Below are 60,948 nucleotides of genomic sequence, written 5' to 3'. Positions count from 1 at the left end.
TCATCGGCTCTTTTCAGAGAACCCGTTCCCATGGCATCAGATGGAAGGGATTCTCACCGCAAGGTGCACTCGATGGGATAGATCTCTCGCCCCGTCGGAGGAACGCACCGAGGGCCTACGGCGAGAGATCAACTACTTGGTGGCTCACTCGCTACACCGCCACTCGAAAACTTGGTCAACGTGTTGGAGCGTCTCGCTCGCGCGTGATCCAGGAGATCATGAGCCACCGGTGCTCGCCGTCGGGACCAGCTCTCGGGACGCATCAAGGAGAGTTGCCACTCCGGTCCCGTCCACCGCTGCCATATGCGTTGGCAGCACCACTGAGTGCCGGCTACACCGGCATTCGTCGTCTACAAGATTGGTGGTGACCCTAGTGACTACCAGTTCTTGACTGAGGCGCCTAAGGAGATCCCTCAAGGATACGCGTGCGCGTATGTGCCAGATTGTGGCAACTGGGCACTCTCAAACCAGGCCACAACATCAGGGACTCCGGCGAAAACAGGAGAAACGTCGGCTACACGAATCCTAACGGAGCCGAGGTACGAGTATGGCGCATTGGCATAATACAAAGCCGATACCTGCAGTCACCTGTCAGATTCGGCTCGGGGGAGGCGCATATGGTTATCAGACAGACGCATGGGCAAGAAAATGTCGGGAGCCGATGGAAAATCGGCCAGTAAAAAAAAAAGGGTGTAGCAAGTACAGAAAGATCCAGTCCAATGAAACATCATTTGTCTCTGAAGGCCCTACTGAAGAAACACACCGAGGGCGAGAATGGCGTCGACACGGACGCGATCCGCCTCGGCAATCTCAGCCTTGTCATCCTCGTCCTTACCCGTCACCAGCTGATGGCTCAGGGTACGGATTTCAGCCAGATCGGTCTTCAGACCGGCCGTGAGGCTTTTTGCTTTCGTCTTGAGAACGGGCAACAAGGGCTTCCTTGTCCTGGATGAGCTGTTTGGTCACCCTTACCCTCTCTTCAAGATCCTCCAGCTCCTTGCGCAGGGTCTCGAGTTCAGCACGAGTAGCAGAAGTATCCGTCTTGGCGTCCAGAGCAGCCTTCTTCTCATTAAGCCGTCGACATCTTTCGGCGATATCGGCCCTCAGCGGAAGCTGGGAGTGGCGAAGAGCAATCCTTTGGCGAGCCGATTGCACCCTTGACTTAAAGACCGGCAGGGTAACAGCGGGCCAGAGCTTCACTTGCAGGGTCATAGGGAGATGAAGCTGGATATCCTCGAGAATGCCTTTGGCTTCCTCGGAATCTTCAATCAAAGTCTCAGTTGGGGCAGAAAGCAAATCTTTGAGACGCTGGAGCGGACCACGGACCGTACTAGGGATCGGCTCCCACCCGCCTTGGAAGAAGTTGGTTCGATGGATTCTGGATCGAACGAGAGCAAGCTCGAGAGATCATAACCCGGCGGGGCAAACAAAGTGAGTTTAGCGAGGCAATGGTGGAATTGATGGGGCCAAGGAGGAAAGACATACCTCTCCCAAGGAAGGGGGAACAGCCGATGCAGTGACGATCGGCTTTTCTGCGGACTGAGATGGGTTAACCATTTGGGCAGCCGCCACCGCCGGGGTGGCCAGGTCCAGAGTGGCGGACGGCATCTGCATCTCCTCGACGTCTCCGCTGGAAGTTTCTTCGGCCTGCAAGAGGAAATGATTAGCCGATCTGTACGTAACGACGGGAAAGCATTAAGTATGATCAAGAAGATGATTACATTTGAGACCTCCTGGCTTGATGAAGAGGGTCGTGGGTTTTTGCGAGCCCTCTTGACGCAGCGCTTCTTTGTGCGTGACCCCGATCTGTTTGGGGCTTGGGGGGCAGGAGGTTCAGTGATCGATTTTTCCTTGGGAGCCGGCGCTGGTGAAGCCGTCTGGCTTTGGGTGGTGGACCTTTCGGAATTGCCCGAGCTTGAGTCCCCTTGACTGGTTTCCTCAGCTCCGCTGGAGGTTCCTTCAGTGGAAGGCTGTAGGAAAGAGCATGAGCGTACTATAAGCAAATGATTGAAAGCGGACAAGCGTCTGCAGGGTCGGGACCGACTTACACGCAAGCTTTCGTGAGCCGGAGCTTTACGCTTCAGGGTTTTTCTGGCAGCCACCTTCCTCACCACCGTCCTCGCCTGAGTCGAGGCTCGGGGGGCAACCGGTCCCGAAAATGCTTTACTCTTGGGAGCCGATTTCGGTGAAATCGGCTGACCCTGCATTATGACTTTCTTCAGAGGTGGCGAGTTCTGGCAGAAGAGAACCACTGGTGCAGGGGGGAGAAACACGAAAGGGGAACCGTCGGCTTGAGTGGGAGCCGGACCATCTTGTTGCTGCCAGGAGAAAGGATTAGGTCACAGATAATCGCCATAAGGCGGGTACAGGAAATGCTTGATGGTACCTGGTCTGCAGGGATGTCATACTCGGCGTCGAGCTCTTTCAGCAGTGGTCCTAGAGCCTTCTGGAAGACGTGGGTCTTCCACATAGACCACCAAGTTTCAAAACCATCGGTGGTGAAGGAGAGGCGGAGGTCGTGAGGAATTGGGATGGCCAAAGCATCAAAGAAGGTATAACACCTTTGGGCGGTGATGATGTCAGGCAGGTCAGCTCTACTTGCTGTCAGATGATGTAAGAAGAAGTGTGGAGGCACCTGTCCGAGACCAAGCTGTCGGGCTGCCACTACCGGTTGGTAGCACTCATAACCGGGCTTTGTGATCCGGTTTGAGGTACTCATGCCAACAGGGAGGAAGCAAGGGCGAATCATGATGGAGTACAAATGCTGTGTGCCGGCGTCATCGGCAAGGTCACCCAATCGGAAAGAGACGGGGTTTTCAAAGTTTGCCGATTCAGTATAAGGATCAAACAGGGGGTTGTCCAGACCTTGGAAGAAAATCTTGAACCACCCTGCTGCTTCCTTGGGGATCAGCCTGCTGCCCGGGAGACCATACAGGGCTTGGCCGTAGCTGGTGCATCGGATTTCCTTTCCATTCACATCCGGAAAGGTGCAGGTGGTCAGTGGTGGGAAGTCTGGTATCTGGTTTTGGAAGTATAGTTGTGCCCAAAGCTGAATGAACCACCAGGGGCCGCCAGTTTTGACTGTCTTTCGATGGAACAGTTTGACAGACATCAGTTGGAGGGATCGATAAATCTCTCCAAGGAATAGTTTGCCTAGGCCGAGTTGGGTGCCTTTAGCAAGTTCATAAGCCAGGGAGAGGTAATTCTTGGTAGGAGCAAGTGATGGGCCGCAGAATATGAAGTGCTCCAGCCAGAAATTTAGAAAGGCTGTGTGCTCCCTCTCTGTCACGGGGCCTTTGTTTTTCATGTAACGATTGAGGTAGGCACCCCAGCTGGTACACTCTTTTTTGGAGGAGAGGGTGAAAGGGACTTTGGGCAGTTTGAATGCAGAAGGGCTGGGGGATGCAATGTCCAGCCCCGTGATCATAGCCACATCCATTAAGGTTGGTGTCATAGGGTCATGACCAAACATAAAGCAGTTCAGTGCATCAGACCAGAAGTAGCCGATGGTTTTCAAGATGTTCTCGTTCTTCTCAAGAGGAGATAATGATAATGACAGAGCATCGGCTATCCCTATGGTTTCCCAAGTGGCATAGTGGGATTTTGATACTCTATTGTACCATGCCACCCAACCCTCAGGAGGATTAGGCCAGGCTCGTAGGCAGTCGGCCCAGGAAGTTAGATCTAGGTTTTGGCTCACAAAGGGGATTCCGTTAGCTTCACATGAAATTAACGAGGCAGGACTCTCGAAGAACGAGGACCGAGGCACATCGAATTTGCGAGAGAAGGGTGTGGCAGAAGGATATCTGAAGCCTAAATTAGTAGCGGAGCGAAACATTAATTCAGGTGTTTGCCATTAATCTCATGTCAAGTCGAACGGCGAGAGGGGGTTGAAGATTACCTTCAGTCCGGAAGCTGTGGTATCGGTGTTGGATGATTCCGCCATGAGATGCGTTGAAGGAGCCGGGGGCGGCGTGGCCGAGATCTGTGTGGATGGTTGTGGGTTGGAGCTGTTCAGGCGGCGATTTGGGGATCTGAGTTCGCCTTGTCAGATGGAGGTCGCAGGTTACCGTTTGGAAGGGCGGTTAGGTCGACGTTCCTCGTATTTTTATAACGGAGACCGATGCAATGCCATCGGCTCTCTTTGGAGACTGCGTGACTTTGACCATCGGCAAAACAATTGATTGGAGAATACTTCTTCATTAACAGAGGAGGGTTTGTTGCAATGAAGAGCCGATTGCTCGCATCTTGCTGGTGCTGTGTCACTAGTCCTCGCTGCCTTCGTCGTCAGCATCGCAGCCGTCACCGGCACTGTTTCCGGAGAATGCCTCGTCACCGCTGCTCTAGCCCTCGACTGGAGTTTTCTTCCTCTGCGACATCGTCATCATCCTCACTAAAGTCCCACTCGGACTCCGACCTTGGCTCACTTGGGGGAATAGATTGGAAAGAAAGGTCGGTGGCCAGATCAGAGGATAAAGAGGGTTGATTGGTTGTCACGGTTGAGTAATGGGGAGCTTGGCGGAAATTTAACGCCATTACAGTTTCCAAGGAAGTGATGCAGAGCTATCGAGTTTTCCGGAAGAGCTGACAGGACATAATGATGACGGAAGCTGCGACGACTCTGCTATATCATGGCATGACCCGACGAAGGAAAGCATAATGATTTTGGAAATGTTATTTCCAAAACCAGGGGGGCATGTGTTATCACCAGAATTTGACCGAGTCAGAGGTGGGCCACGATTGAGATAGACTTGAAGATATACATGGAAGGAAGAACAAGAATTGGCCTTATACGCGAAGTTGGGCTGAATTGCCCATGTATCTGTAATATAGTAGATCGCATCTTAGATTGAAAGTTAGAGTTTTACTCGTGCACGGTTAGGTGCACGTCCGAATTAGAAAGTCCGCTGGACTATAAATATGTATCTAGGGTTTATGGAATAAACAACAACTCACGTTCAACCCAAAACAAACCAATCTCGGCGCATCGCCAACTCCTTCATCTCGAGGGTTTCAATCAGGTAAGCGACATGCTGCCTAGATCGCATCTTGCGATCTAGGCAGCACCAGCTCCACGTTGTTCATGCATTGCTCGTACTCGAAGCGTCTTTGATGGCGAGCGACGTAGTTATCATAGATGTGTTAGGGTTAGCATAGCTCTTCGTATAACATGCTTACGTAGTGCAACCCTTGCATGTCTAGCCGCCCTCACGCCTATCTCGGGTGTGGGGGCGGCACCCTGCTTGTTCATCATCTAGTAGATCTGATCCGTTACGATTGCTCCTTGTTCTGCAAGGATTAGTTTAATATCTGCAATAGTTAGGCCTTACAAAGGGGTGGAGGATCCAGCGGCACGTAGGGTGGCGTTCGCAAGTCCTAAACAGGATGTTCCGAGGATCAACGTCATGTTGGTTTTTAGGCCTTGTTTAGGATCGGCTTATGAGCACCGTGCGTGGCCGCGAGGCCCAACCTGGAGTAGGATGATCCGATTATGCGGTGAAAACCCTAAATCGTCGTAGATCTCATTAGCTATATCTTGATCAAGCAGGATCACCAAGTATTCGTGCACCCCGTACGGATCATGGGTGGATCGGCCCTTTGAGCCGATTCACAGGATAACCTGAGAGCCGATCGAGGCTCGTATTTAATGTTTACGTGTATGCCATGCAGGAAATAAGCGAGGCATCCCCATCACCTTCCTGACCAGGTATAGGTCAGGTGGCACGCCCTTGCACTTCGCATCGCCGCGTGTGACCAGAAGAGCATTGCGGGCCGTCGCTCGGAGGGGTCTCAGCCAGCCGCAGCTCTAGGCTCTTCCCGGCTCTACACTGTGTTGACAGGCCGCTGCCCGCCGGTGGGTTTTGGCAGTCAACAGACTGCTGGTTTATTATCCCGGTCGCCATCAGAGACGGTGGAGGCGCGGAGGAGGAGATGGACGTCCTCTTCTCTCCCTCCTGAGATGGATGGCGGGCGGAGGAGGAGCTGGACGCCCTCCTCTCCCTCGATCCGCACCTCCGCCGGTCTCCCATGGGAGCATCTCCCTGGCCGAGGTCTCCCTCCAAGGCTGCGTGAGCAGCACACCACCACCGCATAGAGAGCAGCGCGAGGAGGCCGAGGATGGCGCGCCGGAGACCGAGACGAGGAGCCGCGGCGGCGGAGGCCGGCGCGGTGATGTGTCGTGCCGGCGGGCAGCAGCTTGGGAAGAGGCCTGTGGGTGACGGCGGCGGCGTTTCATTCGCGGAGCAGAGAGAGCTAAGGTCGCGCGCCAGAGGGAGGAGCTTCGTGGCGGGGTCGCGTGGCCGAGCTCACGGCCAGAGCAGATAAGGCGAGGCCGGGAGCACGCAGGGCCTCCCGGAGTCGAGCGAGAGGAACCACCTCAACACCTGAGGGATGAGGCCAGCAACCATCTGTCGACGATTCGGTGCGCAGGTATGCGATCCTCCAATTTAGCTTCCTCTTTTCCATGACCGATCTTGGTAGATTTATCTCGGCCCCTTCCTCTACCATATGCGTCTCACCACTCTCCATCTCTATCAGGCAGCAGTGGATGCGGCAATGACGGAAACGGCTTCGTTGACCACGGGACTGGCGGAAAATTAAGTGATTTGCGTAGGTGATGTCAAGTGTTTTCCTAATAGAAGATGTCACACCTTGGCTGTGAGAATTATGTGCTGACTATCCAATTTTGCATACAGCTCGGTGAGTCTCCTTACTACTGGGTTCAGATTATTCGACTTTACATTGGTAATTTGAGCATAAATAAATTGGATGCAGATGTATGTACTTCTGTTATGACTACTGCTACTTGAGCACTTCAGCATTTGTTTCGCTATTCGATAATGAGATTGATTTAGAAATAACGTAACTGAGTTAATTACATACATAATCACGCGATCTGGGGAAGCTTATGTAATTTTAGCCATGACATGTTTTTTCCTTTGGTTATTTACCTTGGTGCCAATCAAATATTTGTTCTATGGATGTGATGCATACTTTGATTTTCAAGGCTTTTTTATGAGAATTGCAAAAAAGGCCTTTTTTATGAGGAAGAGGATGTCATATTATGTTGTGTTGCAGGACATGACTTCTATAAATCATCTAAACAAAAAAAACGTACATTAGACTTGACCGACACATGTGTGTAGTATTATGTATTCTTACTAATTTTTTATTTGTTGCTCATGCTAATAATCCATACAGCTAAGTATTAGAGAAGGAAAACCAATCATTATTTTTTAAAGGTTTTCTTGGTGAGGTGGTGGAGGTAGCTTATATTATCATGATATCCAGGTATGCTTCTTTCTTGGTATAAATGTTCTATATAACCAAGGATATGCAGAGCTAGCTTGATGTTGCACATGTATAAGAGGCACAATTAGTTATATGGTGTAAAAATAGTAGTAGGTTACCTCTTTATTTTCATGTCCTCAGAGATTTTAAGTTGGAATTGTCGATGTTATTTTTAAAAACAGAATGTGTCATTCTCATAGAGATGTGTCAGTGAAAGAAAATTCCCTGCTTTATACCCCAGACCTTACACTCGGAAATTCTGATTCAGATCCTGGATTGCAGAGACGTACTGTTAGTATTATTTGTTCTACAAAAAAAAATAGTGCTTAATTATCAATGGGAAGTCAATTTACCATGTCATGTCTTATCGTACTCTTCTTTGAAAGGAATAGATACTGAATTTCACAATCGTCTGTTACCCTTAAAATCATTTACTCTCCCTGTCTTACGTTGTTTTCTTTTCTGATTGTTTTATTCAAAATGAACTAAACCATTTGGAATTGAACCTACAAGGCTACTCTGTTTCAAGGGATTTTTTGTTTTTGCTCAATTCGATTAGCTAGCTACTCTGAAGTCTGAACAGTGTGTGGTGGTCGCATATGTACTCATCTACACATTTCAACAATTCATCATCATAGATTCATCTAAAGCTAGCTACTCTAAAGAAGCATATATATCCCGATGAAAACATGTATCAGTGCAAGAACTATACGTGTTTCTGACCTTACCTTTGCATAAGCTAATCCTGGGATATACAGAACTACCATAGCCACTGGTGGAAAAAGGGGCTTTGGTCGCGGTTCGCAACTGCCATTAGTCGCGGTTGCGTAACCGCGACCAAAGTAGCGCGACTAAAGGCACCCCCCTTTAGTCGCGGTTCCTTACGAACCGCGACTAAAGGCCCGTCCACGTGGGCCGCAGGCGAGCGCTGGGAGCGGAGGACCTTTAGTCGCGGTTCTTCCGGCCAACCGCGACTAAAGGCCTCCGCAGGGTTTAGGGTTTAGCCCCCTCCCCCTAAATCTGGTTTCTTTTTAATTTGTATTGTTTTATTTCTTTTGGGTTTTAATTTTGAAGGAGTTTCACATATTCTACGGCACTACATACATGCATATGAATGTACAATTTCAAACAAATTTGAAATTAGAACCAAAAAGAATTCAAGAGGAATATACAATATATATTCAATATCGGATGACCATATACAATTTTGAACAAGTTTCCATCCATAATTTAGTGCATATGAAGTTCTACGTCATCGTAATGGTGTTCTCCTCTAGGATCGATGACTTCCCTCGCCAACCATCCAGCTAGTTCCTCTTGAAGTGGTCGGAAGCGAGCTTCGGACTAAGCGTCTTCCGGAGGTTATTCCTCATGATGTGCTTCTCACACTTCGGTCCCGCTCATTGCAGTATCTCCGGATCCTCTCACAAACATAGTATCCACATAGATTGGTCCCCGGTGGCTGAATATCCCCGCCGTCCGCACTGCCATTTTAAAATGTAGCTCTTTTTTGAATTCACCGACCTTGGTATCTACGAACCGTCTCCAAACCCTACGAGGCAAAGAAAATTAAATGAACAAGAGAGTTATTAATTAGTTACTTGATATTAGGAAATGATGAACGAAATAGGCCGATCGATATAGAGCGCAAATGAATGAAAATAATTACTTTTGCATCATTTTTCTCATGTCGGCCCAAAGCGTCGTATCCATATTCAGAGAGTCGTGGACGAGAACTGAGGAGGTGTGAAATTGAATTACCATAAGAATCCAAGTGGAACCTGCGGACACGATACATGCACAATCATGCATAACTCATCGATTAGCCACATACCATGCATGGAGTAAACAAAAGAGAATGTGCTCAAGACAGAAACACTCACCCAAAATGGTAAGGAAATAGAATATCACTTTTGAGTTCCTGTTTTCTAAGAAACCGCCACGAGTCTTCCTCCACGTCGGCGGGGTGGTGTTCTAACACATATGAATTAACGATTTGTGGGTCAATGAACCCAATATCATGGATGTTCCTTATTCGCATTTCCCGCTTCTTCATTCTGCATAATAGCGTACACAACAAGATAGTTAGGACAATATATATATATATATATATATATATATATATATATATATATATATATATATATATAGTGCGGGCAATGAACGAGATGGGGTAGAAATTAATAAATCACTTACGGAACGTAGATATATATATATATATATATATATATATATATATATATATATATATATATATATATATATATATAGTGCAGGCAATGAACGAGATGGGGTAGAAATTAATAAATCACTTACGTAACGTAGCAACCGATGATAGATTTGTCGAGATCGCGCAGATTGAAAAGCTGGAACAATTCACTCGGATGAATTTGTACATAGTAATGTTTGAAGTGATGCTCATATCTAACTTCCGCATAAATATAGTCTTTGGCGTTTTTAAGTTTTATGTAACCCTTGTACCAATTTAGCGGACCTTTCATTTGTCGAGGTAGATCCTCTTCCGCGCAGGCTCGACGAGAGGGCCATTCTTCACATATGTAAATACTACGTCCTTCATTGGCGCCTCATCAAGGCCTAACGAGTGCACGAAGAGTGATACCTAAGTCGGCCGCTTGTTCTCCGGCACTCGTTACGGTCAATCCATGTGCTGCCGCAGCTGCTATGATATCGGGGGCATCCGGACCGGCGGCTTGCACTATGAGCGGGGCGATCGATTGTTTACTTTGTTCCCCGAGCTGGGCAACTTCTTTCCCCCTTTCTAATTTTGTCTCGGCCTCCTCCAAGGCTTTCTTCTCCGCCAACTCTTGGTTCCTCTTGAACGCGAGTGCTTGCCTACGAAGTTCACGTAAATAGTCGTCGTGCGGATGCTTCGCGGCTTGGGACGGTGTGTTCAAAAATGACTTAGCCCACTCGCTTTTGCTTGTCGGAAAATACTGGCTTGGGCTCGCCCTCTCTTTTCTTCTTGCACTCCTCCTTCCATTTCTCATGCCGAGCAGCCACGGCCGCTGCATTTTCCTCGACACTAAGTTCCCAAGGCCTCGGGATGAGAGGCTTCGGTGATGGCTCTGGTATCTTTGTGGTTCTAGGTACATAAGGGTCCGGGTTAATAACCCGGGACTACTTCGCTTCTTCGCCGGAGGTGGATTGGGGGCGGTGTCTGCCGATCACCCGCCGGACGAGGACTGGGGGGCGGCGTCTGCTTACCCGCCGGAGGTGAATTGGGGGGCGGCGTCGGCTGACGTGAAGGAGGTGTAGGTGAAGCACCACCACCACCACCGCCACCGTCACCGCCACCGCCACCGCCACCACCACCACCGTAGGGGGGTGGACTTGTTGGCGCCTCGCCTGGAAACTTGATAAATTTCTTCTGCCATAGAATGAACTGGCACTTGACATCTCCAAGTCTTTTCACCCCTTCAGGTGTAGCAATGTCAATGTCCAGGTCCTCAAACCCTTTGACTATCTCCTCCACCGTGACACGAGCATAGCCATCTTGAATGGGGTTGTTGTGGTGGAGTGCTCCAGTGGTAAAGCACCGCCGATGGCTACCTTCATGGACATGTTCCCGATAGGATAATACAGATGACATGCTTTCATCTCCTTTATATCATCCACGGGGTAGCGAGGAGGCTCCGGTGCAGTAATTTCGACCACCGAGGCTCCGGTGCGGTAATTTCGATCGTCGGTGCACCAGCCGGTGAGGCCTCCGTGGAAGCCACGCTGCTTCTTCTCCGCTGCTGGCTTCCGAGATCCATTGGATGATCTTCATGCTGCGCCCGAGCTGCATCTCTTTCGGCGACTAGTACACTCACGGTTTTCTTCATCACATCCATTTCCGTTACCAACTTCGCCACAACATCCGCATCCCGATCCATCTTTCTCTTACGGCTTCGTAACCGTACGGGTCATCGTTCGGGGGAACCCTACTTTCCACGGAATGGGCCCCATGCCTCGTACACGTCCTCCGTGTTCGGGATTCCCGAGGGCTTTTGTCGTGGCGTCGTTCTCTCCGTTGAACTTGATCCTCCCCTCTTGAGCATCCCTCATTGCCTCAATAAGCTTTTGGGTGGGTGTAATTATTTTGCCCCGATAAACACACTCCCCCGTCTCCGGGTTCGGCGATCCCCCATGCCCGTACCACCAGCTTTTGGCCCTTGGGTCCCATCCCTCCGTACTCGGATGGATTCCTCGCGCCCTCAGCTCGTTCTCCATCTTCTCCCACTTAGGCTGCCAAAAGCGATACCCTCCTGGCCCCATAATATGATTGTACTCCTTCTTGGCCGCATTCTCCTTATTTTTTTTCGATATTTCAAGGAACTGCTCCGATTTCTTTTGCTTCACAAATTCTGGCCAATCATGTTGCGGTTTCTCATATTGTCCTTTGAAATCCGGAGTCTTGCCCTGCTTGACAAAGTCATGGGCTAGATTTTGCTTGTATTTCCGGAATGCGTTGGCCATCTTAGAAAGAGCGAACTGTTTGACTAGCTTGCACCTCTCCTTGTTTTCCTGAATCTTGTTACCCGCCTCATCGTATTTGCGGTATTCCGGAGGTAGAACGAAATGTTCCATAAGCTTGTTGAAGCAATCTTTTTTTGTTCTCTTAGCGACAAAAGTGAAACCAAGACGTGCCTTCTTTGGCTCATTCCACTCCTGGACGGTGATCGAGACGTTGTCTCTAACAACGGCTCCGCATTGGCTGATAAACTTGGTGGCGTTCTTGCTGGGCTCCAGCGGCTCTGCCGGTTTCTTCATCGACAACCTCGATGGTGCATGTTTCGTTTGGTTTCATCGTCTTGGTTGCGCCACGCTTTGACGACGTACTCGATTTTTTCGACGATCCGGCCGAGGGCTAAAATAGGAAAGAGAGTCGCGCGCGTTAGTACACACACATTTATTCAAATCAGTTAGTTTGTATCACCAGACGCTCAATATGTATATATATATACCTCGGCGCCGGAGGTGGTTGCTACTTCCAATTGAAGATCGTCGTTTATCGACGTTTCTTCGGCATCATCTTGCTGACGGCGCCCTTCATCTTCACCGTCCAGGTTCAGATAAAAAGAGATATCATCTTCTTCTTCTCCGGTCGGCACATATAGAATATCGCCTTTTATGATGCCGAACATATGGTCTTCAGCGTCCGGATCATAGTTGGCCAGAATCGGGTCAGCTCTATCGTCCGCCATATGTCAGTCCTGAAAACATGTAGTCAAAACAAATTAATTAAGTGAAGAAGGGGGGCGGTGGCGGTGGCGAAAGGGCGGTGGCAAAAGGAGGGGGCGAGGAAGGGGTGCGCGCGGAGTCGGAGTCGAGACACAACACATGCATATATGCGGGGACGCGGTGGCGAAAGGGGGCGGCGGAAGGTGGGCGCGCGGTGGCGGTGGCGAAAGGGGGCGGCGGTGGCGGTGGCGCCGCCCCTCGCCGCGAACACCGGCGGCCGGCGCGTATAAGGAGGGGGAGGCGAGGGCCTCGCCGCCCCCTCCGTATACACGCGGGGTCGGTGACGAAAGGGCGGTGGCGAAAGGGCGGCGGTGGCGAAAAGGCGGTGGTGGTGCCGCCCCTCTCGACCCAAAAAAACACCGCTCGTATACGGACGGGGCGACGAGGGGCTCGCTGCCCCCTCCGTATACGCGCGGTGGTTAGTTTTTTTTACACAATCTTTTTTAAGTAAAATTTTAGTTTTTTTACACAATCTTTTTTAAGTCAATTTTAATTTTTTTAAGTCAAATTTTAGTTTTCTTTACACAATCTTTTTTTAAGTCAAATTTTAGTGTACAATTTAAATTAACAAATTGTGAGATAATTAATAAAAACAAAAAAAACAAAAAAAAGGGGCCGGCGCCAGCCACGGCCCCTTCGTCTCGATCTCCCTCATCTCTCTGTACACAGCACGGCCGGCCGCGCGCGCGTGGGCGAGCGAGGCGGCGCCGTTGAGGGCGGGCGAGCGAGGCGGCGGCGCGCGTCGTTCAAAGCAGGCGCGCGCGCGGTGGGCGAGGGCGGCCGGTGATAGCGGCCGGCGGTGATAGTACTGTGGCGGCGGCGTGGGCGAGAGGGGGCGGCGCGCGTGGGCCGGGGCGGGGCGGTGACGACGTACGGCGAGGAAGGACGGGGCGGCCGGGGCGCGCGAGGACGATGACAGGGCGGCGGGCGACGGGGCGACGGCGGGCGGCATTGTCGAGGGCGAGGGCGACACGGCGGCAGGCCTTCGGCGCGAAGAGGCCAAGAGGCGACGAGTACTGCGAAGAAGATGAAGTGCGCGGGCGAGGGCGCGAGTTTTTATACCAAATGGGCTTTAGTCGCGGTTGGGGACACGGTGACCCCAACCGCGACTAAAGCCCATTTTTCGCCACATTTGCGGTTCCCGCGGAAAACGACCTTTAGTCGCGGTTGGCCAGGCCAACCGCGACTAAAGGCCTTTTTCGAAATTATTTCGTTTTCTAAATATGAAAAATAAAACTAATTCAATTCAAAATATTAAAAATACAAATTATATATCAAAAAAATCAGAAAAATAAAACTAATTCAATTCAAAATGTTTAAAATACATATAATATATCAAAAAATTCATAAAAATAAAACTAATTCAATTCAAAATCTTAAAAATACAAATAATATATCAAAAAATTCAAAAAAAAATGGTGGTACGGCCGGACTCTGCAGAGCGTCATGGACTACATCACGGCCGGCGATATCCCCCGCCTGCGCTACCTTCAGTTCGAGCCACGAGCGCCGCCCGACGACAGCGACGACATCAGCAACGACGACGCTGGCAACTTAGAAGGCGACGACTACCAGTACAACGGCGGCGGCTATGAAGACTACGAGTATGCATATTATACGCCTAGGCAGGAGTATGACTAAATCACTCCAAATTTCATGTATGCAGGAGTATGACTTAGTCACTCCAAATTTCTTGTATGCAGGAGTATGACTTAGTCACTCCAAATTTCATGTATGCAGGAGTATGACTTAGTCACTCCAAATTTCATGTATCATCAGTGCTATCTCGAGTCAATTGAATCATTCGAAAATGGACACCAAACACATCACGGGTAATATAATTCACATGATTCATTCAACAAAGTTTGGTACAATAAATTATTACACATCATTTCTTCCCTTGTGTCCCTGCTTGCTTACGATTGTGCCGTATCCATGGAGCATCCTCATCATTTAACTTAATGCTTGGGTCGGTGTTCACTTTGAAGGGCGGAATTTCAGCAAACATATTATAATCTTCTAACATGTCTGTCTTGTCCTCCACTCCCACGATGTTTTTTCCCCGAAAGAACAATGTGGCGCTTTGGATCATCGCATGATGTACTCGATCGTTTTCTTATCTTTCCGTTTCCTCGGTTTGCTACTCATGTCCTTCACATAGAAAACCTGAGCGACATCTTTCGCTAGGACGAATGGTTCGTCAAGGTAACCAAGATTGTTGAAATCCACCATTGTCATTCCGTATTGCTGGTCCACCTTTACCCCACCTCCTGTTAGCTTGAACCATTTGCACCGGAACAAAGGGACCCTAAAGGAGGGTCCATAGTCAAGTTCCCATATCTCCTCTATGTAACCATAATATGTGACCTTTTGCCCATTCTCGGCTGCTGCATCAAAGCGGACACCACTGTTTTGGTTGGTGCTCTTTTTATCTTGGGCGATCGTGTAAAATGTATTCCCATTTATCTCGTACCCTTGGAAAGTCGTTATAGTCGAAGATGGTGTCTTGGCCAACATGTACAGCTGATCTACAACATGATCGTCACTCATTAAATGTTTTCTCAACCAACCGCCGAAAGTCTCCATGTGGGCCTTCCTAATCCAGGATTCGAGCTTCTCGGGGTTGTCCGAGCGTAAAATATTCTTGTGTTTCTCAAAGTACGGAGCCACCAAGCTGGAATTGGTCGAACTGTGTGGTGTGCTTCGGTCGGAGAATGGCCATCCATACATATCATTGATTTCCTTCCGATCGTGCCTTTTCCACTTAGTCTCCCCTCGTGCCGCGATTGAGGAAGACCAATCGGCTTAAGGTCGGGAACAAAGTCAACACGGAACTCAATTACCTCCTCATTTCCATAGCCCTTGGCGATGCTTCCTTCCGGCCTAGCACGGTTACGAACATATTTCTTTAATATTCCCATGAACCTCTCGAAGGGGAACATATTGTGTAGAAATACAGGACCGAGAATGGAAATCTCATCGACTAGGTGAACCAGGAGGTGCGTCATAATATTGAAGAAGGATGGCGGGAACACCAACTCGAAACCGACAAGACATTGGATCACATCGTTCTGTAACCGTGGTAGAACTTCCGGATTGATTACCTTCCGAGAGATTGCATTGAGGAATGCACATAGCTTCACAATGGCTACTCGAACATTTTCCGGCAGGAGCCCCTCAAAGCAATCGGAAGCAATTGCGTCATAATCACGTGGCGGTCGTGAGACTTCGGGTTTTGGAACTTTTTCTCCGCCATGTTTATTATTCCCTTTATATTGGACGAGAATCCCGACGGGACCTTCATACTGCTCGGGCATTCAAAAAAGATGACCTTCTCTTCTTTGGTCGGAGCGTAGCTGGCACGACCTTGAAACCGTTCCGGATGCCGGTCATCGTGGTCTTTCAAACTTTGCTCGGTCCTGCCGTGCTTCCTTTGTATCATTTGACTTCCCATACACGCCCAAGAAGCTTAGGATGTTCACGCAAATATTCTTCGTAACGTGCATCACGTCGATTGCAGAGCGGACTTCTAGGACTTTCCAATATTCTAGCTCCCAGAATATAGATTTCTTCTTCCACATGGCTACGTGCCCGTCAGCTCCCTTCGGAACTGATTGTCCGCCAGGACCCTTTCCAAAGATGACTTTCAAATCCTTGACCATATCAAATACCTCAGCACCAGTGTGTTCCGCAGGCTTCGGCCGGTGATCTGCCTTGCCGTTGTAATGCTTGCCTTTCTTTCTTACTGGATGACCTTTCGGAAGAAATCGACGATGCCCAAGGTACACGTTCTTCTTACAATTTGGCAAATGTACACTTTCGGTCTCATGTAAGCGGTGCGTGCATGCATTGTATCCCTTATTTGATAGTCCCGAAAGGTTACTAAGAGCAGGCCAATCGTTGATGGTTACGAAAAGCAACGCTCGTAGGTCAAATTCCTCTTCTTTGTGCTCATCCCACACACGGACACCAGGTCTGCCCCACAGCTGTAAAAGTTCGTCAACTAATGGCCTTAGGTACACATCGATGTCGTTGCCGGGTTGTTTCGGACCTTGGATGAGCACTGGCATCATAATGAACTTCCGCTTCATGCACAACCAAGGAGGAAGGTTGTAGATGCATAGAGTCACGGGCCAGGTACTATGGCTGGAGCTCTGCTCGCCAAAAGGATTCATGCCATCCGTACTTAGACCAAATCTTATGTTCCTTGCGTCAGCTGCAAAATCTTTGAACTCTCTGTCAATCTTTCTCCATTGCGTTCCATCTGCGGGGTGTCTCAACTCCCCGTCCGACTTACGGTCCTCTTTGTGCCATCGCAACAACTTGGCATGCTCTTTGTTCCTGAACAGACGTTTCAACCGTGGTATTATAGGAGCATACCACATCACCTTGGCGGGAACCCTCTTCCCGGGTTTCCGGCCCTCAACATCGTCACCGGGGTCATCGCCTCCGATCTTATAACGCAATGCGAGTGCATACCGGGCATTCATTCAAATTCTCGTATTCACCGCGGTAGAGGATGCGATCATTGATGCATGCATGTATCTTCAGAACCTCTAAACCTAGAGGGCAGACAACCTTCTTTGCTTCGTACGTAGTGGTGGGCAACTCGTTATTCTTTGGAAACATATTCTTCAACATTTTCAGCAAGTTTTCAAATGCCGAGTCAGCTACACCTGCCTGTGCCTTCCATTTCAGCAAATCCAGTGTGCAGCCCAGCTTTTTCAGACCATCATCGCATCCGGGGTACAGCGCCTTCCTGTGATCCTCTAACATGCGATCCAAATTCCCCCTCTCTTTTTCAGTTTCGCAGCGTCTCCGTGCATCAGCAATGGTCCGACCAAGATCATCAACGGGATCATCACGTGCCTCTTCTTCACCTTCCCCTTCACCTTCCCCTTCACCTTCAGCATCCTCCATGAAAGTATCAGCGAAATGAGCAAGATAGCTTTCATCGATGAAATCATCCCCTTCTTCATCTTCTTCCATTATAACCCCTCTTTCTCCATGCTTGGTCCAACAATTATAGCTTGGCATGAAACCGTGCCGAAGCAGGTGCATGTGAACATCTCTTGAGGAAGAGTAACCCTTCGATTCTTACAGTTAACACATGGATAGATAACAAAACCCCCCGCTTGTTCGCATTAGCCACTACGAGGAAATCTTTCAAACCCGTACCGAACTCGCCGGAGAGTCGGTTACCGTACATCCATTGTCGATTCATCTCGCATTATTATAATATAAAATATATAATTAACCATCATGCATTTGTTAAACTAACTAGCTACAAACAATATAAATTAAACAATGAACTACACACACATGCATATTTTATCAACGACACATCAAAGGTTCAAGTTGCTAACCGCGATCGAGGAGGAAAAAATAAATGAGAAAGCTCAAGTGTGGCTCCAACACTTCATATCATGTTTGTTTCATGCTCTTGGGGCATTTCATCAAACACCTTATGTGCATAAGAGGAACCAAAAGCAAACCTAACACCCACTTGTGAAGTTTGTGAAGAGAATGGCTCCAAATGGCTAAGTGTTGGCTGCTGGCTGGGTATATATAGGGGGGGGGGGCTTTAGTCCCGGTTGGCCTGGCCAACCGCGACTAAAGGCCCTCGGGCACCTTTAGTCGCGGTTGGCCTGGCCAACCGCGACTAAAGCCCCCCACGTGCACCGGCTGGCCACCGAGCGCCCTGGGCCCAGGCCTTTGGTCGCGGTTCGCCTCCCGAACCGCGACTAAAGGTCCCATTAGTCACGGTTCCTATAGCTTCGCGACTTATGGGGCTCACCGGAAGCCTGTTTTTCTACCAGTGAGCACCTTTTTTTTTTAGTTTCCACAACGTATGGTTCTAAATTTTCAGGTGGTGTACTCCGTACCATCTGAACTCGCCCATATGAAACTCCATTACACACTGTGAGCCATGGTATCAACGTTTTCAATGGTTTACTGTGTGTTCCTTGTCGGCCTCACCGATATCACGGCTGTGGAGCATGAATGGACACATGCTCACATGCCAGATTGCGCAGATAAAAGAATATGACATTCAGTTTCATTGTAAGATGTTCACATGCATTGGCAAGTGGCAATTGAAATCGGTGGTTGATCCTGTTGCAGAGTCTGCTGGAGCCTGCTGCCGCACACACCATGAAGAACCTACTCCTGGAGGAGGCGACATATCCGTGTTGTACACCTAGCCGTACCAGGTTAATCACCCTTATGGGCGACCTTTTTTCCCATAGAAGATCATGTAACCTGACTTGGGCTTTACTATTTAGATGTGATGTCTGATGACAGGTTGTTCCTAACCATCTGCATTAATTTTCAGGATTAGATATATTTCTGTTTTTTATTGCAGATAGAATAAATTATCTGATTTATGTTTTTAACACAACTCACAATTTTCTCTATACTAGACAAGAGAACGTTTGTTTCTCCGACATTTCAGCTCACAGACCAGTTCAGTGGTTCACTTCCTTTGCTGCATTACTGACCTCTTGTTGTTTGACAGATATATGAACGTGCTACTGCTGTTAATGGCTAGGGTGAACAGGTCACTGTCTCACCATGGTACTCTCATTCCCCATGAATTTGTCGCGCTCGGGTTGTACTTTGGGGTGAAACCATCAAGAGCCCAGCCCACAGAAAAGGTGCATGCCGAGGAGAGGTATCACCACTATGAGGTTAGGGAGCTGTTGGGGGCCTGTATTGACTGTCGCTGGCTCCGCTCCGCCATGCCGATTCCAGTAATTGCCATTACCTCATCTTCTCCCCATACATTCTCTTAGTTTTGAAGATCTCAACAGTATTTTAAGATTTTTGATAATTTTGGCCACATCTGCTGGAATTTTCGATCATATGTTTCATGTTCATGATGTGTATATGTTTTCCATTTAATCCAGATTCATCTATTCTATGCCCGACAGACTTAAGTTGCAGATTATTAACTAATTTGTAGCCCAACATTACTGATTTGTTGTTCTATATGCAGGTGATTGGATTGCCTGCCAAACACTCCATATAATTTCCCAACCAAGGTGATTGGATTGCCTGCCAAACACTCCATATAATTTCCCACCAAGGAGCCTAACGCAGGTTAGGTTATTTTCTTCTTTAAGATCAATCTACCATTCAATTGCTTGCATCCGTCCCAGGTTCCATGGATTTGATCGAGACATCATTTGTGTATGTAACTAAGCGAATGCAGAATGAAGTTTCATAAATACGACAAGCGATCACAACATGAAGCTATGATTGGGATTAAGCTTTTTGTTTTGTTCTGTTGTTTCAGAATTACTTATCGTTCACTAGTGGAAAACAGGGCTTCCGTGGGAGCCTTTTGTCGCGGGCGCGCCTGCACCCGCGACAAATGGCCTGGCCACGTCGCCCCGAAACCATGTGGAGCGCGCGGAGGCTTTTGTCGCGGCCTTTTGTCGCGGGCCGTATTACGACCCGCGACAAAAGGGGTAGGAGCGACGTGGCCACCCCTTTTGTCGCGGGCCGTAATACGGCCCGCGACAAAATGTCCCCCCTATATATATAGAAGCAGCCAGCCACCCCCCACCTCATTTTTTCCTTGGTGGTGAAGGTGGAGGTGTATGCTAGCTCATTTTTTCTACATGTGCACAAGAGGTGTTTGATGGAATGCTTGTGAGAGGGATGCCACTTGGTTTTATTTGATAAGATTTCTCCTCTTTTTGATCCAAAAAGGTTAGCAACTATTTTCTCGACTATATATATATGCATAGTCCGTACAATACTAATTTTAGCAAGGTGATTGCATCTGATACATATATAATTGTACTTATGATGCAGATGAGTCATCCATGGATGTACGGTAACCGATGTGCTCCCGCTTTCAGAGAGGGCGTGAATTCTTTCCTGCTTGTGGCCGAGGCCGACAAGTCGAAGCAAGGTTTTATGTGCTGTCCATGTCTAAAATGTAAGAACGAGAAGGATTACTCTTGCTCAAGAGATATTAAGAGCCACCTGCTTCGGTTTGGGTTCATGTCCAGCTATAATGTTTGGACCAAGCACGGAGAAGAAGGGGTTATGATGGAAGACGGCGATGAGGAAGAAGATAATGATGAGAAGTACCGATCTATGTTCTCTGAATGCTTTGATACCGCAATGGACGACAATGAAGAAGAAGGAGGTGAAGAACGGGCATCGGATGATCCTGTTGATGATGATCTTCGTCGGGCCATTTCTGATGCAAGAAGAGACTGTGACACGGATAAGGAGAGGTTGCAGTTCGACAAGATGTTAGAGGACCACCACAAATTGTTGTACCCAGGTTGTGAAGATGGGCATAGAAAGCTGGGTAGCATATTGGAATTGCTGAAATGGAAGGCAGAGGTCGGTGTGACTGACTCGGGATTTGAGAAATTGATGATAATATTAAAGAAGTCTGTTTCCAAGAAATAATGAATTGCCCGTCAGTACATATGAAGCAAAGAAGCTTGTCTGCCCTCTAGGATTAGATGTGCGAAGATACATGCATGCATTAATGACTGTATCCTCTACCGCGGTGAGAAGTACGAGAATTTGAATAAATGCCCGATATGTGGTGCATTGCGGTATAAGATCAGAAAAGATGACCCTGGTGATGTTGAGGGCGAGCCACCCAGGAAGAGGGTTCCTGCGAAGGTGATGTGGTATGCTCCAATAATACCACGGTTGAAACGTTTGTTCGAGAAACAAAGAGCATGCCAAGTTGTTGCGATGGCACATGGAAGAACGTAAGAAAGACGCGATGTTGAGGCACCCCGCTGATGGTCGGCGGTGGAGAAACATCGGGAGAGAGTTTCCGGATTTTGCAGGTGAGGCAAGGAACTTATACTTTGGTCTAAGTACGGATGGCATGAATCCTTTTGGGGAGCAGAGCTGCAGTCACAAGCACCTGGCCCGTGACTCTATGTATCTACAACCTTCCTCCTTGGTTGTGCATGAAGCGGAAGTTCATTATGATGCCGTTGCTTATCCAAGGCCCAAAGCAACCGGGCAACGACATTGATGTGTACCTAAGGCCATTAGTCGATGAACTTTTGGAGTTGTGGGCCAAACCAGGTGTACGTGTGTGGGATGAGCACACGGAGCAAGAATTTGACCTACGAGCGTTGCTATTCGTAACCATCAATGATTGACTTGCTCTCAGTAACATTTCAGGACAGACGAACAAAGGATACAATGCATGCACACACTGTTTAGATGAGACTGAAAGTAAATATTTGGGAAAAAGCAGAAAAGTTGTGTACCCGTTCAATCGTCGTTTCCTTCCGCGCAAGCATCCCTTAAGGAAAAAAGGCAAGCATTTCGATGGCGAGGCTGACCGCCGTCCGAAGCCTGTCCCCGTAGTGGTGCTGATATATTTGACATGGTCAAGGATTTAAATGTTATCTTTGGAAAGGGTCTAGGCAGTCGACCTGTTCCGAAAGACGATGACGGACACGCGCCCATGTGGAAGAAGAAATCTATTTTCTGGGAGCTAGACTATTGGAAAGTCCTGGAAGTCCGCTCTGCAATCGACGTGATGCACCTGACCAAGAATCTTTGTGTGAATATTCTAGGTTTTCTGGGCGTGTATGGAAAGACAAAAGATACAACAGAAGCACGGGAGGACCAGGAACTTCATAAAGGACGAAACGGCAATCATCCAGGGCGGTTTGTAGGGCCTGCCAGCTATGCTCTTACCAAACAAGAGAAGGAGATCTTTTTTGAAGCCCTATTCGAGTATCAAGGTTCCGTCTGGTTTCTCGTCGAATATAAAGGGGATAGTAAATATGAAGGAGAAAAAATTCCAGAACCCGAAGTCCCATGACTCGTCACGTGCTTATGACACAATTGCTTCCGATTGCATTGAGGGGACTTCTACCGGAAAATGTTCGACTAGCCATTGTGAAGATATGTGCATTCTCGAACGCAATTTCTCGGAAGGTAATGGATCCGAAACTTTGTCGGGATTACAGGAAGATGTGGTCCAATGTCTTGTCGGCTTCGAGTTGTTGTTCCCACCATCCTTCTTCAATATTATGACGCACCTCCTCGTTCACCTAGTTGAAGAGATTAGAATTCTCGGTCCTGTATTTCTACACAATATGTTCCCCTTCGAGAGGTTCATGGGAGTCTTAAAGAAATATGTTCATAACCGAGCTAGGCCGGAAGGAAGTATCTCAAAGGGCTACGGAACTGAGGAGGTCATTGAGTTTTGTGTTGACTTTCTTCCTGACCTTAAGCCAATTGGTGTTCCTGAATCTCGGTATGAGGGGAGGCTGACTGGAAAAGGCACACTAGGAAGGAAAGCAACGGTGTGGAGGGACAAGATTTCTTTCAATCAAGCGCACTACACAGTTCTATACAATTCCAGCTTGGTGGCTCCGTACATCGAGAAACATAAGAATGTTTTACGAGAAATAAACCCGGGCCAGCCCGAGTCCTTGATTACACGTCAACACATGAATACCTTCGGCCGTTGGTTGCAAAGACATCTCATTAATGACCCATCTGCGGTGGAGCAGCTGTACTTGTTGGCCAGGTTACCATCTTCAAACATATGTACATTCCAAGGGTACGAGATAAATGGGAATACATTTTACACGATCGACCAAGATAAAAAGAGCACCAACCAAAACAGCGGTGTCCGCTTCGATGCAACGAGACGAGAATGGGCAGACCACCACATATTATGGATACATAGAGGAGATATGGGAACTTGACTATGGTCCCACTTTTAAGGTCCCTTTGTTTCGGTGCAAATGGGTGAAGCTCAGCGCTATACATATTGACGATAAGTACGGCATGATAACAGTGGATCCCAACAATCTTGCGTACCTGGACGAGCCTTTTGTCCTAGCCAGCGAGGTGGCTCAAGTTTTCTACGTGAAGGACATGTCTAGCAAATCAAGAAAAAGAAATCAACAAAAGAATACATCAATCGAGGAGCCAAAGCGCCACATAGTTCTTTCGGGGAAAAGAAACATCGTGGGAGTGGATGACAAGACGGACATGTCAGAAGATTATAATAAGTTTAAAGAAATTCCGCCCTTCACGGTGAAAATTGACCCAAGCATCTTGCTAAATGATGAAGATTCTCCATGGCTACGGCGTAGAAGATCACAACACTAGATGGCGATGTAATAATGTATTCTTCATATATAGTTCCCAAGACAATCTCTACATTTATGTAATAATGAGAACCCTTTCCCCAACACTCGTTAGAGGAGACATCTTCGAGAAGCTGCGCCACGGGAGATTTCCCAACCCTTTCCTTCATCCATGGGAATGAAACTGTAGCTTGGCTTGTTGATCTGCTTGGCAAGGCGTATCGATGCTCCTTTTATAGGCACGGCACCGCTTCTACTTTGTCTTATTCCTTCGACGAGGCCGTCATGCGCTACATGCTTTATCTCATCGAGCAGGTGCGTCCACCCACGCGTCCTTATCCTGCCGACACCTTTAGTCGCGGTTGCAGCCACCAACCGTGACAAAAGGTTACCGACACATCCTTATCCTGCCGACAGCTTTAGTCGCGGTTGCAGCCACCAACCGTGACAAAAGGTTACCGACACATCCTTATTATCCTGCCGACATCTTTAGTCGCGGTTGCAGCCACCAACCGTGACAAAAGGCCCTCCTAGATAAGCCTCCCCCAGTTTTTGTCGCGGTTTGAACCTCCACCCGGGATGAAAGTTTCGCGCGCCACTTCGTTCCCGCCTATTTTCTTCCCGCATTCCCGCCATTTTTCCACTATATATATGTAGGCTTGGACTCTCATATCTGCAAACCTCATCACTCTCTCCCATGGCTTCCATCGTATGTCTAACACCCCGGGAGGCGGAGGCGCTTTGCGCCTCGAACTACCCCTGCCCGCCCGGCTACCGCGTCCCGACCGGCTGGTTGCTGAGCGTCGGAGGCGTACCGGTCCCTCCTATCCCCGTAGGTGTGCCACGCGAGATGGCCATCACGAACCACTACTATTTCGAGCTCACGCCCGAGCAGCGGAGGAATCCCCGGTGGCATCCCGACTACAGCCCGACTTGGGACAGCTTCTTCATCAATCGGCGTGAGAGGGCGGTTGCCAGGTACGAGGAGGACGGCCCGCCTCCTTCGAACTTCAACGAGGCCGGCCGTCGGATGTGGTGGCGCGGCCGGACTCTCCAGAGCGTCCTAGCCTATCGTCGCCCCCGCCTGCGCTACCCTCAATCCCAGCCCACGCGTGGTCATCCGCCGAGGTTCGACAACTGCGACCCCGATGCTAGCGACGATGACGTCGGCGACTTTGATGACTACAGTGGCGACGTGTATAGGACTAGGCACGACTATGATTGAATGGCTCCAACATTCGAATCCGGCCATGTATCTTATTTTTCGGTTGAGCTCCGTACTTTAATTTCAGTTCAATCGTAATAAATTTCGTGTCAACCACTTTATTGAACAAAAACAACCGACAACGACTTTATAAACTAAATTTAAACTAATAGAACCGACAACGACTTTATTGAAATTACAATAAAATAGATAAATTACTAGTCTAGTCTCTACTCGTCGTCGGAGGTTGTCTCCGTCCAAAGGTCATCCCACCGAGGGTCGTTTTCGGTCCAAGTTGTATTCGAGTTCTCGAGCTCGAAGGCGGCGACGGCCCGACGGTGGCGCCTGTTGGACCTGCGTTGTGCCCTAAGGTTAGCAAAGAACGCGTCGGGGGACCGCGCCCTCCACCGGCGCATCAACCGCTCGTCGCGCTCGGCGATGGCGATCTCTGCGCCGCACCCGGCGATGCCGGCGACGGTCCTCGTCGGTGACGAGGCACGGCGGTGGCGCGAGGAACTCCGCCTCCTCTAGCGATTCAACATCCGGGAAGTTCATGTCGTGCCCTGGCCACCGAAAGCGCCACGCCGCCGCGTCGTAAGCGCGCGCCGCCTCTTCCGGCGTGTTGTACGTGCCGAGGGTGAGGCGGAAGCCACCGGCGCGTATCTCGGCGGTGAACCTACCGCTCGGATGCACTCGAACGCCACGGAAACCGGACGCCCCTCGACGAGCGGAGGCGGTGGCGACATGTGGTTGCGCCCGCACTCGTCGCTCTATATAGCGCACGCGGGGCATGGCACGTGTCAGCGGTGGCTACACGTCGCACGCCGGCGTCGGCGGGGTGAGGCACGTGTCAGCGGTGGCTACACGTCGCACGCCGGCGTCGGCGGGGCGAGGCACGTGTCAGCGGTGGCTACACGTCGCACGCCGGCGTCGGCGGGGCGAGGCACGTGGAAGAGGTGGCGACACGTGGCACGGGGACGCGACACGAGTGGATATGATGCGTTTTATATGATGCGAGATGCAAATAGTTATATGGATGTCATATTCATGTTCATTGGATTTTTCTGATCAATTTTCATATATAAAACTTTTCTTTTTGAGTTACCATTTAAAAGTTATTGAAATAATAGTTTTTATTAAAAAAAACAGAAAAACAAAAAACAGAAAAAAACAGAAAAACAAAAACGGTTGCAGGCCTGATCCGCGTCCAACGGCTCCAGGCCGTTGGATTCAAACGGCCGGAGCCATTGGATGCGCTTCACGCGGATCGGCCGCCTTCCCCTCCCACCCCCTTTTGTCGCGGGTCGAGCCACGGCCCACGATAAAAGGACCCCCCTTTTGTCGCGGGTGGTGGCACGACCCGCGATAAAGGGGGCCTTTATCACGGGTCGTGCCACCACCCGCGACAAAAGGGGTTAGGTATAAATACCTAACCCCGCGGGCGGAGCCCCCACCCGCGACACCCGGAGGCCAGCACTTAGCCAAAATCACGCCGCCAGGCTGCCGGATTTTTCCGTGCCGCCATCGCCGCCGTCGATCTGCCGCGCCGTCGCCGCCGTCGATCTCCTCTGCCGCGCCGTCGCCGCCGTAGGCCTCCTCGAGCTCCCTCTGCCGCGCGCGCCCTCTGCCGCCGTCGATTTCCTCTGCCGCGCGCGCCGTCGATTGCCGCCGTGCCGCGCGCCCCCCGCCGCCGCCCTGTGCCCGTGCCGGCCCCGCCGCCGCGCCGCCGCGCCCCCTCCGCAGGTACAAACCGCCATGTGCGCAGGCGCCGGCGCCGGCGCCCCCGGCCGGCCCTCTTTTTTTTTAATTTTTTTTTCTTAGTTAGATAATTAGTAGTAATTAGTTAGTTTATATTTGTAAGTAGTAATTAGTAGTAATTAGTTAGATAATTAGTAGTAATTAGTTAGTTTAAATTTTGTTGTATATAGACATTTTAGTATGTAATTAGTTAGTTTATTTTTGTAAGTATTTTGTTGTAATTAGTTAGTTTATTTTTGTTGTAATTAGTTAGTTCAAATTTGTAGTTTAAATTTTGTAAGTATTTTGTTGTAATTAGTTAGTTTATTTTTGTTAAATGTAATTAGTTAGTTCAAATTGGTAGTTTAAATTTTGTTGTAACCGCCGACACCCCTCTCGCAAACACACCCCTCTCGCAAACACCCGCCGAGACCCCTCTCGCAAACAAGCGACGTCGACTCCCTCCCCCTCGCAAAAACCCGTCGCCGACACCCTCCCCCTCTCGCAAACACGCGCCCTCTCCCGCTCGCAAACACGCGCCGACACCCCTATCCCTCTCGCAAACACGCGCCGCCGACACCCTCTCCCTCTCGCAAACACGCGCACTCTCCCTCTCACAAACACGCGCCCTCTCCCTCTCGCAAACACGCGCCGACACCCCTCTCCCTCTCGCAAACACGCGCCGCCGACACCCTCTCCCTCTCGCAAACACGCGCACTCTCCATCTCGCAAACACGCGCCGACACCCCTCTCCCTCTCGCAAACACGCGCCGCCGAGACCCTCTCCCTCTCGCAAACACGCGTCGCCGACACCCCTCTCCCTCTCGCAAACACGTGTCGCCGATTAGGGTTAGGGTTTGGTTTGTGTTTGATTAGGGTTAGGGTTTAGTTTGTGTTTGAACATTTACTTATCGATTTAATTCTTTTGCAGAAACAATGGATCAATTCGAACGGGACTTGGAACAGGAAGACATATTCGCGGACATGATCCGCGATGGTACAGAAGCCGACCGAGCCGACTCCGGTGATGGAGAAGCCCGCGGCTCCGGTCATGGAGAAGCCGACGGCTCCGGTGATGGAGAAGCCGACGGAGCCGGTGACGGAGAAGCCGACGGCTCCGGTGACGGAGAAGCCGACGACGGCTCCGGTGACGAGGTATTAATGGAATTCTATATGTACATATGTATTGAGGCATTAGTATAGAGGCATTAATGCAATTCTATATGTATTCTCTTAGGCCTCCGAAGATAAGATAGAGAAACGAGGCCCGGCAAAGAAGTTGACCAAAAAAGACCACTTCACAATTGAAGCTATATCACCGGAAGGCCAACCGGTGGTACCCGAGATTGTCGGAGTGAAGTTCAAAAATCGGTGCGGAGTTGTGGTTAGAGATCGTATCCCGATCACCGTCGGAGAATGGAACAAGACGAAGAATGTGTCCGAAAATCAGGTTGCCGATAGGTACAAAGACACACTTTTCGGAGACCTCATGGCACATTTCACTTTGCCGGATTTGGGATCGGAGTCCGAGAATGCTAAGCGGCGAGCGCTAGTGAAGAAATGGGCTCTTAAGAAGATGGGGGAACTTTTCCGGGCGTATAAGAACCGGTTATGGAAAAATTATAAGAAAGACAAGAAGCCTCCATTATTCGAGAACTACCTAGCGAAGCGGGAGCATAATCGGGAAGAATTTGTGAGGTACAAAGAATCGAGAGGAGGTCTGTGAACCTGTCAACGAAAAACAAGAAGAATGCAAGCGAGAAGAAATATCACCATCATACGGGGCGAGGGGGCTACGGAAGAGCCATGCCTAAGTGGGATGCACAAGAGGCTGAGATGGAGCTGAACGGGATCACTCCAGAACCCACGCGAGAAGGATGGGACACAAGGGCTCGAAATTGGTTCCTCGCGCATGGCTGTGAGTATGACATGAAGACAGGGAACATTGTTGAAAGTGACACCAGGGTTAGGGTACCCAGGCAAAAATGGATTGAAGTGACAAAAATGGATTGAAGTGACGACAGATATAAAGGCGGGAAAACTAAAGTTTGCTCCCGATAGAGAGAAAGACTTGCTGACGCTTGTCCTCGGTAATCCTGAGAAGGGAGGACGAACAAGAGGCTTCGGCCCTAGTGTTCCGTGGTCGCTTGGGTTTCCGGCCGACGCGGAGACTTATAGAAGCCGAGCGAGAGCTAAACAACGCCAGCTGGAGGTGCGGAATGACCGGATGGCCGAGTTCCAACGCCGACTTGACCAGCGAGCAGCGGGAGCTTCAGCAGCGAGCGAGCGGGAGATAAATGAACTAAAAGGACAGCGCCCGCCGGATAATACCGCTGAAATATCTCAGCGACGAGACAACGAGCGTGGCCGACTCGGAGGCCCCTCCTACACGGATGATGATAGATGCCGGTCCTGGCGACCCCTTGGATGGAATCAAGGAGCAAACACCTTGTGATCTCCATGAGGTGTTCGGGAAGGTTTCGTTAAGGTGGCGGTCGGCTATGTCTTACCGGCATTTGGACCGGAAGGTGAGCCGGCAACATGGCATGGCAATCCGATTCCAGCTGGCTATGCTCGTGTCGGGGTGGATTCAGTTGTCCCGTCGTGGGAGACATTGGAGCTCGATATCCCCGGAGGTGATGGGGGGCTTACACTCGAGAGAGGTGCTTGGGAGAAATCATTCTCCGGGAAAAGAAGAACATCAGGCTGCCGGGCTGGGTAGCACCTAGTACCGGTCGTCCCGACGGGTCACCATCACCTCCTCCAGGTGATCGCAGGCCACCATCACCTCCTCCTACTGATCACATGTCGCCACCATCACCCCGTGGGTACGACGTCGACCACGACATCGGTAGTCCATCTCCATCTCCGGCGCCGCCGCCTCCGCCCACTAAGACTCGGAATGCACCCAGCCGGAAGCGTTTCAAGAGTCCTGTCCGCAAGAGGTCGCCCCTCCCAAAAGTACCAAAGGTTCCTCCCCCCCGTCCTTGGGATCTTACTGTCGAGGAAAATGCGGCCGCTGTTGCGAAACACAACTATGATCATTTCCATAAGCCAAAACCTCCGGCGCCGAGCCATACACGAGAGAAGCAAATAGAATATGCTACTAGTTTTCCGAACACACCATCGCGGTATGAGTTACACGAGAAGAAGGATGACTATACACGCACTCTTGCGAAGGTAATTGACCAAAAGAAGGATGAAAAGGCTAAGGAGAAGGACATTGCTGGCACGAGCAAATCATCAGCTAGAAGTGCAGCTGAGAAAACGTCAAGTTCAACAAGTGCACCCCTCAAGGCCAAGCAAACGACAAAAGGCAAAAAGAGAAAGGAAGTTCCCCTCCTCGGTGCTCAGCCCAAACAATCGATCCCAGCACTCAAAGTGCTTAATGTTCCCAAGCTGTACCAGGAACATCATGGTGGTATCGATATGGAAGAAGCTGCAAGGCTAGCGGCTGCTTGTTCAGTTACCGTGGAGGAATTGCTGTCCGCATCGGATGCTGCAATACCCACTTGCTGATATAGCTCCTAAATTTGTCTACGGGGCCGACTTGGTCAGCGAGAGAGCAGCTGCATAAACTGCCAACACATATGCGGAATTTACATCAGTGGTACCTTGATGCATGCAAGGAGAACAAAATGTACATCGTGGCGAGTATACCATGGGAATATTACTACCGAAAGGAGGAGATCCATATTGAGATGAATGAACTCTGGCAGTTATTCAATCTAGAAGCCCTCGACAAATCTCTCATGAGTTGCTATTGCTTGTAAGTTGTTAACTACATATAAGTTCATTTTCATTCAGTTCATGTTCGTTTTCATTGCATATATATACTCATTATATCTTATGGGTTCTCTTATGCGGATCGAAGATCGGTGAATGCAAAAGTAATAATATTATCAATGTTGGGTTTGTTGACCCGGATAAAATACATGTTGAAACGGTGAAGCATAAACGCGAAGAAACGGGGGAAACCTACTAAGGTTTTTGGGGCAGCAATATTTCTGTGATTCAATATTGTTTCCTTACAACTACGAGTGAGAGTCTTAATGATCTTTTATGCACATTCAATTTTTCTTACTCGATGTTAAGTGTAATTCCTGACGTATATGCATAACATGTGCAGCTTCCACTGGATTCTACTAGACATTCAACCTGATATGGGAGTAGTTGAAGTAAAAGACCCATCGAGTAGAGGCCCGGACGGGTTCCGGGACTTGCGAAGTTGCTCCAAGTGTAATTTCCTTCATCGCCGCGCTTTATCTTTCGTGAGATATCAATTAATTATCCACTCATTGAATCATTCTTTTGCCTGGCAGGGCTTGGCAAGCTTTGAAGAATGTTCATAAGGACATTACGTTTGCAAAGAAGCTAACATTTACTCCTGTAGCGTGCCCCCAGCAGCCACAAGGGACGAATCTATGTGGATACTACGTTTGCGAGTCCATTCGCATGTTAACCACTGAGAAGCAGAACAAAAATAAATTCGACGTAAGCAATAACATTCACAACTTTATTTATTATCATCAATATTTCGTTATCAAGACTGATATAGTCATACTCATCTCTTTTTCGTATATAGGTCGACTTCATGCGGGACGGACTCCAACCAAAGGAACACGCACTAGGAATCGCGGAGGAACTGGCGGGACTTTTGGTTAGAGAAGTAATAAACAACAAAGGCTTGTTTAGTCCAAATAGTTGTTCTACCTCCAAATAGACGGTCGTTAGTACCGTTTGTCGATCGTGAGCTCCATGTATATATATATGTAGGGAACCTACGAATATGTGTAAGGGGAATCGACTTCTGCTTCCAATATTTGTTTGATCGATCTATATATATATATATATAATGAATGAATGTGTACAACTTCTAGTAGCGTACAAATATATGCAACTTTTATTTTCGAACGAAAAAAATGAAATAACAGGGCGGTCGGTGGCGGGGGGGAGGGGTGCTGCACCCCTCAAACCCTAAAGCGAAGCGTTGTGCGCGCGCCACGTAGAGGGCCTTTTGTCGCGGGTGGTAATACCGCCCGCGACAAAAGGGCCTGTGCCCTGCGCGCCCCGCGGCTGCCACGTGGTGGACCTTATGTCGCGGGTCGTAAGCGACCCGGGATAAAAGGCCTCCCTTTTATCGCGCCTTGCTTGTCGCGGCTGGCCGCCCGCGACAAAAGGCCCTAACCACCCGGATCAAAAGGCCTGTTTTCCACTAGTGGTTGCAGATTAATTTCATGCATAGTTTGACCCCAAGAAAAGAAGTTTTAAACTTATAATACCTGCAGATCATATTGAGGAATACAACAGCGACAAGAAAAAAACTCTTCTATGTGTACTGCATTTTAAGTCGACTGCATGTGCAAAACCATTCGTGTTCCGGCATGAGGTCTGCTAATGTTAAGCTGCATCTTTTTTTTGTGCAGCAAGGTATTAACTGTTATCTTGCATATACAGGATTCATCATACACAATGCAGTTATTGTCTTCCCGAACTCATGTTACTTTTTAGAAAATAATATTTTTCTTCAGAACATTAGTCCAAGTAGTCCTTTTACAAGTATAGGCATCTTTTTAATGGAGATAGTTTTATTTCCTAAGAAAATATACATAGTGTATTCTCACTACAGGTTGCCTTTGTTTTGCTTCAGCAATGGTCAGCAATGTGGTAACCGAGCCCATACAAGGTCAATATTTTTGTGTTTAGAATATAATGTGTTCTGTGTATGTTCATCAGAATGGTTACGCACATATTGGAACTTTTCTTTCAATCTTATTTGGGGCCTCTGGCCAGAATATATGTGGGAGTTCTTTTGGGTCACTGTTTGAATAACATTCTATTTCACTGTAGGAGAATTGAGTTGCGGATAATGTTGAGACACCATGCTTTGCAAATTAAAAGATGGGAGCTTGCTATATGATCAGAGACAACAATTAGATTACGAGAGTAAAAATTATCGTATTTCATGGATCTAGGGTATTCACTTGAGTATGTAACCATTTTTTAAATCTGCTCTACGGACATGGTTTTTACCATTTTTTAAATCTGACATGGTTTTTAAGGTAACTGGTTCTTTTTGCAAATATATAGCAATGCAAATTAGCCTCGAGATGTCCTTATTGGACAGGTGTGCGTGAAATCAATTTACGTTGAAAGTGGCTTCAATTTGATCCAGATGTACGGCCATGTGCAACTGCAGCCTTCGAATATTTCAAGTACTTATGTGTAATCTAAATTAGGTTTAGCTTTGCAAGACGCTGGCAAACTGATGTCACACAGGAAAGAGGTTTGCAATATTAATGGGAAAGAAAAAGAATTCTCTCTAAGAGTCCTGCACTTAAATTGTGCTTTTATCTTTTATCGACGGGTATCGTCACGCCAACATTACGATGTTGCCTCTGCTCACCCAAAAGTGCAATGTAACTGCCACTAGGAAAAGGAGCAGGCTTAAGAATGTGTCCATCCTGTAGATACGACCATCAAACACAATTACATCTGCCTTTGCCAGACAAATCGATCTATGTAAAGATGACACAAAAATAAAACAACAAAAACACAATTATAAAAAGAAAAAAATACTAAAACCCACAAGTATTTAACACTGCAAAGAATCACCATCGTCTCGCCACCACATGGCGCGGCGTGCCGCCGCGCCCTTCATTGCTAGTAAATACTATAGCCCTTGCGAGCCACATGCATAGCATATAGTCTCTTGATTCAACTGTTATAGCACGAACTACCGGGCTATCAATGATAATTAAGTGTGATATAGACCAAAGCATTAGGATTAGTGATCCTACTATTAATCCTAAATGGATCACTAAACTCATATTGTACTCCCGTTGTTGTCACAAGGTTTCACGCATGGACGTTGTTTACCACTTATCTCACCTCAAATCTTGATCGGTCTTGGGTACTTGTCAAGTCCTCGGATTGAAGTAAGAGACAATGATACAAAATACTAATATTCTATTAAAATCACCACACAGTATTTTCATGTATTAGATGCACATAATTGTTGCGAGGCTAATCCTCAACCCGCAGCCCGTAAGGACTACTTGATAAGGGATTAACTTGTGAATGCGTACGTGTTGTAGAATTAGGGTTTCGTAAGAAGTAGAGAGCAAGTAGATTTCGAAGGTTCAGACAAACAAAGGTGTTCAACTCAATATTACGGTGGCTAGGTTTACAATGATTCGATCCCTTCCTCATCCCTCGGCTTCCCCTTTATATACGAGGCGAAGCCGAGGCTTTTCCGTGTCGTACGAGTTACAAACTGTCAAGCCGCATTGGGATTTTCCTATATTGATACAAGTTTCCTATTATAATTCTACTTTCCTAACCCGAAAATCTTCAACCTTCTGGGACTCCAAAGCTTCGAGTCAATGGGCTTCATGTTTCCCCGTAGACCTAGGGTACTTATTCGGTATGCTTAGTAGGCATACCTATGGCAGTAGCCCCCGAGATTTTGCTTGAATCGTAGAGTCAAGTGAAATCTCCGTCATCTGTCTTTTTAGCAAAACTTTTGAGTTGCGTTAATGTTTTTCTCAATATCTATTTTGTACAGGGATAATAGTAAATGGGGCTGGTTCATCTGACGGATAAGGTACCAGTTAATTGGTCTCGTGGCAAACCCGCATAAACCTACATCAAGCTCAAGTCCCTGGACTCGAACCCGAAATACTGGTGTAATTCGACACGTGCCACTTCATGACATCTCGTGAATCGAATTCTAGCTTAATTTATCGAATACCCAACGCGTCTGTCGGGATTTTTTTAACATCTATTGATGTGGATAAAGTGGGAGAGCGCATTCATGTGTGATACAACGCCACACAGGACAGATCCTAGGGTCTTACCTTCGCGAACTCTTTTTTCGAGTCACGGCATTCAGAGTTTTATCGTGGCGGACGCGCTCTGAGAATATATTATCAAGTGCCTTTGTGCGGCTGATGGAATCCTTCATTTCTTCGGGTTGACATATTTATATTGAATAATATCTTGACCTCCCGATGGGGGATACATGACGAGTTATGTGTAACTCGAGGATGTACGTAAAAAATTCTTCGGTTTCAACTCTATATTGTCTTGTCATTTGTCTCCCTTTCTTTTCTCTTCTATGTTTCATCGGGTGCGCGACCAGCGCTCTCGATGGGAGTCCGCGAGTCTACAGCCGAGTGTTTGCACTTGGTTGTAGGCTCAATTTCTGTTATTTAAGCAACTCTATATTTTTATCATCATCACATCATCTTATCAGGAGTATTTTCAATACTTCTGATAAGAGTAGCCCCCGAGCATATGAACAGGTGCTTGCACCTGGACATAGGCTCTCGAACTTCACTTCTAACTATATATTGTTCCAGCAACTTGGAAGATTTCCATTACCATGACGTCGATGCTGACGAAGACCATGTGTGACCACCTCGAGAAGAAACGACTTCTGACGGACCACGGTTTGGTGGGTCCAAAATTTCTGCTCTTCTCCCACGTCGCAAGAGTGGGGCTTACACGTCCTCCAACATTCCCGGCATGCGCGCAGTAACTTCCTCACGTCCAAAATAAACCGTAAAGGCTTTTTACCACGCAACCATGTGTAGGGTTCCGGATCTTCCCGCTTTCATCCAATGGTCAAGCTTCATCGTCTTCCAAGTTATAAATTCTTACCCCTGGGCTCATTTTTCCCCTTTTTCCCATTCGCTGCGCCACACAACCAGTTTCACATATCCATTGCCCTAGCTTTCTCCCTCCTGGAGCACCTCATGTGCCCCGCTTCCTTTGCCTCCTCCACTTCGACACCATGCTGCCCCGGACCAAGCTCACCAGGCACGCCGCCCCTGGTACCGGAGAACGTGTGGAGAAGAAGAAGATCTCCGGATGGGAGAGATCTAAGATCTCCGCGCAAGACCGCCGTATGCTCAAGAACTTGGGCCTGTTCAAGAATGAGGCCATGCGGACGCCAGGGGATGAGAGTACTCCCCATCCTCCTCAAGATTTTCGGGTAACCTTCACTGACTTTCTCATCCGAGGGTTATATGTTCCTGTCCATGAATTTCTCCGGGGTCTTCTCTTTATTTACGGGATTCATCTTCATCAGCTGACCCCCAATTCTATCCTCAACATCTCTATCTTCATCACTCTATGCGAGTGTTTCCTTGGCATCCACCCCCACTGGGGCATGTGGAAGCGCATTTTCTACCTTCGCCGCAGCAACTCGAAGAACGCCATCTACAATGTAGGTGGTGTTTGCATCTATGTTCGGCCAGAAGCCGGATATTTTGACATGAAGTTTGCCGACTCCGTCCAAGGCTGGCGCAAGAAATGGCTCTATGCCAAGGACGAATCTTCGGATGCTCAAGAATATGGCCTTGCTCTTTCGACTCGTCGGAAGACATTCAGAGGCACAAATCCTGGGACGCAGAAGCCACGGCCGAAGAAGTATCGTCCACTGAGTCCCTAATTGCTCGTATCCAGGAGTTGCAGAACACTAAGGGGGGACTGCCGGGTGTGCAAATTATTGCACACTTCCTGCGGATTCGAGTACAGCCTCTTCAAGCTCAAAAGAATCCTCTTTGACTATACTCGGGGGCTGAAGATGCTGATAGGGTTTCCAAAGATCTTTCTTTGAAGGACTTGGATAAGTTAGTACGCCGCTTCACTTCTTTGAGCAAGAAAAGTGAAATTCCCTCCTCCTGTTGCGTGGAACCATTCAGTGGTATCCATGCCCTTCCAGCTGTAAGTTACTTTTCCTCGAGTTGCATCATTCTTCTTATTAGTCCAATAAATTTGCGCTTACTAACTAGCTTTTTCTTTATGCAGAAACACCAGTCTCTTTCTTCTCTTCCTCCCCTTCCCGAAGGTGGAGATGTACCTGAGCGAGCTATCGTTAATGATAACTCGCAAGAAACTTCCATTCTTGAGAGCGGACCCGCATAATCTGAAAAGAGTGCGGGTTCCTCTAACAGAATTTCGGAGTCAGAACAAGTTTCTAGCTCCTCCCATTCAAACTCTCCTCCTCCTGTGGCTTCTCCAGATAAGCGCAAGAGGAATAGAAATCCTGACGAAGAAGATTCTGGCGAATCCAAACTATCTGAACCAGCCACCAAAGAATCTCTCCCGAAGGACAAGAGAACTTCGACCCCTTCACTGCTGCTGGCGACGTCAGCTCGTAAGTCTATCTTTTTTCCTTCCAACTATCTTGACTTGTATTTTATTTTGTGTACTGAGATGCTGATGTGTGGACACAGATGACGAAGAATTGGTTGAGCTCGAAGCTCCTAAGCCAGCAAACACGAGCACGTCTCACACGCTAGTCCTCTTCGATGAACCGCATGTTGCTCCCGAATCTTCGGTTCTAGCACATGTTGCCCCAGAATCTTCGGCTCCAGTACACAGCCCCCGGGCGTTGAAGAAGAAGAAGAGAAAAGCTAAGACGTGCGTGTCTGAAAAAGAAGAAATTATCACTAGGAGTTTATTAACTCCTCTTCTTGATGATGTAAGATACCTCTTCCTTTCTCGTCTTTCTCGTTATTTGCTCGGGAAATATTCCAATTTTTTGACATTGTCTTTTTACTTATCGACTATTTTTGCAGCCCTTCATGAAGGAGACGGTCAATATAGGATCCCACTTTATTAGGTTCCGTGATGAAGGTGATTCTCTGAGAGGTAAACATCTTATTGCGCATAACACTGTATATATTGTTTTTTTTTATCTTATATCCTGATCCTTTCTTTCTTTTCAGAGGCGCTGCGTCTTGCTGAGGAGCGCGCTGATGACTTGGAGAAAAAACTTGAGGCCAGCGATACGGTTCGCAAAAAGGCTGAAAAAGAAGTTGCTGGTGTCGAAGATCTTCGAGAAAGACTTCACGCCGCCAAAAATTCCTTGAGCGACAGGGAAGTAGAGATCACCCAACGGGAAGCCGATATAATTGCACGCTTCGAGACGCAGTCCGCTAGATTTTCGAGTAATATTTCCTTTCCCTTTTCTACCCTTTTTTTTCTTGCGTGTCAATGTCGTTGTCGTATCTATATTGATAAAATGTTTCTCTTCCTCCGCAGAAAAGATTGGTCAGCATTATACCAGAACCATGAGTTAGATGAAGATCGTCTCTTGGATACTCTCACTGTCCTGGAGCTGAACTGCGGCTTAGCGCGAGATTGCTTGAAGTTAGTGCGGACTGTGCTTGAACGCATCTTCCCGCATTTCTTCCCAAAGGTTGTGCTACCCTCGAAGTTTGACCAACTCGTCAGGCATTTCCATGGACAACATGATCCACCAATGGTGCATCGCCAAGCGAGCTTGAACATTGGAGTCGAAGGCACAGTTTCTCTCGTTGCGGCTGGTGGCGAGAAAATCGAATGGGCTAAAGTTGCTGCTGTCAAGGGTTTAAACAGCGAGAAGTGGAAAGCCTTGATAAAAGATGCCAAGGTCTACTCAAGGAAACTTATTGCTATTCTTGACCCAAGGTCTTCTGCTTCCACCAGCACTGCCCAAACGGAGGTTAGGTAGAAAAACTTGTACTCCTTTTTCTTTGTACATATTTTCTCCTTTTGCTGCTCTCGAACATTTATGTAAGCTCCTTATGAGCCGCATATTTTAAAAACTTCTTTATGTAATGTATTGTGTCTATGAATGAAAAGTTCGCCTTGTTGTATGATTGATTCCAATTATTTTGTACTTTCCAGTTGATTTTTTACAACTATACTAGGATTGGGTGCTCCTGCTACATCGCACTCCGTGAAAATTCCTGAAAACGCTTCCTTGGACGTTTCATCGTGCCCTGACTCGGTGAACAAGGACATGGCCGATTTGCGGCAGCAACTTCAGTCGATGAAAAAACAAACCATGACTGCCTTAGAACAAGCTCGAAAGTCATCGGATCGCGAACAATCTGCTCTTCGTCAAGCGCAAAAATCTCTTGAACTGGAGAAAATTGCGACTTCCAATGCCGCTCTATCTGCTCAATGCAAAAATTATATACTTGACCCTATGACTGATGCGAGTCAGGAGATGGCTGGTACGTTATTTCTACCTTATCTCTTTCACATTGTTCTTCTATGTTTATCCCTGTGCCATATTGCTTTTTTCCTTTATCTCTCATAGGTGCGTTTCTGGATGTTGTTGCTGAGGAACAGAGGGTAAATTTGCGGGTTGATAGCCTTCTTCGTCTTGCCAGAGCCAACGATATTGATTTTTGGACGGATGAAACTCGCTGTCGCTGTATTGTCCAGTTTCAAGATCGTGCCACCCAGACTCGAGAATTTCTTGATTTCTGCAACAATACATTGGACATGGTATATAATGCCATGTTTACTCGCAATCCTCAACCCGAGAATCTTACTCAACTCATGGACAAGTTTAAAAATGTGCGCAATATCCACAACTTCGTGAAGGCTCATATGATAGCTGGTGCCAAGTTTCTTTGATCTGGCTGAGGATTTACCACTCGAAGTTGGATCTTGACAAGGTTGTCGATGGTGTTCTTCTCAAGATCTCGAAGAGGAGGGTGAATATTGATCAGCACAATGTGGTCGTATAATCTGTCGCCAAAAAGATGATGGATGAAATCCTTAAAGTAGACACCTCTTTCTTCAAACAATACCGATACGATGATTCGACCCAACAGATGCGTGATGCAAAAGAAAATATAGATAGGCTGATATAGGAATTATTTATATTGCTCAACGCGTGAGGTTTGAGCCAAGATTCAATGTTGTGTATATGTACTTGTCATATATCTTGTTTTAAATGTCAAGTCCTTGTGTGGATAACTTTTTCGTGTGCTATATTGTCATGTCTTGTTGTAAAATGTTGCGAGTGTCTGGGGCAACATAAGAATATTGTTTTTTCGCGAGGTTTTTTGTGAAACCAAAGCGGATGTATTGCCAAGTGTGTCCAAGTCGACTATGTTGTATATTGCGGGTTCGAGCCCCCGAGCATTGCTTGTACTAAAAATACGAATATTTTTTATTTCAACCATGCTATATTGCAGTGTCGCAAGACCGCCTCATTAAAAACCTTCCTGCCCCACGGTGCCCTGGAAGGAAAAGAGTGCTTCTGAAAACCTACGAGCTGTTCAAGTACAATGTATGTTTACATGGTTACTGCTATGTTGGTATCCTTTTACGCGTAGAAACTTCGCAATTGTGCAACGTTCCACGGGTTTCCTTCGGCTTTGCTTGTCTTCTTGTCTTTTAGTCAATAGGCTCCTCCTGGAATAACTTCTGTGACGATGTATGGTCCTACCCATGACGACTCCTCGTGGTTGTCCTGCTTAAGCCGAAGAACTAGATCGGCAACCTCGAAAGATCTGGGCTGCAAACATCGATTGTGGTAGTTCTTAAGGTTCTGCTGGTATGCGCTTACTCTTGACAACACCACATCTATTGCTTCATCAACTGCGTCGACATCATCCTCAAGTGCTCTTGGCGAGGCCTCCTCGTCATACTCCGCAACTCTGGGAGAATTACTTTCTATTTCTATCGGAAGTACTGCTTCGGTTCCGTGGACTAGGAAGAACGGAGTTTCTTGAGTTGCTGCGTTTTGTGTTGTTCGTAAGCTCCATAACACGAAGGGTAATTCATCGACCCAAGCGTGTTTTGCTTTTTCGAGTGGTGTCAGCAGACGCTTCTTGATGCCATTGCATATGAGGTCGTTTGCCTTTTCAACTTGATTGTTGGTTTGTGGATGTGTGACAGAGGCAAACTGTAGTTTGATGCCTAAGCCCTCACAATAGTCCTTGAATTCTCGGGAAGTGAAGTTGCTGCCATTGTCCGTGACTATGCTGTTGGGGACGCCGAACCGAAAAACTATCCATTTGATGAAATTTACTGTTGGTACTGCATCCACCGAAGTTACTGGAATTGCTTCGATCCATTTGGTAAATTTGTCGACTGCTACGAGCAAATAGACGTGTCCTCCTGGCCAAGACTTGTGCAGTTTTCCCACCATATCTAATCCCCATTGAGAAAAAGGCCATGCCAAAGGTATTGGATTTAATTCCGCTGCTGGAGAGTGCGGTTTAGACGCAAATCTTTGACAAGATTCACAAATGCGCACGATTTCCTTCGCATATTCTATGGTTGTTAACCAGTAAAATCCCACTCGAAAAGCCTTGGCTGCGATTGCTCGACTACTTGCGTGGTGGGCACATATCCCTTCATGTATATCCTTTAATATAGCTCGTCCTTCTTCGGGTGTAACACACCTCTGCAATACCCCCGATATGCTTCGTTTGTATAGTTCTCCCTTGACCACTGTAAACGCCTTAGATCGTCGAATAACTCTTCATGCTTCCACTGGATCTTCGGGTATTTCTTTCTTTGTGATGTATGTTATGTATGTTTGCATCCAAGGGATTTGTATCATCATGACTTCCTCTGGTTCTTCCTCTTCATCAAAAATATGTGGTTCTGGGGCTTCAGCCCCCGAGGTTTTCTTGGGTTTATCCTTTTTCTTTGGCTGCTTCAGCGCTGTTATTTTCTTTGATTTCTTTGATCTCTCGCTAATTTCCTCCCAAAAAACTCCAGGTGGTATAGGCAGACATTATGACCCGATGTTTGCTAGAACGTCGGCTTCATCATTGCTGAGTCTACTCACATGATTTACTTTGCAATCATCGAAGGTTTTCTCGAGTTCATTGTACACATCTCTGTACGCTATCATGTTGTCGTTAATTGTGTCACACTTGTTCATCACTTGTTGTGCAACCAACTGGGAATCACCAAAGATTTTGAGGTGAATGGCGCCACATGCTTTTGCCATCTTCATCCCATGGATTAGAGCTTCATATTCTGCTTCATTGTTCGATGCATTGGGGAAAGTCATCCGCAGTATATATTTCATCTTGTCACCTTGTGGTGACAAAAGTATCACGCATGCCCGAGCTCCTTCTACTCTTTTGGACCCGTCGAAGTTTATGTGCCAAGTACTCGACAAATCTGGAGGTCCTGTGTTTTAGAGTTCTATCCACTCTACGACGAAGTCCGGCAGAATTTGCGACTTGATTGCTTTTATTTTTTCATATGTGATGTCCCGAGGGGAAAGTTCGATACCCCAAAGGGAGACATGTCCTGTAACTTCTGGATTGTTCAAAATGTTCGAGAGACGCCATTTACCACTACTATCTAGTGTGCCGAAAAATAGTGTCTTAACTTTCTTGCTGACATGAAAAATCCATACGCCGGCTTCTGATAATGCGGGTAGCGCTGCTTGGATGGTGATAAGACTTCGCTAAGGAAATATATTGGTAGTTGGACTCCATGAATCTTTCCTTCTTCTTCCCGCTCTACCACGATGACTGTGCTAACCACTTGAGGTGTGGCCGCAATGTACAACATCAAAGGTTCTTTTTCTCGCGGTGCCACCAATACTGGTGGTGTCGAAATTGTACGTTTCAGATGCCAAAATGCCTTGTCTGCTTCTTCGTTCCACTCGAATTTCCCCCTTTCTTGATAAGCGCATAAAAGGGCAACACTTTTTATCCCAACCTTGCGACGAATCTGCTAAAAGCTGCGACTCGCCCGGTTAGCTGTTGTATCTCCTTAAACTTGGTTGGTTTTCTCATCGTCAGAATAGCTTGTAGTTTCTCTGGATTGGCCTCAATTCCTCTAGCTGACACCAAGTATCCGAGGAGTTCTCCCGCAGGAATGCCAAAGGAACATTTTGTCGGATTCAACTTAAGACGGAACTTGTCGAGGTTGTCGAAAGTTTCCCATAGATCATCGATGAGGGATGACCCTTGCTTTTTTGTAATGACAACGTCTTCGATGTATACTTGGACGTTCTTGCCAATTTGTGTGGCGAGACACTTCTGCGCCATCCTCTGATACGTAGCTCCTACGTTTTTCAACCCGAAGGGCATTGTCGTGTAACAGAACACGTCATAAGGGGTTATAAAAGTTGTTTTGACTTCATCCTCTTCTTTTAGTCGGATCTGATTGTAACCAGAATACGCGTCCAGGAAGGAAATACGTTCACAACCTGCCGTGGAGTCGATAATTTGGTCGATCCTCGGGAGGGGGAAGTTATCCTTTGGACAATGTTTACTGAGACACGTGAAATCGACGCACATGTGAAGGACTTCAGTGTTTTTCTTCGGGACCAGCACTGGGTTAGCAACCCAAGTGGTCTCAGTGTGTAGTTCTATGATGAAACCAGCCTCTTTTAGTCGACGGATTTTAGATAACATAACTTTGCGGTTAGGCTCGGAGAAGCATCGCAAAGGTTGTCGAATTGGTCTAGCTCTTGGATCAAGATTAACTGGGTGCTCAGCGAGTTTCCTGGGTACTCCTTTTTTATACAAGTTACCTATTACAATTCTATATTGATACAAGTTACAAACTGTCGAGTCGCATTGGGTTTTTCCTATATTGATACAAGTTTCTTATTACAATTCTAATTTTCCAACCCGATCTTCAACCTTCTGGGCCTCCAAAGTTTCGATTTCATGGGCTTCATGTTTCCCCGTAGACCTAGGGTACTTATTCGGTATGCATGGTAGACATACCTATGTCACTACTCACTCATAATCAAGGTTTTAAATATCGGGCTATAATGGCGCTATAGCAATGCTATATCATTTTCCACACCATGCCACTAAGAATATTAGCGCGCCAAAAGGTCAAAAACCCTTAAATAGCACGGTATAGTGGAACTATGGATTTTTTCGGGTGTTGCCACTAAATGTCTTAACCTGCTATTTAAAACTATGCTCATAATAACAATATCAATGAAAGAAAACTTGTACAATTACTTAGATTGATACCAAAAATCCTTACAAGGTGGCCAATGGCGAGGAGATCCCAATTACAAGCTATGGCTATGGTTATGACTATGAGATGGATATGTGGATGGGATGATGAACAACAGTGAAGGTGAAGTGGTGGATCTCCTTTGGTGTAGAATTATTTAGATTGATACCAAATATCCTTACAAGGTCCCCAATCGCGAGGAGATCCCAGTAACAAGCTATGGCTATGGATATGGATATGACTATATATGAGATGGCGATGATGAACAATGATGGAGGTGAAGTGGTGGATCTCCATCGGTCTGTTTCCGATGCAATATCAAAATGGCGGCTCTCTATGGGCGGTGGATGGAGTCTCGAAATATATGCGTCTTCACGAAAGTTCTTTGGTGACCTAGTGAAATCAGTGCCGAGTGCTACGGGCGAGCGGTATGGTCGAGCTCTGCTCGCGTACGAGTGCTCGTTAACACGTCTCGAATCAGCTCTTCGATCCTGGTTGACTTGCGAGTATTGGCCAGTCGTAATTCTTCCCATTTTCCTCCGGATTTCACCATTAAAACTTGATTTCCTGTATCACCCAAGGATTTGCACATGATTTGCACATGATGCAATTATTAGTCATTAATAGCATAGCTAGATAGATATTTCATCAATTGTTTGACTTAATATACGATTTAAACGTGAATAAAGATGGTTGTTTTCCAAGCCACTACCAGTCCCCTCCGCGTCGCGCGCCGCCACCAGGCCCTTCCTCTCCCTTCTCGTCGTGGTCGGCCAATCCCTCCCATAGGAGACCCTCTTCCAGCGACACAACCATGCTCGGTGCGGCTCCCCTTCCTTGCATGTCGGTGTGAAGGCCATCCAGACGCGACACTCCTCTGGCGACACGACTCTGCTCCGACGCGGCACCCCTTCCTCGCTCGTCCATGCGGCGGCCAGCCGTGTGCGGCACCCCTTCCCCGCACATCCGCGTGGAGGCCATCCCGGCACGGTGTCCTGCCTATTATGCTAGCCACCCGCTATCTCTGGGTCCTCACCGGTCAAGAACCCTCACCGTTCAAGAACTCCGCGAGCGCCGACGCAGATGATCCTTTTCCATAAACGCATCCTCCTTCCGCGCGCGACGGCGCCTCTACTTGCCCTCCGTCGCGACTGCGCGATCATGTCACACGATAGCTACAAGGCTTAAACGGCTCGACGTCGCACGGCGGAACCGGGTGAAAACTACCGCGGTGACGGCGCGAACATGTTTGGTACTCGGTAGAGGGCGGCTTCGCCACATGTGGACACGAACTTTGCCAAGTGCCACGGAAATCACACGGCAAAGAAATTTCACCGTCAACAATAGCCGAACGGATGGATGTTTTTTTTTTCTTCTCCGAGTGTCGGGAAAAAAACACAGTAAAGATCTTTGGCGAGTGTCCGACATAAACTTTGCCGACGCGATCTTTGCCAACTAAGCTTTGCTGAGTGTAACATTCGGCCAAAACTTTGGCGAGCTTTATTGCCATATAATAAGCTAAGTATTTTTGATACAGAACAAAGAATTGGTTTCCTGCAGCTGCAGTGATGCCGAACCTTCCCTCAAAGACGTACTGTATATATACACCGGCCGTCACGTTCGGCCGTTTTCCACACGTCGGTCTCGATCAAGCACCCCGCGCGCGCGCGCCGCCGGCCGGCCGGCACGGAAGGCAGCACCTTCGTAGACGTAGGTGCGAGGAATCATCGGAGGACGGACATCTTCCTCGCCAGGTACACCTAGTTTGACTAATCAATCGCCCATCGCTTTCGTCTTCCCCGCCGGCAGCTACCTGGTCGCCGTGCGCAAATTCTACCGCTTTTCCGCGGCCGCGCTAGTTGTTCGCTGTCGCCGCGCGCCGCCGCCTCCTCACCGCGACGTCTCGCTCCACGACCACGGCGACGGCGTGCCGACCACGGCCGCGGCAGCGGCAGAGGGGCCTGACACCGGTATGCCCATGGCCACACGGCACCACCCCGGCTGCGCGGGCGGGGCTGCGCGGACGACCTCGACGTCCCCGATGACGCGCACGGCGAGGTGGACGACGCCGTGGCCGGAACCGAAGCTGCGGGGGCAGCGGAGCGAGTAGCTGAGCCTTCGCAGCGCGCGGGGCGGGCGGAGGCCGTCGAGGACGTCGGCGGCCGGGACGCGGCACCAGCCCAGCGGCGTGTCGCCCCCGGCCACGAGCCGCCGCGCGCATCCCGACTCCGAGAACAGCGCCACGCGCACGTCGTCGCGGCCCTCCAGGAACCCCGCGCCCACGGGCACCACGAGGCGCGCGTCGCCGTCCCACGAGTGCTGGCCACCCGCGGACGACGACGATGCTACGTCCGTGCTGGAGCAGTCGGCGGACGTCGATACCGCCACGTAGGGCCGCAGCCGGCGTGGCAGCGGCGAGTAGGACGGCGGCAGGCGGAGCGACTCCGCTGACAGCACGGTCACCTCCAGCGCCAAGCCTCCTAGCTCTTCTTCTTCCCGGGCGCCGTTCTTGGAGGACGAGGTGAACCAGGACGACGACATCGCGCGCTCCGTCGCTCTAGCTCGCGGCAAATAGGTGGTGAGGCGATCTCCGTCGATCGGCGACGTACGGTGGCGGCGGGGGGAATGGAGCCGGTCGCCCGCGCGTTTATATCCATGCGCGGGTTTGAAGGATTCCTCGGGAGGAATTGAAGGAGGAAGGAGGCAAGAGGACGGGGAGGAGAAGACGCAGTAGCTTCTCGCATGGAGCGCGCGAAACCGCAGAGAAGGCGGTTGGCGCGAAACCTTTTGCTTTCAGACGGACCAGCTTGTTGCCCGGCCCGCTTGGCGCGCGCGTTTCCTGGCGACTTCGCGCTGCCTACGTGGAAGAGCCCGTCCGTGGTCCGAGTCCCATATCATCAGTTTTTAAACCAAAAGTTTCGAATATTTAAATCGAACGTGAGAATTTCAAACACAAACAAGATCGGCAGTGAGGAATCCTCGTGGAATTTGGAAAAGGGGGTACGTACATGACTTTCCTGGTACTCAGACGGCTTAGTGGTTACTGCTCCAAGAACTTACGTGACGGGTCAAAACCAGTTTCTACGACCCCGGAAAAAAACTAGTTTCTAGGCGACTTCGTGAAGGTTTATCAAAGAAAGTGCATCGGCGAACGAATCACCTATTGATCTTTAAAGAGATTGTTTTTAATTTGCTATCCATAGAGGTAAAACATGATGACAAAAATCCCACTCTTTCCCCGTTAATCTCATTGCCTAGTCCCTTTACAAATTCGAGGGGCACCATAATATTAATTTGTGATTCACTAACCCTTGTCGAAGTTTACGAGTCCCTCTAGCGGAGGAAAAAGATGAAAACTTTGGTCCAACCATAGGGGTTGTCATCTAAGACAGAAGCACTACAGGTCCGAGGCGGTCCTGAGCAAAGAAACACCAACAACTACAACAGAGATAATAGTAAGACCGACAAAGACCGCTCAAAGTCCAAGGGACGAGACAAATTCTGCAGATAATTAAATAATATAATCACAATATTGGTGATTCTTGGAAGCTGCAAAATAAGGCGGAAAGAAACAGTACTTACCAACCGAAAAACAAATCATATGCTAACGGTAAGGTTGTTGTTATTTCCAGTGATAATTTTAATGGTGAGTGCGTAAGTATTTTTGTTGCATGTGTTTTCCGTGATGATGAATGAATACATGATACTGCATGTTCGTTTCATATTTACTGTAACAAAGATTGGTTCAGTTCATATGGGTATGTGCAGACCGAAGATTTTGTGCGTGTGGGGAATGACAACCCTCATCATATTGTTGGTGTTGGTTCTATTCAGATAAGGACACGCGATGGCATGACACGTATGTTGAATGGAGTGAAACACATACCAACCATGGCTAGAAATTTGATCTCTCTCGGTACCGTTAATGTTGATGGTACAAGTACGCTAGCACACATAGACTCTACAGGTATAAAAAGGTTCTCTCATTCACATGCATGATAGGTGTTATGAATTCCGCAAAGTTATATGTTATTGGAGGTAGAACTTTGCCTGGTATTGTTGATGAACCTGATAAAACTAATATGTGGCATATGTGTCTTAGACATATGAGTGAACATTGCATGGTAGAATTGTAGGAGAGAGACCTGCTAGATGGCTGCAATTTGAGTAAGTTGGAGCTCTGTGAGCACTGCAGTTTTTGTAAGCACAAGAGAGTAAAATTCAATGATTCGGTTCATACCACTGAAGGGATTTTAGATTATGTGCATACTGATGTGTGGGGCTTCTCTTAGTGGTGCAAATAATATGCTTATTATCAATGATAATTACTTCATAAAATTGTTGCATTTTCTTCCCGAAACATAAATTTGATATGTTTGATGCTTTTAGAAAGTGAAAAGTTATGGTAGAGAAGCAATCTGATAAGAAGGTTGATTTACTTCGTATTGACAATGGCATGTAATTTTGTTCTAGTGTTTAAATGATTATTGAAGCGTCGATGGCATTACGAGGCACCACACCATGTCATACACTCCTCAACATAATGGTGTGGCTGAGTGGATGAACAGAACCAACATCTCCAAGGATCGTTGCATGTTATCCAATGCTGGTATGGACGGACGTTTTTGGGCTGAAGCTTCCTGCATCGCTTGTTACTTGATAAAAATTGTTACCTTGCATTCCTCTTGATAAGAAAACTCTCATTAAGGTATGGTCTAGTTCACCTGCTGATTATTCACGGTTAAGAGTTTTCGGTTGCACTTTTTATGCACATGTTGATAATGGAAAGTTAGATATATAGTTGTTAAGTGTATTGTAGGGATCCTCACGAGGGGGAAAAGAAGTAGGGGCCATCGGGCGGAGAGTCCTCGGGATGGTGGTACGCGATTTACCTAGTTTCGGAACACCTGCACGATGGCAAAGCCTAGTGCTGCTTGTCTGGAATTATCTGGGCGCGTTGTTACAATGAGTTGTGGTTGTACCTCTAGGGCTTCCAGGATCTGGCTTATAAAGGCGTCAGGATCTAGGGTTTACATGGAGAGTCCTAGCCGGAATACAAGTCGCCTAACTACGGTACAATACATTGCCGTGCACGTCAAGGATCTGCCTTTCCTTATACGTCGTACTGGATCCGGCTACCCCCTGATGAGCCAGGACGGATCCGACTTCCTGGGTTGGTCGATGGATCCGGCTCCCCGTTCCTGGGCTGGACTTCATCCATCTTGATCTACAGCAACTGGACCGCCCAATGGGCCATACGCCACAATCACCGTCTATGGGCCACCCGGGCTTGCCGGATCTAGCTATTGTCGATGGTACACCCATGAAGTATACCCACAACATGTATGTTCCTCAGTTATGGTTCAAGAGTTAAGCCTTATAAGTTATGGAATCTTGAAACTAGCTAAGAAGGTTTTGTTGAGCAGGAATGATCGATGTTTTTAATGAGACTATTATGTTTAGTGATAGTTCATCTACAGATGATGTTGTTGATTTTTCTGATATTTCTAATGATGAGCAACTGGAGATTATGGAGCAGGTGGAGGAGAAAGAAAACAAAATTTCTGAAAATGATAACAGTGTTGTTCAACACCCATCACATGTTTTACAGGAAAGAGATAATTTTATTGCTGCTGATAGACTGAGATGGAACAGAGGTCCACATCCTCATTTAATTGAATACAATAATATTGTTCATTATATTTTGAGTTGTTCTAAACAGGTGGAGTGTGATTCTGTACATGCTACATATACTAAAGACGGTGCATATGTTGACTATGAGAAGTGGATTTCTGATATGTAAAAGGAGATGCAATCACTTGAGAAAATGGCACATGAGATGTTGTGCGATTGCCCAAACAAACAAAAATCACCCGATGTAAGTGGATATTCAAAAGAAAGCAAGGTGTGTCTCATAATGAGTCTTCAAAGTTTAAGGCAAGGTTAGTAGCAAAAGGATTTAGCCAAATTCCAGGTATTCATTATAATGATGTATTCTCTCTGATTGTGAAGCATAGTTTCATTTGCATTCTTTGGTATTGTTGCTATGCATGAACTTGATCTTGAGCAGCTAGATGTAAAGACTACTTTTCTGCATGGAGAATTGGAGGAGGGGATATACATGGATCAACCTAAAGATATTGGTGTGCCTGGTAAGGAGGATCTTGTGTGCAAATTAAAGAGGTCCCTTTTTTTTGGTTTGAACTAGACTCCAAGACATTGGTACAAAAGGTTTGATTTATTTATGCTTGTACATGATTTTAAGAGATCTCAATATGATAGATGTGTTTACATCAAGTTTGTTGTTATATGTTGATGATATGTTGATTGCTCCCAAGAGCAAGAAAGAGATCACTACTTTAAAGTCTCAGTTAAGTAGTGAGTTTCAGATGAATGATCTTGGTGTGGCTAAGAAAATACTAGGTATGAAAATTACAACAGACGTAAAATCGTGTGTTATTTCTTTATGAGTGAAATTACATTAAGAAAGTTATTCATTGTTTTAATATGCATGAGGTAAAGTCTATTAGTAGTCCTATTGCTTCTCACTTCAAGGTGTTAGCATTGTAATGTCCTTTTACTGATGAAGATATTGATATATGTCACGATTTCCATATTCTTGGGTTGTTGGTTCCTTGATGTATGACATGGTTTGTGCTCATCCTGATTTTCATATGCTAAGTGTTTGGTCAATCGTTACATTTCTAATCTTGGTAAAGAACATTGAAAAGTTGCTCAGTGGATTTTCAGGTACATTTGTGGCACTTGCTTGAAGTTTAGGAAGATCGGTGAGGGACTCAAAGGCTATATATGTGGATTCAGATTTTACTGCGACTTGGATAAGGAGAGTTTCCTCATAGGTTATGTGTTCACTTGGTAGATGTGTTGTGAGTTATAAGGCAACATTACAACCAAATGTTGTTCAATCTACAACTGAGGGAGAATGCATGTCCATTGTTGAAACTTGCAAAGAGTCTCTTTGGTTGAAAGGTTTGTATGTTGAGATTTATGAAGATGATTCTTGCATTAATTTTTTTGTGACACTCAAAGTGCCATATGTTCCATGAGAGAACGAAGTACATTGATGTCAAGTACCATTATGTTCGCAACATCATTGCACAAGGTAAACTGAAGTTATATAAGGTTAGTACTCATGATAATCCTGCAATGATGACAAAGTCAGTTCATGTTGCCACGTTTGAGCTTTGCTCGGTTGGTATAGCTGTTTAGCCCAAGTGTCTGTTGGCGCCAACAAGTGTTTTCTTTGTTGGTTAGGTGATTTTCCAAATTCATGCTACAATACGGAATGTATCTCAAGGTGGAATTTGTTATATTGTGATCCAAATTCATAAGAAGGCTAAAATTTGATGAGCGGAGCTAGGCCCATCGTCACTTATTTATACCTCTTGTAAGCCACATGATAGGATTAATCTCTTCATAAGATAGCCCACGGCATTTTAAACACTCCTCGATATAGCGAATGTTTGTTGACTAGCGTTCGTGGTTTTTACCTCTCTTTATTAGAGAGAGTTTTTCACTTTAAAATATTGTATCCCTACATGTGCTCTTGCTCTTGTTCGTTCTTCGTTATTTGGTTGTCCTTGCGCCATCTACAACATCAACCGCATGTTGCCTACCCTTTGTCAACAAGTTCCATGCCACAAAAGGGTCATGGTATCACCATGGGTATTATATGATTCTGGTTTTTACCACCCCTATTCATGTCGTCGGGTGTTCTAATAGGTTACTAATATCCTAAGAGCATCTATAACCGCACCCATAAAACGATACAGAGGAGTACTTTTTTTCTCCTCTAGCGGCTAAAACAGCCTTAAGCTGAAACCCTAAAACGGCTTAAAGGACTATATACAGGAGACCGGTGACAAGAACTATCCCCACCTCTCATATATTCGAGCGACCGTTGACCGGTGAAAAAACTTTCCCCATCGCCCCGCCACCTACCGCATCAGCTCCGCCCGCCACCGCATTCGCGCCAGAGATGGTTGGGTCTTCCCGCTGCCGCTCCCCGCCACCCATCCGCATCGCCAGCCGCAGCGGGGCGGCCCGCGTCACCGATCTGCCGCCCCCGCAGACTTCCCGCTCAGCTGCAAGGAGCCCGTGCCGGAGCTCTTCGGGTCGCCCAGTCGTGATCGCGTAGCCAAGCTCGCGAGGGAGGACCGCGAGGCGTGACAACGCTTGGAGGCCGAGCGCGTAGACAAGTAGTACATGGCCAATCTCTGGCGGCTCAACCCCAAACGCATGGCGGGGGAGACGACGGCGTACACCGTGTATGAGAGGCGCCGCGGAGGAGGCGGCTCTGGCGACTTCGACAACTAGATAGCCGATGTACGAGAGGCGCCGCGGAGGATGCTCAACGATGACGGTGACTTCAACGAATGGCGCCGCGGAGAAATTCCTATGAACTAGAGGAATGAATTTTCCTCGTCTATTTTAGTCCGTGGTTTTGTTCTCTAAATTTTTATCCTCGGTTTTTTTAACATAAAGATTGATTTATTATATTAAGCACATTTTACATAGAGTAGCATAAAAGGGTCCACGTAACACAGAGCGAGGATGTCCCTAGCTGGGCGGTGAGAACACAGAGCGAGGATGTCCCTAGCTGGGCGGTGAGAACACAGACGTCTGATCACTAAGGACCTAGTCTGTATTTTAGTAGCTAATCTAGCCTGATGATGTGCCTTGACATTTGAACTCCTTTGGAGATGAGCAATCCCGTTGATGTCGAAGGGGCTGCTTGCCTGAATTCTTGCAAGATGTGGCCGTATCATCCAGTGACCTGGAGCCTGGCAATGTTGCGAGCAGCGGCAGCTGATTTTTTTTTCGAAATAGGGGAAATATCATCCCAGCTTCTGCATTTAAGGAATGCACACGGTTTTTTTATTAGATTATTCACAACACCTTACAAGAGCAATACAAAAGATCGAAGCCACCTCGCTAAACCTACAGAGAGATGAAGGGGGTGACAATTCACCAACTCACATCATCCAAAAAAACCAAATACATTCCCAAGCCGCCCAATAGCACATGAGAAGCACATCCAGTCAAGCAGACTCTCAGCGTACGCTAACGCCCACGCCATAGAAGTTGCTACCGCCGTCTTCCTCGACTCCATCTTCAAGGGAGATCAACACATTGACCATGCCAGGCCTGTCATCGATGCCGCCACGGCGCCAGACAACTCCACCATCCTGCGCGCGTCCATCACACTGCATCCGTCCCGAAACACCACTGCACCATGTCGCGGCTACTCGACGATGCCGACACAGCAAAAGCACACCGCTCCACCTCAGCACCACCGCCATCCGTTGTCAGCTCCAAAAATGATCCCCCCAACAGGGAGAACGGCGTTGCACGCCACCATCATCCGATCCGGGAGATCCGGGTCTAGGGTTTCCCCTGGAGCAGTCCAGACGAAGAACGCAGACTGTAGAGACAATGCCTTCAACAAGGTAAGGACGAACAGCGCCGCCATCATCCGCCATGACCGAAGTCCGGGCCGGCTTTCACTGGCAGTTGCGCCTCACCATTGGGAGCTAGGCAACGGATCGCGAGATCCGCCACGGCTAGCCACACAACTAGCCGATTTCCTCCGGTGAGAGAGAATACCACCACCGCGGTGCCACGGTCAACGGCACCAGACGCCCGCCACCTGCCACCAGGTCGACACCGTCACCGCCATCCAGGGCCGCCGCCCTTGGTGTCGTGGTCCCAGACCTTGAGGAGGAGCAGTACGAGATCCGCCCCCATCACCGCCCGCCCGGCGACGCCGAGGCGAGGAAGGGAAGAGAGGACCGCGCCGCCAGGGTCCAGGGCCGCGCCGCCAGGGTCCAGGGCCGCGCCGCCGACCCCATCACCGCCCGCCCGCCGTGGCGAAGAAGGGATGAGAGGGTCACCCCGCCATCGTCCGGCAGGTGCCGGGGCCATCCCCCAGTGCAGAGGCGGGCCTCCATACCGCCGCACCAGGGGACCGCACGCAGATCCCCGCCGTCCCCATCAGCGGCCGCGCCAGGCTTTGCCGACGGCAGCCTCAGGGGACGGCGAGGAGGGGGAGGGGGTGGGGAAGGCGGCGGCGGGGAGGGTTAGGGTTTCCGCCACGAGTCGCCCTGGAGGAGACGACCCGAGCGGCAGATTTGATTGGCTCGTCACGTCTGGTTTAGCGGCAGCTAATGCCCAGACAGAGCTATCAGTGTAGTACCCAGGTTCCCCGAGTTTAAGAAATTCTGCTAGCTTGGTGCCAACTCAAGAGCATAAGCTTCAGCTTGCAGAGGTGAGAGGGCAAGAGGGTGACATGGCCGAAATATACATCTGCTTACGGTGCTCATTGTGCTCCATCTGTATGAAGATTCCAATTCGAGCCGAGGCAGTGTTTTTCTCCAACTTCCACGCTGCATCACAAAAAATGGCGCCTTCTTGAGGACCTGAGGGAAGCTGAGACATGGTTTCAAATTGATGGCGCTGTGGTGACCTAACTAGTCTGTTCTGATCTTCATCATCATGTGGCGTTTGATCTTCGAGCTTCGATCCCTGCATAATGGCATTTGAGACAACAAAAATTTGGGTATGCTGTGAGTGCTTCATGTTAAAGAGATAGTCATTCCTTGCTATCCACAAGTCGGTTAGAGATGCTCTAATAATGTTATTTGTGAAGTAATTCTGTCTAACATGAGGATGATCGTATCGTAAAAAACATGATATACGACTTTCTCTCAAAAAAAAACACGATACGACTCTTAATGGCAGGTCCGAGGCGGACGGGGCTTGCCTGCGCCCGCGGCCATGCGCCCATCCGTGTGCCGCTCACATCCAACGACTTGACCGTGTTTTCCTCTGCTAGAGATATTTCCTTCAAGGAAAAGGTAAGTGAATAAGGATTATCCTAGGACTCCATCCGTGTGCCGCTCACATCCAACAACAATTGATGGGGCTTCGCAATTCTCTTCTCTTTCTTTTCCATAGCTAGCGCCGATGAACCTCATCCGCACGGCCTCCTTGACCAGCAACAGTTGATGGAAGATGCTACGATGAGAGAGGCGCATGGTGGTGCTCCCTGACCAGGCGGCGGCCACGAGTGCGATGCACTGTGTGTGCAATATTCAGGCGTCCGAGAGCAGACCAATGATCGTGCCGGCGCTGATCTGGGTCAGTCAGTGTAGCTTGCTGGACGGTTGGGATTCGAAAGAAAAGGTATCACGGTTGCAAGGGGCATCTGTGACGACGAGGTGGACACGCCAGCGGCGGCGACAAAGCAGACATAAACTAGCCTTCTTATTGAAGAGCGGTGCTGCATTTTGGTACAGCATGTGAAAAAACAATGGTCATCTTAATTAAATCCCCTACGCGTGATGCACGGCGAGCAAAACAATGTTGGTGCTTACAGTTATGTAGATTCTCATCTCGCAGACAACTAGAACCGCATTACATTTTCTTGCCCCCAAAAAAGGTCTAACACAGTTAGAATCATCTCCCACTGTAGAAGTATATGCATATGTCTGGCATCTTCCCTTCCTCCTGTCCAAGGTCTACTACAGAATTACAAATAAACCAATTACAGCCTGCAGACACTTCTCGTCTCCTCCCAGCAACTTGGGAGTAGCACTAGCAGTCTACTGTCATGTCTCGGTTAATTCATGTGCCCTGTTGCTACACATCACATCTTTCTTTTCACTGAACAACATGGACCTCGTCAGTCGTCACCATCATTCATCTCTCAGTAAGTGAGACTCCCAGTTTGGACAGCAACAGAAAATGGGCCAAGCAGTGGCAGGCAACAAAAAAAAAAAAAAACACTGGCTACATTTAGCTGAAGATTGCAAATGTTTCCCAGGGCACACCATCACTTGAAAAGAGGACATGTTTTCATTAGCTGAAGAGACTGCAACCTCGGATCAGCCATCCAGGGGACATTGATCTCCATCCTGACTTTTCAGCTGCGCCTGTAAATAGAAGAGAAACTGTAAGCCACAAGAAAGGCCATTACCTGAACCATGTCTTTGCAGAGTTGTAAAGGCCGAAAAACAGGATATGGCACACCACATGTTTGCAGAGTTTCCAAGGATGGGATTTCAGCACGGGAAAAATAACATGGCAATCACATACGAAAAAAAACAGGTGCAATGAGAACTGGAGGTCTGAACATTAAGAGATTATTATGGCACACCAGAGCAATTGCATCTTCGTGGCACGCAAAGGGCAATGAAAGGGACATGGAAACCATTCTTCAGGTTTCCAGCTCCACCAAATAGATGGTAGATAAGAGTATGTATCTTACCAAATCACAGGTTATCTTTTAAGTGCAGATCTTGGCAAACCACAGGTTATCTTTTAAGTGCAAATGTTGGCAAAACACAGGTTATCTTTCTTTTTTCGGAGAGGGGAAGCCCCAGCCTCCGCACATGTCATCTTTCAAGTGCAAATCTTACCAAATCACAGGTTATCTACCAAATAAAACAACAGCTGCACAACCAACCAACAGCAATTTATATTACTTATCCAGATACACGGCAGGACATGTACAATACTTAGAATCGTCTCAAACAAAAGGGAAACAAACGCAAATCATCCCATCATCCTACTCTCCGCTATCTCCTGTCTGATCTCAAAAAAAAAAGGAAGGGTCCTTCTTGCTTCTTTTATACTAGCACAAAGCTTCCTGTGATATCTGTGCATAGCTAAACCGGCAAGATGATGCCACGATTTGTGACAGCAAAGACGCAAAACTGTTGCCAGTTTACTAAGCCGGTTTTAACCATGTATGAGCAACAGGATACATGGGATGATGGGATAGCATCAATCAATACTGACAAGCTCGGTTATAAACTTACGAATAAATAATGACTGGCAAGCACATCTAAAACTGAACTTAAAGCGTACATATAAACATCAACTTATTTATCTGATTCACTGTCCAATTCTCCCGCAAAAAAAAGCCTCACTGTCTTATTGCCAACATCTACGGAATTCTGCTACTATTTCTATATAAGAACACTGTACACAATTAGGAAACTACTGGTACTACTTCTATGATCTGGAGGTTGCTTCGAACAAGGAAAATTCACACTATTGTACACCTAGGGGAATAAACAAAATGAGGCCAATTTCTACACATCTATCCATGCATGCATCATTCAAGTTTAAACAGAATGACGATTTCGAGTTTAGGCATATTGACAAATTTCTACACGCTAGCCATCCAAGCAAACACTAGTGACTAGCCTGACAAATTTCTACACGCTCTTCATACAAGCATCCATCCATTAACTACAAATTCTGGATCAACACACTAACCATCCAATAAAACAAAATTAGGGTCTAAATTGTCAGTCTTCATGACCACCCTGTCGAACAAACGTCATGTTCTACCATCTTCCAAAGAATACACGAGGGAGAGGTTGGGGGGGGGGGGGGGGTGAGAAGCAACCTTCCAAGTGTCTACTGAATAAGTATCAGCATAACTCTGTGAGCCTAGCTTGAGCTTATGGCTTGCAATGCAGTAGTTACAAATAAGTAAGAGATCCCTTTTCACAAAAAAAAAAACTAAGAGATCCCTGCCAGAAATTTTAGTGATGTCTATTGCTATCGCCCATCATTTTCTGTATACCACGAAAGGTTCTGAATGCTCTAGTTTATTGAACTGAAGTTACACAAGAGGGATTTGCAGAAAACTTATTTAATTTTGCTATCTCTTATTGTTGTTTCCGTCCTTCATCCAAGTCCATTCAAAAAAGAATTTACCAACTCCCAAATTTCTATTGAGGCAAGTGCAGTGGAAAATGATAGCCACAGCATGACTGTATAGACTATTCATATGATCAAGACATCTACCTTATTTCAAATATAACAGCAGGAGTGGTTCTCTCAAATGAAGGAAAAACTATATGGGGGTAGTTTGTGTAAATTAGAAGTTGTCGAGTGGATCAATACAGATAGATGCAATCAGTGCGAATTTTCATAGTCATAATGGCAACCTGATAGCAGAAGCAAAAGAAACACATTTGTTCATACCTGAGGTCGCGTAAACAATGATTATGCTACAAACTCGCCATAGACGACTTGACAGCACCCAAGATCCTGAAATAATGGTAGGCCAAAGAAGAATGGTCACCATCCAAGCCAACACGGTGGTGTCGGTTGCTCCCGGTAAGATTGTTACATGGGCTGCCCCCAATCACCAAGTCAAACCCACCAAATCTGCTAACGAGTGATGCAATTCTATCGTTACTGAGCGACTTCACGTCAGCAATCTCAATCAATGTGCCTGTCTGAGTCTGGTCCCACCAACCCCTCAAAATCCTCCTGTTAACTTCGCTTATCTCAACAGATACGACTGTTTTCATCTGGATCCCAAGTCGGTGCAGAGCAACCGACTAGCCATCCAAGCAAACACTAGTGACTAGCCTGACAAATTTCTACACGCTAGCCATCCAAGCAAACACTAGTGACTAGCCTGACAAATTTCTACACGCTCTTCATACAAGCATCCATCCATTAACTACAAATTCTGGATCAACACACTAACCATCCAATAAAACAAAATTAGGGTCTAAATTGTCAGTCTTCATGACCACCCTGTCGAACAAACGTCATGTTCTACCATCTTCCAAAGAATACACGAGGGAGAGGTTGGGGGGGGGGGGGAGAAGCAACCTTCCAAGTGTCTACTGAATAAGTATCAGCATAACTCTGTGAGCCTAGCTTGAGCTTATGGCTTGCAATGCAGTAGTTACAAATAAGTAAGAGATCCCTTTTCACAAAAAAAAAACTAAGAGATCCCTGCCAGAAATTTTAGTGATGTCTATTGCTATCGCCCATCATTTTCTGTATACCACGAAAGGTTCTGAATGCTCTAGTTTATTGAACTGAAGTTACACAAGAGGGATTTGCAGAAAACTTATTTAATTTTGCTATCTCTTATTGTTGTTTCCGTCCTTCATCCAAGTCCATTCAAAAAAGAATTTACCAACTCCCAAATTTCTATTGAGGCAAGTGCAGTGGAAAATGATAGCCACAGCATGACTGTATAGACTATTCATATGATCAAGACATATACCTTATTTCAAATATAACAGCAGGAGTGGTTCTCTCAAATGAAGGAAAAACTATATGGGGGTAGTTTGTGTAAATTAGAAGTTGTCGAGTGGATCAATACAGATAGATGCAATCAGTGCGAATTTTCATAGTCATAATGGCAACCTGATAGCAGAAGCAAAAGAAACACATTTGTTCATACCTGAGGTCGCGTAAACAATGATTATGCTACAAACTCGCCATAGACGACTTGACAGCACCCAAGATCCTGAAATAATGGTAGGCCAAAGAAGAATGGTCACCATCCAAGCCAACACGGTGGTGTCGGTTGCTCCCGGTAAGATTGTTACATGGGCTGCCCCCAATCACCAAGTCAAACCCACCAAATCTGCTAACGAGTGATGCAATTCTATCGTTACTGAGCGACTTCACGTCAGCAATCTCAATCAATGTGCCTGTCTGAGTCTGGTCCCACCAACCCCTCAAAATCCTCCTGTTAACTTCGCTTATCTCAACAGATACGACTGTTTTCATCTGGATCCCAAGTCGGTGCAGAGCAACCTCTCCTCCTCCAATACCGCTAAATAAGGACAATACAGTTACACCATTGGGAAACATGTTTCTGAGAACTGAAAGGTGGTAAGCGACTGTATCAACTTGGAATGAGTTGCCGAGAGCTTTGTACCTCTCTGTCCTGCCAACTCCTCTAGTATGGTCTTTAGGGAAACCAAGTAGATATTCATACTCATCAGGCTCCAACGAAGCAACTTTGTTCTTTCCAACCCAGATAAGATTCCATTTTTTACACTCTTTCATGACATATTTCTGAACATCTGTAGCCGGCGGATTGTCTGATCTTGCAAGAACACACTGAATCCGTCGTGTCAGCGTTGCAGTTCCCACACAAGTCAGCAGGCAGTTGAGCTGCCTCCTTTGATCCCAGGAAGGCCACCACTTCTTGTAATGAGGAAAGGCCTCAAATATGGTCTTTGGAGGGATGGGATGGATAGGAGATCTGTTATCAATTGGCAAATTATGTATGTATCCTCGTTTTCTCGCAGTTGCACACAAGTACTTCGAGTCTACAAACTCTGGTTGAATGTCATATAGATTTCGTGAGATGGTTTGCCATACACCTTTTGGAGCTAGGGCCACATTTTCAAAGAAGAAAAAAGGCCGTCCGGTAGCTTGTTCAGGAAGCACTCTGATAAGTGTTCGCATGTCACCAGGAAGGTTAAATCCAGCCATTGGCTTTGGGAGAGGCATTGCTTGGCCAAGGCTACCATCCAAGGGGGGGCGATTGGCTTGTGCTCCAACTCCATACCGCTTTCTCTTTTTCTTTCTCTCGTCCATCAATCTTGCTTTTCTTCCCTCTCCAACAGAACCTAAGAATCTATCCATAACCTACCAAACATGCATTGACTCGAGTGTCTTTAAATTAGATTAAAAGAGTGAAGCAGTTTTCCTATTCAAATGTACAATCAAACCACCAAATACCTCATGGCCAGAGAAGTTCCTAGAATTATAATCTCGTGCATACTGTGATGCAGAGACTGAATCAAGTAATACAGAAAGATCAGCATTGGCACCTAGAAAAATGTAACCAGAGATATACAACATAAGGCACATATTCCGATAAACCATGATCGCACCTATCTACAAAAGGGGGGGGGGGCATACCACATCTTGTAATGGCCACATTGGTTTCATCTTCAGGAAATCCCATCTCTAGTAATAAATTTATCTTCTTGTCCTTCACTGATAACTCTTGCAGAAAATCCTGCACAAAAGCACAACCAAAGCCTAGATTAGAAAATACACTTTCTACATCTCACTGGCTTCTTAATGCCAACGAACTCTGCTGATCGAATATACAACTGCATAGTGATTAGCGACATCTACAGGAACAGACAAAATAAGAGGGACTAGAGCTAATCAATGATCAAGAAATGAATAGCACTAACTAGCCAATAAACTAGAGAGAAAAAAAACTGACTGAGAAAATGAGATCATTAAGGAACTCAGTTTTTTTTCTCCGGTGTTATCTGAGAAGGACATTAATACAAGAGTTGCAAATGCTCGTATTAATCAATGCAAATTGGTGGTTTTTACAAATGCAAATGCTTTTTCATGCTGCTTTCGTCAAAAAGTTAAAAACTGATGGATTTGGAAGAAAATTGGTGTATCCTCATGAGAAGACTGATGACAATGTTCCCAGGCCACCCTATTTCAGGTTCATTGCCTTGCTAGCATACAAGAAATTTCTGCTGAGCAGGTGTATTAGAGATCAAACACTCCATACTCTTTCCCTACTTGTTGTTTTCAGTCATTACATGTATCTAGACATTAATAGGATTGAACCACACAATGTTCTCTCCACTCATTCTATTTGCATACCTTGTGGGCCGATCTATCATTTTAGACACACTTGTAAGAAAATCGTATCGCATATTTTTCATTCTGGCATTTCTATATTAGTGACTCTGTGTATGCACTTCTAGAGGAACATTTATGGATCGAATACTTCATTTTTTATTTTTTGGCTCTAACAGGTAGATGTGTCTCTTCTTG

General features: G+C 47.3%; 3 protein-coding genes across 6 annotated transcripts in view; 1 reads left to right on the top strand and 2 right to left on the bottom strand.

Annotated features, from left to right (window-relative positions):
- Positions 1 to 7,211: 7,211 nt before the first annotated feature.
- Positions 7,212 to 32,689, top strand: LOC124685007. Of its 3 annotated transcripts, none has more exons than XR_006997255.1 (4): positions 7,212 to 7,290; positions 18,658 to 18,746; positions 19,052 to 19,286; positions 19,532 to 19,653. XR_006997255.1 is itself a non-coding variant. In XM_047219276.1 (3 exons), the coding sequence occupies exons 1-3, from the start codon at positions 18,688 to 18,690 to the stop codon at positions 19,562 to 19,564; spliced, it is 327 nt and encodes a 108-aa protein (XP_047075232.1). In that variant the 5' UTR covers positions 18,501 to 18,687; the 3' UTR covers positions 19,565 to 19,653. The 3 variants fall into 3 exon arrangements, 1 of the variants encoding a protein (XP_047075232.1); XR_006997254.1 differs by lacking the exon at positions 7,212 to 7,290 and adding an exon at positions 32,434 to 32,689 and having other exon boundaries at positions 18,501 to 18,746; positions 19,532 to 19,635; XM_047219276.1 differs by lacking the exon at positions 7,212 to 7,290 and having other exon boundaries at positions 18,501 to 18,746.
- A 12,533-nt stretch (positions 32,690 to 45,222) lies between these two features.
- On the bottom strand, positions 45,223 to 46,062 carry LOC124668362. The gene has a single exon (XM_047205524.1). The coding sequence runs from the start codon at positions 45,871 to 45,873 to the stop codon at positions 45,223 to 45,225; it is 651 nt and encodes a 216-aa protein (XP_047061480.1). The 5' UTR covers positions 45,874 to 46,062.
- Positions 46,063 to 58,584: 12,522 nt separating this feature from the next.
- Positions 58,585 to 60,948, bottom strand: part of LOC124668345 (DNA (cytosine-5)-methyltransferase DRM2-like) — a 5,215-nt gene continuing 2,851 nt past the window's right edge. For both annotated transcript variants that reach the window (XM_047205508.1, XM_047205515.1), the window contains exons 6-8: positions 60,058 to 60,157; positions 59,875 to 59,966; positions 58,585 to 59,781 (exon numbers count right to left, since the gene is read on the bottom strand). In XM_047205508.1, the coding sequence (XP_047061464.1) occupies positions 58,606 to 59,781; positions 59,875 to 59,966; positions 60,058 to 60,157 (1,368 nt within the window). In that variant the 3' untranslated portion in view covers positions 58,585 to 58,605. The remainder of the gene's footprint in view (positions 59,782 to 59,874; positions 59,967 to 60,057; positions 60,158 to 60,948) is intronic.

This window comes from Lolium rigidum, chromosome 1, assembly GCF_022539505.1.
Source record: "Lolium rigidum isolate FL_2022 chromosome 1, APGP_CSIRO_Lrig_0.1, whole genome shotgun sequence".
Lineage (NCBI taxonomy): Eukaryota > Viridiplantae > Streptophyta > Magnoliopsida > Poales > Poaceae > Lolium > Lolium rigidum.
This window is presented reverse-complemented; position numbering and strand designations above follow the sequence as displayed.

Bases quoted from the DNA above. Each gene is read 5' to 3' on its own strand.
- LOC124668362 (XM_047205524.1), bottom strand. From the start codon at position 45,873: ATGTCGTCGTCCTGGTTCACCTCGTCCTCCAAGAACGGCGCCCGGGAA.
- LOC124685007 (XM_047219276.1), top strand. From the start codon at position 18,688: ATGAAGAACCTACTCCTGGAGGAGGCGACATATCCGTGTTGTACACCT. The intron at 18,747-19,051 runs GTTAATCACCCT...GTTGTTTGACAG, and splicing joins TGTACACCTAGCCGTACCAG to ATATATGAACGTGCTACTGC. The intron at 19,287-19,531 runs GTAATTGCCATT...TTCTATATGCAG, and splicing joins GCTCCGCCATGCCGATTCCA to GTGATTGGATTGCCTGCCAA.